This window comes from Scardinius erythrophthalmus (assembly GCF_964197995.2).
Source record: "Scardinius erythrophthalmus genome assembly, chromosome: 2".
NCBI lineage: Eukaryota > Metazoa > Chordata > Actinopteri > Cypriniformes > Leuciscidae > Scardinius > Scardinius erythrophthalmus.
Genome location: NC_138222.1, coordinates 21,501,690 through 21,573,778, shown reverse-complemented (window position 1 = coordinate 21,573,778; position 72,089 = coordinate 21,501,690). Strand labels below are relative to the sequence as shown.

The window sequence follows — 72,089 nt, the reverse complement described above, 5'->3', positions numbered from 1 at the left end:
TAAATTGTAAATAATTTGTTGATTTATAAAATGTTGATTGTATGCTTTCCCGTCTTGTTTAAAGGGAACCTATTATGGCCATTTTCACAAGATGTAAAATAAGTCTCTGATGTCCCCAGAGTGTGTATGTGAAGTTTTAGCTCAAAATACCCAACAGATAATTTTTTACAGCATGTTTAAATTGTCACTTTTTGGTGCTCAGAAAAACGCACTGTTTTAGTGTGTGCCCTTTAAATGCAAATAAGCTGCTGCTGCACGGCCCAGGGGGCAGAGCTTCACAAACTCGTGCTCAGTCTCTCAGGACAATTTCATCTCACGGAATGATGATAATATCAGAAACTCTCAGTAACAGTGTTCATTTCGACCCGGAGTCGGACAATAATGCCTGCAGAGTCAGAGTGCTGTATGGAGATGGAACAGGTATAGTTTAGTTTAATTACGGTTATAACGTGTTTGTCATCTGCTTGTGTGTATCCACTATTAATAGCCTACAAGTCTGCTGTTTCGGACCAGGTCCGAATGATGATCAAAAATATACTGATGAGTTTAATAAAGTTTATTGTACATCACATACAAGATGAAGCGTCAGTTTTACTCCAGAAAATCACCGTAAGAGCTGAGTAAACACAGTATAAGAAGTGCGTAAGTACATACATGAATTTCGGTAGAGTTGAGGGAGCATTTTCTTTAAAAACAAAATAATTCCACCACGTCTTCAGTGGCTGCCTCAGATTTCGGGTGTAAATAGAGAGAGAGCTATGTGGATTAATACATCCAGCCACACAACACCTACAACGCTTGGGAGACATTCTGTCAGTGCAGCTAGCTGCTGTGAACTCGATCAGGGCGGGTCTATGTTAAAACGTCAGTGTCTGTCAACACTTGTGAGCGGGCATGTAGCTGAAGTGACGTCACTAAAACAGCATTCTGAAAACAGGTCGTTGGGAGAGACTGCTGATGATATATGAGGATTAATAAAAAAGGAGTGAGTGGATTTTTATCACTATTGGGTGGTTGTGTACACACACTGGCAACACACATTTATGTCCAAGCAGCATGCAAAAGTGAATTTTGCATAATAGGTCCCCTTTAAGTGAGCTCACCGTCTGTGAAAAATAACTACGAAAATTTGTTGTCTCAGTTAGAGGGTCAGTTTTGTTCAGTTCAGTTCTCCTTTCTTTATATTGAGTTAACCCTTGTGCATCCTTGAGGACATTTTTGGCTTTTTCAGTTTTTTTTTTTTTATCACTTTGCCTGTGTTAATGCTAACTGCATAAAATTTGGCACGGGTGTGTATTTTTATTGGAATTTTACTATTTCATCATCATTTTCTTTAAAAAATAAATTTTGCACTAGTTACACAAAATACTTCCTCTCAGGACCTTAAGGACAAAAATGTCCCCATTGAAATCCATTAAAACTGCATTTTTTAATCCCTGTGCCGTTTAACTATAAAATGATGCAATCTTTTTTAATAGGCTTTCATTCTGTTGGCAAGGCTTCAAAATTGACATTTTTACCATTTTTTATCAGATGGTGCCATTTTTTCAGGTTAGGCCTATAAAGCAAATACTCGCTTTATTCCTGTTTTCTGCTTCGGCATATTATAGAGCCAACTGGATAAATTATGCAACGATAATTGTGTGGGTTTGTTGGTATGGATGTCTAAGTGTGGTTGGTATGTGTGTTATAAAAAAAAATGTGTTTGTGTGCATGTGTGTGCTTGTAATATTTGAGAGAGAAAAACTCAACTGCAAATCGAAAATTCAATCACTGTGTTCACCAGTGGAGTTTTGCTGGCATCCAATGGGGAAAGTCTGGTACTGCGCCCAAACAAAATCTTACTGAAAGCTCATTTTTTGAGATATCATCCTCAAATTCGGAACACAACCTGTTTAGATTTATGGCTTTGAATTTATATCAGTTTTAGACTTCCAAATGTTTCATAACATATATATTTTATATAAAATATTGATTATAATGTTCATAAATATTTTTCATAAACTTAAACTTCTATAACATTTTTTTGGTTGCACTTTTTTTCAATTTTTTCACTTCAACAACAATCTGCCAATGGTCTTCTTTAAAATGAGACCAAACTTAAGTATTTGCTCCCAAGCATAACATTTTTATGAGAGTTTTTTGACTTGGACATTTTTGTCCCTTTTGGACCTATGAGTAAGTTTTTTTTTTTTTATGTTAACTGCATTAATTTTGGCACAGGTGTCTATTTTTATTGTAATTTTACTATTTCACCCCCATTTCATTTGAAAAAAAAAATGTTGCACTAGTTACACAAAATACTTATATATATTTTATATAAAATATTGATTATAATGTTCATAAATATTTTTCATAAACTTAAACTTCTATAAAAAAAATTTGGTTGCACGTTTTTCACTTTTTTCACTTCAACAACAATCTGCCAAGGGTCTTCTTTAAAATGAGACCAAACTTAAGTTTTTGCTCCCAAGCATAACATTTTTATGAGAGTTTTTTGACTTGGACATTTTTGTCCCTTTTGGACCTATGAGTAAGTTTTTGTTTTTTTGTTACTGTTAACTGCATGAATTTTGAGCTATTACAGAGCCAGTTGGATAAATTATGCAATGATAATTGTGTGGGTGTGTTGGTATGGATGTCAGAGTGTGGTTGGTATGTGTGTTATAAAAAAAAAAAGTGTTTGTGTGCATGTGTGTGTTTGTAGTATTGAGAGAGAAAAACTCAACTGCAAATAACAAAGCCAATCACTGTGTGACCAGAGGAGTTTTGCTGGGATCCAATGGGGACAGTTTGGTACTGCGCCCAAACAAAATCTTTCTGAAAGCTCATTTTTTGAGATATCAACCTCAAATTTGGAACACAACTTATTTAGATTTATGGCTTTGATTTTCTAGCCGTTTTAGAGTTCAACTTGTTTCATAAAATATATATTTTATATAAAATAATATTCATAAATAATTTTCATAAACTTAAACCTATATAACTTTTTTTTGGATTTACTTATAAAAAAAAATTCACTTCAGCAATAATCTGGCAAGGGTATTCTTTAAAATGATACCAAAGTTAAGTCTGTGCTCCCAAGCTTCAACTTTTTATGACCGTTTTTTGACATGGACATTTTTGTCCTCTTTGGACCTATGAGTAATTTTTTAAATTGATGCACAAGGGTTAAAACGTGTTTTGTTGACCTAGTTTATTTAAGTCTAGCTAGATTATTTGTTAGAACAAGTTGATTTATTTTGTATTCCTTAATTGTGACTTTTTCTTATTTTGGGGTAAAATAAAACCCATTTTTTTTATTCATGTTCTTGTGCCTTACTACTTGGCTTTTTTAATATATGGTGGCAGTGGTGGGATAAGCCAGTTGAGGACACAGGTTTTTTTCCCCCTTCTCCTCCTGTTTAATTATTTTTTGAGGAGTTATGAGTCGACCGCCAAAGAAAGGAGCTCCAAAGCTTGCTCCAGCTGAGCGAGAAGATAGGGATGAGGAGTATGGAATAAAATCACTTTCAAAAATAATCGTACGTAATTCAAAACATCTGTGTGTACTTTTAATATACTCATGCGTAATTTAAAACTATTGTACACTCTAAAAAACGTTGGGTTATTTTGTGTACCCAATAGCTGGGTTAAAAATAATAATAATATAAAAATATTGGGTCGTTCTGTTGGGTTATTCGGAACATTTATTGGGTTGTTTCTATAACAGTTGGGTTAAAATTAAAATTTCAACGGTTGACCGCGGCAACTGACACAAGATACACGGGTGAGTTAATATTACACTACAGTATATGCATATTGTATACATGCTATATTTTTTTTTTCGTTATAAAGTGACTTTAAGCTCTTACATAGTATTATTGCCGCTTTTTTCTAAATGTTCAGCCTATTATTTCCATGTTTACATCTCCCCTGTTAACGTTTTTTTTTCCGCTATCTGCGACTAACGACACCAATATGGCAATATAGCCAGCCAATTTCTTAATACTCGGTTGTGATACTCTTCCTAACTTTCTATGTTCTTTCCAATACTTTTTGGGAAGTTATTCATATTTTCAGATAGGTTATTAACCGACGCGCTCGGCTTCAAGACCCAGCGGAAGCCAGGTCCATCCAGTGTCGCAGTCACTTTTATAGGAAGAAGGTATGCTGTGTTATTAAGGCCTACATCGTAGCTTAAATATTTACTTGGGCTATCCCAACTACAGTGTGAATTTAAAATACTACAAAGTGTTACAGGGTGACCATACGTCCTCTTTTTCCCGGACATGTCCTCTTTTGGACCTAAAAAAAATGCGTCCGGCCGGGACGTCATTCATTGTATGTGTTTTTGCAGGGCTTTAGATCCCGCCAGTCATGTACGTAATGCAAACATTGGTCAGACTGCACCACGGCTTGTCAACAGTGGCACATGGCTCCTGAACAGCGTTAAAAAAGAGCCCAAATGTAAATCCACAAACGATTTACAGAAAAAAATCTGTGTTCCCGTGTAAAAGATAAACCATTTTATTATTTGTTTGTTATTGTTCTATTGTTGCGGGCCAAAAGTTGAATGGAAAGAATGTACTTCATGTATTAAAGTTCAGTAACATAGTTGCATGGTTGCGAATGCATTTGTCAAGTCGTGTTTTAATGCATTCCCCCTGCCCCCGAAATATGGTCACCCTAATTAAACATTTTATCTAGAAAACTCTATAAAGATTAAAAGTTATACAAGATAACTATGTCTCAATAAGATGGTAAGTTATTACAATAGCCAGTTAAGTTGCATAACACTTTTCAGATCGCCACATGCCCATTAAATAAATTGACGGTTGGTTGAGACTTTATTCCTTTATAATAACATTTATTAGTTTTTAAATGACACATAGCAATAAAAGGACATTTTAAATGGAGGTAATTTACCACAATACATGGCCATTGCAGAGCTAACACTGTAAAATTACAGCTCCTGTGATTTTACAGTGAATTTATAGTAGGTTAGTGACAATATGCTTTATTTTTGTTAATTCACTTTATATTAACTAAACATTTTTTACACAGGATGCTATGGATTCATATGTAAGAGAAACGCTTCAGAAGTGGAACCTTGAAACATTAATCGACAGATTTGCAGGTGAGAGAAAATGTAGCAAGTCTGAAAAAGGAAACCCTGTCTCAGTTGCATACCCTCCTCACCATTAAAAAATGTCATCACTAATATAGTGAAACCTTTTTAATTTGACTTCATGAAAAGCAGAACTTAATAGTAATAAAGGATAATAAATGATTCAAATGACACCTCTCTTTAAATGAATAGTCCACCAATTTTTTAAAAATTTGTCATAATTTTCTCACCATGTCCCTGTATGAATTGCTTTCTTATTTGGAACACAATTCCCAAGAGTTTTTTTGTTTGTTTGTTTTTCAGTTTTTTTTTTTAAAATCAATAAATCCAGAATAAATCAGAACATTTTCACACAGAAAGGAAAGCCTTGAGTCACAAATGCATTTAGGAACAAACATGCTTCCTCATACACACAAACACACACACACACACACACACACACACACACACACACACACACACACACACACACACACAGGTGTGACTGCAAGAGTGCATTTGTATAGAACAGCCACAAATGCATATAAAGGGGTGAGACCTAACACCCACACAAATGCAGGTGCACACACATGCATACACAACTTCATTTCTGCTTATTGGTGTTGGTTTTATATACACATTTTTTAACATTTTTTTTTTAATTTAAAATTATTTTTTTCTACATTTGGTTCATTAAAATAAATATAATTTAACAATCGAACTCTACATCTTTTCTTTTAGTGGCATTTAAGTTATATTTTTGCAAATTTGTGGTGTTATTGCAAAAACAGACAATTTTAAAACGCCTCAAATAATAATTCTGTTATTTGACACAGACACACACACACACACACACACACACACACACACTGTAATTTCCCCAGGTTTTTTCTAACCAGCAGACAACAAAATCCGGCCTCTAACACCTAGACCAATATTCAGACACAACCTACATTTAATTAAGATCACCATTACAGTGATTTTTTTCATAAAAATGTAACATTTCATAATATGCAATCTAATGGTATAGGTGAGTATCTTTGCTGTAAATGGGTTAACAAAAATGATCACGTCCACGTCCACGTAAGGTGCACAAAGAAGATTTGTGGAGTCAGACTGTGGAAGACCTAGAGATGGTTCGCAATGCTCAGAATTATGCAGAAGACTTGTCATCCAACAACCCTTCAGAAACAGGACTCAAACGAAAATGTGTCTTGGATGATTTGAAGTACTTCAGTGTTGTGGACAATGTAGCTCCGGACATCATGCATGACATTCTTGAGGGAATTGGACCTTTTGAAGTCAAATTGGTCTTGGCATCCTTGTTGGCTGAAGGGCTTGTGAGTTTAGAAACACTGAACTACAGATTGACAAGTTTTGATTATGGATTTCCTGATAGTTGCAATAAACCTACTGTACTGGGACAACATGAACTTAAGAACCCTAACGGGGCAATGAGACAGACTGCTGCTCAAATGTGGTGCTTCTAGAGGTTTTTGCCCATCATCATTGGAGACAAAATACCAAAAGAGAACAAATATTGGGAACTGTTGCTACTTCTTTCTTGCATGGAGTTCATTTTCTCCCCCTCCATCACAACAGAGGCCACCATATACCTGAAACATCTAATTGCGGAACACCACACAGTTTTTTTGCAGCTTTACCCACATCTGCACCTGAAACCCAAACACCACTTTCTCCTCCATTACCCAAGAGCCATTCGGAAGATTGGTTCATTAAAAGAATTTTGGACAATGCGATTTGAGGCAAGACATAATTTCTTTAAACAGCTGAGCCATGTAGTTTGTAATTTTAAAAATATTTGCAAAACTATGGCATTCAGGAATCAGATGATGTTGTGCTACCGCTTACTGACAGAAAGTGTTTTCTCCAAAAACACAGATTTTGAACCAGGACACCGCTCATTTCTTGCTGCAATTCAGGGAGAATTTGTGAAGGGTCTTGAAGAACCCCCATTTGCTGAGGTTTATGTTCCTGATTGGGTAGTAGTTAATGGCACAGAGTACAGTCCAGGCATGACCATTACAAGGGGATGCACAGAGGATGGAGTACCTCAGTTTGGGCTGATAAAAGCTATTGTAACTATCGGCCTCGATGTTGATGTGAAACTTGTTGTAAAAAAATGGCACACTGTGGGTTTTGACCGCCATTACTTTGCATACGCGGTGTCCCCTGATGAAGCTCTCGAGGCTGTCTCTGTGAACTCACTGCACGATTTCCAGCCCTTACATGCAGAGAAATCATATAATGTAGACAATGACTTGTACTACATTCCCTTGCGCTACAGACTTTTTTAAGGCAGTATTTGTTTTATTTATTTTTTATTTTACATGAAATTAGTTGAACAAGCTTTTACTTTTCCCCCTTTATCAGTACATCTTTATTAAATACATGTTATAAATAGAAGCTTCTTGCACATCTAGACAAACACACTTTACCATAGGTTATATGTATATATTAGAATTTTAAGGTTTGTTATTATAATTTTAAAAGGCCAATTCTTGGTGTGGTTCACTAATCAATTGCAAGGCATATGTTAGGTTGGTAATCTACAGGAGCTGTATTGTCCAATTATTAATATATATTTTTATTTAGTTGGTTATGTAAAGTATATTGTAACTGCAATTAAAAAATGTATTTTCTTCCCATACAGACAGAAGAGATAGAAGAACACTCTGAAAACATTGCTAGTAAAACCGTTCCTACTGTGACACTGACTATTGTGGAAAATTAAACCTCATTTGTACGTATTTCCTTTTCCCTGATATTTAACACCTTACAAATACACACTTTATATCAGTGATGTTGAAATTTTCTGACACCTGAAATTCACTAGCACTATGAAGTTATGCTGTAATTCTAAAAAAAAAAAAAACTCCATTAAGGATATACGACAGATTTTAGAGAGAACCACACATGGGTCATCTATTCTCTCCAATTTGGAACAAAACCACAACTTATGTCTTGAAGACCGAAGGAAAATGGTTCGCATTTTAGAGTCCCATTTAATGGAGAAGTTTGGGGAATAGTAAGTAATGTTTTATTCATTGTTCTACTTTACATAAAGTCATTCAATCATAAGCTGTGAATTCAATTTACTCATGAGTAACCTAATATCTGTACAATCCTTCTACCACTAAGTCCATCACCAGAACGAAAGAAAGAGTTAGCTCTGACCCTGGTCACACAATTTCCATGCCTTAGAGATTCAGAGGGCAGTGGATATGTGAGTATGCTGATCCCAAGTTTATCAGAACTACACTCACCTTCACAAAGAAGTAGAATATTTGAAAAACTCAAGACATTTTTAAGATATTGTTGGGAAAACTATCCATTTAACATTTGTGTTGATGTTTTAGGAGGTATGGTATACACCAGGGCGATACCGCCATCCGGCCACAGGGTTTTTGGAGGAACGACTCCGTAATATCAGGAAACGCCTCCACAGGCACAGTTCAACATCTAGGCAGAGGTCACAAACCACAGATGAGCGCCGAGCTACTGTGACTGAGAGGATTACTTTATTGCCAGGTATAAGAAAATGTAACCAAAGGTGCTGAAACCTTATTGACGTTCTTCTTTCTACGTTCTTACTTATTCCTTTTTTATTCCTTAAATCCAAATTGTGGTGTGATCAAAGCAGTTCAATGTGAAACTGTCTAAATAATCCACAGATTTTGTTCTCCTAATTTTGGAAATTTTAGTAGTAACTGTTACATCGGCCTGTTAACATTCTTCAAACATTGCTTTAAGTTGTTGAGATATTAATCACTCTGATGCTGTTTGATTCATGCAGATTCACAAGTCAGTGAGGTAGACAATAACAAAATGACAGAGTGGCTGAAAAAGAATAAGCAACCAGTGAGTCAAGTTGAGGAACTTATGAGAGGAACAGCCAGGGCTGGACTGGGATAAAAAATCGGCCCGGGCATTTTTGCCCAGACCGGCCCACTATATGATCATAAACACCACCCATCTTTGCACGCCCTTAATTATATGCATACCAACTCCTATTCATTAAAACCACTAATGCCAGGTAATGAGTGAGTATAGGAACGAGTGAGAGTTAACAGATGAAATAAGTCCCAATTTGATATGTATTAATACAGTTGAACTATACTCCACAGTGATGAATCCTAAAACAAGCTATAATCGGCTCTGGCATAGCAATACAAGTGTTTCTTACAGGATTTTTGTTAAAACTATGGTGGTGTGACCTCGGTCCTTCTAGGGGGGTTCGGGGGCATGCCCCCCCGTGAGAAAATTTTGTGCATTTTAATGTTAAATTCATCAATCTGGTGCACTTTGAGAGTTCAAAATTAAAAGCTCCAACCCATATTCAGTGTGCAAATTAAACAAAGAAAAATTCAAACCTCTTTTAGTTACAGTGTCTACATTACACCTACTACATAATAATAGTTATAATATTAATCCAATGACAGTAATAGCCATATTTTGTAAAACAAATGCACTAAAAAAATAAAGGAAACTTTCATAATTAGTGTTGTACCAATTTCTATAGATAGATAAGCACATGATCTTTTATTTTGACGCAAACTGCATCAAGCTTTTATTTTGGCAGAAAACATGGTTTACAAACGTCTCTTATAAAATTTCTAGTGAATTGCGGTAATCGTCAACTATGCAGATGTGGAAATAATCTGTAACTGGGTTATGGGGTTCCTACACTCATGACATAGCCTAAGTGTTTTGAAAGTAGTTCTGCTTACCGCGGACTCTACACTCTCTCATCTCTCTCCTGATCCTCCGTCCTCACTATCATCATCTGCCGCTGGAGCTGATGAAGGTCAGAAAACATATATTTTGACACAGTTTACAGTGTCTGCTTTAAGGGCCTGGTTCAATTTTTTCACGCTATTTATCTGCACATTCCTTGCGTTTCTTCTCCATCTATTGTGACAGATACACACTGACACTGCTGCACGCTCGCTCACTCGTTTAAAGTTGTGATTGGGCCAGCCCAGTGTCAATCAAGAAAAGAGCCAATGGGCCGCTGATCTACGTGTTTCATGGGCTGGTCTGTCAGAAAAAAAACTAACACTGACTTTGACCAATGCATTACACCGGCACAAACCCAGCGCCGCCAATTAAGCAAAACAAAACAAAACAAATGGGCCGTCGATGTACACATTTTATGGGCCGTTAAAAAAAAAAAAAAAAAAAAAAAAAACACTATGAGTATGAGCTATATCGGCCCAAAAAGCACGTCGGCCCACCGGGCAAATGCCCGGTATGCCCAATGGCCAGTCCAGCCATGGGAACAGCTATCTACAGATCACAGTGTATAAGAGAGAACGGGTCTAAATCTTTAATAGAGATCACCCAAGAGTATCCAAGACTTCTGGACACCCCTTGAATGGTAAAGAAATATTAAATCTATAATAAGAAAATGAGATTCACATTAATTTTAATAAACAATTAATACTAACCTAAACAATTAATTTGTTTGCTTGGACATTGTAAAAAAAATCACTGTGTCCTGCCCTAAAAAAAAATTAATCCCACTTGATTTGATTCACTAAGCTTAATTTTTTTCATATTGAAAAACAAATGTCCATACTTTCATTGTTACTGCACCATATGAGATGTTGGTGTGATTTTAACTTTTCTTTTTCTTTATTAATTTTTAGATTGCTCAGGACTTTGGTATTTTATACCCACATGCCAAAGATAAACTTTTTGAAATTTGGGGACATGCATCTCAACGAATCCTTTCATATTGCAAGACCGAGAAGAGAGCCTTGGATCTTCTTCCTGTTCAGACTAACATTTCTTCTGGTGAGAAAATCCTGCACAACAGCTCTGTACTTTCATGTCAAGTTATAATATTTTGTCTATAATATAATGCACTTGTTTAAAAATTAATCCATTGTTCTTTCTGTTTTATGTAAAGACACTCTTGGAGATGTTGCTTTAAAAACCCTGCCAGCTATCCTTCCTCCATTGCCATACAAAATGGGCTGCAAGATGGTTCGGCCATCTTACCAGGAGGCAAAACAAGCATTTGTTGATTTACAGCCTGTAGGTACATCATTTATGACAACACATTTTGGGTATTATTTGATCCATGTGTGCATATTTACCATTTAAAAATTCTATTTAAAGGTTGGAACAAACATCATTCAATATTTGGAGGAGGAGGCGCAACAGAGGCAATTCCCTCATGTCCTGCAGCTTGGGGATAAATTCAACTGCTCACAAGCCTTCCTCATTGTGGGAGGAGCGGCACTAGAGCAAGACAGCCTTTTACAAGCTGTGGATACATGCTTTAAATTATTTTATGTTTTAGACATTGAGTATCCAAAGCCTGCTGCAGCTGTTTGGCAGTTTCTACAACACACAATATATTCTGTGCCAGGAGGAGTTCCATCAACTCACTGTCGCCTACTTAGGCAGTTTATAATTGGATAAGCTGGACAAGCTTTGGTTTGTTTTGTTTGTTTATTTGTGTTTTTGTATTCCATGTTTCTTAGAACTTAAAACATAATTGTAAATAAATTCATTTTAGCATTAATATTCTGTGCCTGGAGGTGTTCCCGCCTTATGAGGCAGTTTGTAATTGCATTACTTTTTTATTTTTATTTATTGAAACAATTTCTTACCTTTACATTAAAATAATTGCAACAATAACTTTTGAATGTAATGTCTAATTGAATGTAAATAAAGCATTGTTAATATACTTAAGTTGTGAGTTATTTATTTACATGGCAATAATAGTAATAATAATAATAATACTAGGTTGGTTAAAGCATCATTTTGGCCAAATAACCCAACAGATTAGTTCTTTGTAACCCAATTTATTGGGTAAAACTAGTTACCTAATTTATTGGGTTAAAATAACCCAACAATAGGTCGGTGCTATATCAACCCACCATTGGGTTAGCTGTTGGGTCGTTTTTAACCCAACTTTTTTAAGTGAGTATGTAATTCTGTTTTTTGTCAGAGTTGGATTCCAAAATCTACGGCCACGACAGTTTACAGATAAGCGATTTTGTGTGTTTTTTAGAGTACAACTCTAAAATGTACGACTGTGACAGTTTACAGACACGGAGCTTGTTTTCACAACAGCTCTGTTACACACACAACATGCGAATTACGACCACGAAGTGCGGTGTGCGAAACGACTGTCAAAAATACGTCATCAAGGTCACAGGCATTACTATCCGAGGGAAGATGAATCGATTCAACGAAGTGCGCATGCACCCCACCAAAGTTTTAAACCACTGGCGCCGAAATGGCGGATCAGCAGCCAAGCGCTCACTCCTCGTCTCAGGTAAGTTAATTTAACATGTTTAAGCAGGGGTCATCAAACTTGTTCCTGGAGGTCATGAGGTCGGAGCTAAACTCTGAAGGACACCGGCCCTCCAGGACCGAACTTGACGACCCCTGTGTTTAAGGGTTAACGTTAGTTATAACTAATAACAGTGTAGCAACACTGGGTAGCACATTAACATTAGCTCAAATGATCTATAGGGAATTTTAATAATTAATCATGAATATGATTAATATATTGCATATTACAGTTACATTTAAAATTATCGAAGCTGAAAATAGATCGATCACATATGAATGACTACCACAACGGGTTATGGTTCGTCATTAATATATCAATAGTCTTATCTCAGATCGAGTTTATGAGATAACTTTACTGGAATTAATTTAGTTATCAGACAATCGGTTTGTCCAGCAAAACGGCCGTAAGATTAACTTATCAACTCTCAAGAAAAATTATCCTTCTTACAAACGCAAGAAAGAGTATTTTTTTCTTGCAGGGCTTGCGCTCTCGTCTCTTCCGGTGAGCGCGGTAGCGGGAATTTCAAAAGAGTCTTTTTCTTTGAATTGAAGTTGCTTCTACGTTTGTTTCGCTGAGTCCGAAGACGAAAATAAAGAAAAGACTTAAAGAAAATAAAAGAGAAAACGGAGAAAAGCTCCCGAAGGAGCCATGGACCCAGAAAACCTCTCACCGAAAAAGTGCTCTCCAGAAACTTCGGTGTCAGTCTCTTATAGAGAAGATGGGTTCACGCCTATTTCACGTACGTGAACCAATCACCTTCAGAGATTTCAGAGTGGGAAGAAGTTCTCTTACGAGAGGTTCTCTCGTACTGCGTAAGAACTTACGCTTGGGGGAAAGTCTCTTTCCGTGAGATATTGAAGCCAAAAATTATCCTTTAATTTTTATATAATGCAAAACGCGTTGCAGCAGCATACAGACATAGGCGAGGCACCTTTGCGCGCCTATTGGCTGCTCTGCGGCAACTGCAGCAGCCTATCGAGAGAGGCCCTGTTGACGCCTGGCCAATGGGGGTGCTTCGCGCCCATTTGCATAGCGTCCCGCCGAAATAGGCGTGGCCTAGGGCTATAAATATAGTGTCGAGAGGCTGGTTCACTGATTTTCATCCTTCAAGCGGAGCTCACGCATCGCTGGATCCTGAGAGAAGCCGCGCCGTCTGAAGAAGCCTTTCAGCGGGACGAGTCTGCATCGAAGCCGCTGGCCGAGCCGCCTTCTGCCGACATTCCTGCTGCGCTATCCGGTGCACTATATCCTTTACTGCAGTGTGTTTTCGCCCCGCGAATCACACACCTTTTCTCTCTAAAAGAGCTGAGCGTCTTTTTAAAGATGTCTCGCACTCTCTGTGGCTCGTGCAGAGCCCCTCTCAACGACGGGGACCGCCATGTTATCTGCGTTTCCTGCCTGGGAGAAGATCATGCAGCTCTCGCGCTCGCCGACGGCGGATGCCCTCATTGCGAGCTGATGTCAATAGCGACTCTGCGGACTCGCATGGCATGCTTTCACGAGTCTGCACCACTGCCCGCCGCGCTGCCACGCCGCAAGAAGCGCCGCACTCAGCGAGGCCCTGAACCTCCTCCCACCGAGGCAAGCTCGCCGGTTCGCCCGCCAGCTTCACCGCCCGCTTCACTCGAGTCTATCACCCCCGGACAACGACCGCTGTCTGCCGCCGTTTCCGTCGCGGATGAATCTGATGATGTGGAAATAGCGGAGGAGGACAGCTGCTCTATCCTAGCATCAGGCAGTGAGGATTATCCGAGCTCTGTTGATCTCGCACCCCCTGCTTGCGAAATGTCTGGGAAACGGGCCAGCATTGAGTCAGAGCTGACGCGTCTGCTCTCTCAGGCCGTTGAGAGCCTCGGCCTCGAGTGCGGCTCGACACAACCGACTGGATGGCTGCTTCCTAAAAGGGGACCGTGTTGCTACACCGTCTAGACCCGCGCCTTTTCTTCCTGAGCTTCACGAAGAACTCGCGAAATCCTGGTCTGCACCCTTTTCAGCCCGTGTAAAAACTTCTGTTTCTGCTGCATTCTCTCTAATTCATTCGCTCTAAACAGCCGTCTGCTCGAAGCTCACAGCCGCAGCCACCGCCCGCCGCCGCCTCACAGAGGAAGCAGGCCCGAAGCTCGAGACCGCGCTCTCGCTCTGCTGCCCGCCGCCCTCAACGTGGTCCTCGGCCAAAGATTGACATCAAGCCCGAGGCCTCGAAGTCGTCCTAGCCCTTCTAGGAAAACGACGGTGTTCAAGTCCCTCTGCGGCCAGACTTCCACCAAAACTACCAGCTCGCTCAGTTCCAGAAAATGTGACTGTTCCAGCTTATTTAGCAGTAAACAAGTCGGTAACACGGCCCGCTTGCCTGCTTACAAACGCCGTTGTCACGGCGACCCAGATATATCCCTCAAAGAGTGTAATTTCTGGTATTCCGGCCACGGCCGATGGTGTTACGAGTGTAGAAAAAATGCCCACTATAACGTGCTCATTCCTACACACAAACACAGCTCTTCACACAGAGCTTGCGCTCATAAAATCGACTCAGGTCGATTGCGCGTTAAAAGTAGTGAATGTGCCCACAGCCCAGTGCCCACATACACTGCACACTGCATGTCTCCCGGTTTCTGTAAAAACGAAACCAAAACACACACGGTCACAGACCCAGGTTTTGTTCAGTGCTTCAGTACTCACAGACATGTCAAACCCCGAAGGATCTCGCCCACTCGCCTCCTCTCAGCTACTCGCTGTAACAGAGTTGAGCGCGGGCAGGCTGCCCGCTGTCATCAGCGCGCCCCCCGCCTCGTCTGCCGCAAACACGGCATCTATGTTTCAGCACATAGAAGCTCTTCAGCCGCCACACTGTCACGGCCAGAGCGCAGACTTCATTCAACCCCTAGCTATTCATGCGACTGCATGGGCACAGCTTCCCGGGGTGTCAGAATGGGTGCTGAACATTATAAAAAGAGGCTATTCGCTACAGTTTGCTCGACGCCCTCGCCGCTGCGAGGCGCGAGTCGAAACTACGGTGAAAACGGAAGTAGCTCATTTACTTCGAGCCGAGATAGCGAAACTACTGAGCAAAGGGGCCATAGAACCCCTATCTCTAGCTCAGAGCGAAGGGGGCCTGTACAGCAGATATTTCCTGGTGCCAAAGAAAGACGGGGGTCTCAGACCCATCTTAGATCTAAGACGGCTGAACAAAGCGCTTTCAAAGTACCCGTTCAGAATGATAACGACCAGACAAATCCTCTCGCAAGTTCGCCAAGGGGACTGGTTTGCGTCGATAGATCTGAAAGACGCGTATTTCCAGATACAAATAGCGTCTCGTCACAGGCGATTTTTGAGATTCGCCTTCGAGGGCCAGGCATATCAGTATACAGTCCTACCGTTCGGCCTGTTTTTAGCACCCCGTACATTCACGAAGTGCATGGACGCGGCCCTCGCTCCCCTGAAAATTCGGGGAATGCGAGTTTTGAACTACTTGGATGATTGGCTAGTTCTGGCTCAGTCTCGTACAGAGCTCATAGAACACACGACCATTTTGCTTGAGCACCTCGAGAAATTAGGTCTCACAGTCAATTGGGCGAAGAGCTCTCTGTCTCCCAGTCAGGAAATATCCTTTCTGGGCACAGATCTGAACTCGCTGTCAATGACAGCTCAGTTATCGCCACAATGCACACTGGCCGTTCAGCGTATGACAGAAAGCTTCCGCCGCGGCGCTATGGTCCCGCTCAAACAGTTTCAAAGGATGCTGGGTCTCATGGCCGCAGCATCACCAGTACTTCAGCTGGGGCTCCTTCGGATGCGCCCACTTCAGTTCTGGCTGCAAGCACGTGTCCCGCGCCGAGCGTGGACTTCCGGTCTTTTTCGCCTCAAGGTCGATCAGAAATGCATTTCAGCTCTGAAACCTTGGACGGCGACCGACTGGTACCGGTCAGGAGTAAGCCTGGGGACTTCCTCGAGTGTGAAGGTGGTGTCCACGGACGCCTCCACCTCGGGATGGGGAGCGCTGCTCGAGGGCAGACCGTTCTTTGGCCTATGGTCAGAACGAGAAAAGCTCCTACACATCAACTGCTTGGAAATGATGGCAGTCGACAACGCGCTCAGGCGCTTCTATCCCCAGATAGCAGGACACCACGTTCTAGTCCATTCGGACAACATGGCGGTGGTGGCCTTTATAAATCACCAGGGAGGCCTCAGATCCCGAATCCTTCACAGGCTGACGGAACACCTCCTGGTTTGGGCCCAGCACAATTTGCGCTCACTGAGAGCAGTTCAGTTCCGGCCACTTGAATTTGGGACCAGACAGACTGTCCAGGAACAACGTTCTGGCAGGAGAATGGTCCCTACACAAACAGACAGTCCAATTGCTGTGGAAGAAGTTCGGCAAAGCGAAAGTAGACCTGTTTGCGTCTCAAGAAAACGCTCACTGCCCGATATACTTCTCCAAGAGCAGGAACGCGCTGGCCCACGTGTGGCCCCGCTGCCCGCTCTATGCCTTTCCCCCCATTACGCTTATACCTCAGGTAATAGAGCGGATCAGGGAAAGTGGATGCTCGGTGCTACTAGTAGCTTCGTTCTGGATAAACCAGGTCTGGTTTCCAGTTCTGATGCAACTAGCGAGCTCTGCCCCATGGCCGATACCTCTGAGGAGAGACCTCCTCACCCAGGCCTAGGGCTCGATTTGGCATCCTCACCCGGAGCTTTGGGCCCTACATGTATGGGCCATCAATGGGTACCCGCTCATCTCCCTTCGGGAGTACTAAACACAATCACGCAGGCTAGAGCTCCCTCTACGAGACGGCTCTATTCCTCAAAATGGTCTGTGTTTTCTAGCTGGTGCACAGCCCGTGGCGTGTCACCCCAGGACTGTGGGGTGACGAACGTTCTTTCCTTCCTACAAGAGCTTCTGGAAAAGGGCAGAACCCCTTCCACGCTCAAGGTCTATGTGGCGGCTATAGCAGCGTTTGTTAAACCAATGCTAAGCCAGTCACTCGGGAAGAACGGTCTGGTCATTCGCTTCCTAAGAGGAGCGAAGAGGTTAAACCCTCCCAGACCCCCTTCAGTTCCCATATGGGACCTTTCCACGGTCTTGGAGGCCATGAAAGGTGCCCCATTTGAGCCAATCCAATCTGTGGATATCAAACACTTGGCCTTCAAGACAGCGTTTCTTTTGGCTCTCGCTTCAGTTAAGCGTGTGGGGGACTTACAAGTGATTTCAGTAAGCGCGACATGTATGGAGTTTGGGCCAAATGACTCAATTGTCAGGCTCAAACCGAGACACGGGTATGTTCCTAAATCCCTCAACACACCGTTCAGGTCCCAGGTCATTTCCCTGTCGGCCTTACCGGTCCCTGAGGAGGAGAAGGACGCCGCTTTGCTCTGCCCTTTCAGGGCATTAAGAGCTTATGTGTCTCGCTCGTCTGCCTTCAGACAGACAGAGCAGCTATTCGTTTCGTTCTACGGACGCTCTAAGGGGCTAGCTGTAACGAAACAAACCCTATCCAGATGGATAATGGATGCCATAGCGCTGGCATACATCTCTAAGGGCCTAAAGTGCCCATTAGGTGTCAGAGCGCACTCCACAAGAGGCATGGCCTCTTCGTGGGCTTGGTCCAGTGGGATTTCTCTACATGATATCTGTATGGCGGCAGGCTGGGCCTCCCCGTCTACATTTATCAGGTTTTATAACCTAGAAGTTCCCGCTTTGCAAGCTAAGCTGTTGTCGGTCTAATAAGCCAGTACTATCTGCCCCGAGGTCAGCTCAGATGCTGGAAACTGTTCGAGCGATGCTCACGGATCGATCATACAGCCCTGAGGGCAACTGTAAGACCCATATTTTTCATCAGATCAGGCCAATAACTTTGCCCTGACTGCGTGGAACACTATAATGCTCCCTGGTGGGATGCTACCTATTCAGGAATGATGCTTTAGCCTCTCTTCCTGGACTCTCTGTGAGTCCCTGATGATCATGTACCATGTGGGCCCCGGGCACATGCCCTTGGGACTTTGGTATTGGATCTCAAGCATGCACGGCGTTTTACATTGTGTTCCCCAAGCGTAAGTTCTCACGCAGTACGAGAGAACCTCTCGTAAGAGAACGTACTCGGTTACTAACGTAACCTCGGTTCTCTCTAGAGAGGGAACGAGTACTGCGTATCCTTGCCGTGCCTGCAGTTCGCTCTGGTTCGCTCCGGCGATGTAAACCAGTGAACCAGCCTCTCGACGCTATATTTATAGCCCTAGGCCACGCCTATTTCGGCGGGACGCATGCAAATGGGCGCGAAGCAAATGGGCGCGTTTCTTTGTCCTGTAGGCCACGCCCACTGGACTGAGTCATGGGTGAGATCAAATTTGAGAAGGTTTGCTCAAGACATATGAAATGTGTCAAATGATACAAATTACTGCAGTTGGTTATCGAAATTCAACTCCGTTAGATTGAGAGAATTACAGAGATATGTCATTAACACGTCATTTGGAGATTATAGGAACACAAAGTTACATACGGTATGCATCTTACAAACATTTAAAGTTCGATTCACACACTATCAAGCCATGATATCGGCTACTATGACACAGGGAAATCAAATCCATGTTTATACATTTCTTAAGTGGCTATACCTATAGAAAATATATGATTGCAGGGTTTATTCCTCTTTCTTTGTCGGAATTCAAGTGAGAGTTGTGTTCCCCTTGAAATTCCTGTTGGGGGGGTCATAAAGTTTATGACCTAGCAGAGGTAATGTTACAGGAATGTGATCCTGTTAGGGATTCATTCTTTAGAAATACACTTAAGATTCGAAGTTACACAAGAAAACCACACCTCTATTATAAAGCAGGAAAATTAATCACACATGCATAATGGAATTGTACATATATCAAAAGGGTATTTCTAAGTTCTAATACAAAGGTGTGTGTGTGCGTGTGTGTGTGTGTGTGTGTGTGTGTGTGTATGTATGTATGTGTGTGTGTGTGGGATGACTCAATCTCCCGGGGGTGTTGTAAAGTGTTATCCTATAGCAGGGGGGTCAGGTTACCGGACCATGTTTCTATTTGAGAACATTACTTAGGAAAAACACTTCCAAGTTACAAATCAGAAAATCATAACCATCGCATAACAGGGCTAACCAGTTATGCAACGCACAAACCTATCAAATACATCTTAGTAATGACTTACATGATGAGTGTAAAGAAACGTTTGTGTGTGTGGAGATCTCCTGGCCACCTGGGTCTCTTTGGTGCAGAGAGAAATGGGGTTTGGAATTCTTCTGAAGCTTTGCAAAGCTTCAGGAAGATGTATATGATTGTCTCTCGGGCCATCTGGTCTACTCCCAGGTGCCATAAAGTGTCCGAAAACATTCTAAACCCAGCCATGTCAGAGCCATGATGGTAATTTAGATTGTCGAGAGTCTTGATTTACATATCTCAGTTCAGAGTGTAAAAAAGGCTTTGGGTTTCAGAATAAATGTGCTTAGAAAACACAGAGAGTCCGAATTTGTTAATTCAGAACAAACGAACAAATGATTCATAGCCCATATATGCTACAACAGAGAGGAGCAATATTACAGAGATAGTATAGTGGGTAAGATAAGCTCTCAGAGTACATGTAACGTTAGGTGCTTAAAGAAGACAGTTGTTTAGGAGGTCATCACTGCAGCCTGTAGCGCGATGAGATAGGGCTACATAAAAGAATGAGCAATTTTAAGTGTTGACTTCCTAACAGCCGTGTTACATGCACTGTACGTTAATACACAGGTCATGTAATATAAGTGTTCACTGTTTAAGTATTGAAGTCATATTTCATTGTTCATCAGGTTTCATTAGGTGACATCTTGCATACAGCCCAGTATCTGGTGTCGATGTTGACCAACACCTTAAGTGTTGGACAACCGAAAGTGGGGAACCAGTCCAATATCAGTGTACAGTCAGCAGAAGAAAGAAGGTCCAAGTCAAATGTGCAGTCAGTTCAGCAGGAAATGGCTAGGTGTGAGATTCAATGTAATTGTTGTTTTAATAAAATGTGTGTATGTCTGTACTGGTGGAATATACAGTTTGTACAGTATATATATTTTATTACATACTGTATATAAGTTTCATCACACATTAACATTACATCACATATATTAGTGTGCATGTGAGTGTTCTCAATGTTCTAAACTGGCTCAAAATAAAAATGCCTTTTTAGGTCATTTCCTGGATTCTTCAGAAAGGAAGTGAGGGGTAAAAAACGTTTTGGACCATATAAACGGCCACAGAAAAGCTTTTTGATGTTTTTTTTTTCTCCTTGACCAACAATATGAGAAAACGCCCAAAGGAGAGACAGAATTACAACTTACACTTGCAGGACTTGGGAGAAGATCATTAACTATAACCGAAAACATGACTCATTCAGAGGTAAGATCAATAATGTTTTTTTTTTTTTTTGAGTTGGGTGAATTTCCTTACTCTGTTTTACTCTGCCTTTGATAATTAAGCTATCAGAGGTGCTTGTTAATGCATATCCAAAACTGGCAAAAATCTGCGGAGGATGGTTGCTACACAAGTGCTCAGGTATGTAGGATCGTTTTGAAAAATTTTTCCTAACCTCTTAATACTTATGTGAATTGAAATCATACACGTTTATAGATATCAGATGGATTTTATCTGTTAAATATTTTTGGTGTATTGTCTATTTCTATATTCTGTTAAATACTTTGAATCATAGGTGGAGGTGGTCAACGGAAATTGACTGTCATCCCTCCTGACCCTGATGGGTATAATGGACAGCAATTAAAAACCGTGAGCAGCAATGGAAAGAGCACAATGTATGTAGTTCCTCTGCAAGAGCAAATTGACACAACTCCATTACCACCTGATGCAAGGGAGTTTGAAAAAATGCCCAAAGCCCAGTGTGCACTCTGCAGCAAAATGGTTCCCCTTCAGTGCCTTCCAGTACACATAAAACACTGTAAGATGGAACATGTGGATCTGTGTATCTCAAGTGATGATGTAAGTCTAAGGTGTTTATTTTAGTCATCAGTGAGCTCTAAAAACAAGGTTGATGAGTTTCTGTTTTATTTCCAGTCGATGGAGAAGTCCCCAGACTCCCCACAAGAAGATAATTCAACTTCTATTGACACTTGGAAAGAGGCGTGTTTAAAAAAAAAAAAAAAAAAAATTATACTGATCTTTTGTTTATATTTCATAAGCTCTGAAAACACAATTTTTATGTGATTTTTATGTTTTCAGGAATTGGAAAAGTCACCAGATATTGAAAGCTGTGCTTCAAATATAAATGAAGTCTGTACAGAGAAGGTGAAAAGGATATTTATTTATCTATTTATGTGTTTAAAAAAAAATATGAATTTTCAGTTTATGGTTTATGCATGGTTCCTAAACGATTGTTTGTGTGTAATTTAACTCAGTATTTTAATGTCACATCAGACTGCTGAGTGTCCACTGTGCAAGAAAACCTTTGACAGTGATGTTATAGAGATACATGCAGCCAACTGTGGATTACGGTAAATTACTAAATAGTTCATTGTCACTTATCTAATATTAATCATTTAAATGTTTCCTATCCAGCAATTTGAAATATTAGGCTAAAGCATTTAATTTTAGTTTTTGTGCAGAACTGCAGAATATGATGATAACTTCAGTGACCCAATAAATACACTTCAAAGGTAAAAATGGTATATTAAGAAAGTGTTTGTTTTGCTTGTACATTTCATGTTTCGTTTCTGTTTATTTCTATTACAAAGTTCTGGGGAGATTCTGAATTGGATCGGCAGTAAAGTTGACCAAACCAACACCTTTTCCATCTGCATTTCTCGGAATGACATCTACAACAGAGGAATGCAGCAGTGGCAGCGCCAAAAGAAATCGTCACCAAAAGGCAGACTAAAGGTTACCTTTTTTAGAGAAGCTGGGGTTGACTCTGGTGCTCTTAGCAAGGAGTTCTTAACAGGTATAATTAAAGGTGCAATATGCAATATTTTTGCATTACAATATCCCCAAATCACAAGGCCAGTGTTATATATTTTGTTAATTTGTTTACTTACAATATTCCAAATGTTTCCAACTATTTTTAAATCGTGAGAAAATTGCGATTTTAACCAAGGAAACGGGGCGTTAGAGCAGGGGGGAGCTGGGAGTCGCCAGTCAATTGCGTCATATCCGCGTTACCCTCGGTTTCCGCTCGTACTGCGTGGAGTCCTGGACAAATGCGGAAGTTGTAGTTGTAGCGTCAATCGAGCAACAAACGATAGCCTGTTTCGTAAAGTCGTTATGGAGCACAATTATTCTTTATCAATTGCAGCTGGTTCTGTCGACAAAGACAAGCCTCAAAAACGTAAGCGTCAACGTACAGGTCAACCAAACGACCCAAGAAGAAGTTGGGACAAGAAGAGAAATAAAACCAGGATAAACATCGGTGTGGCATTTCCTAAATGGAGAGAACTTCGTGACAAACTTCAACTAGAAAGAGACGCCGATCTTGCATGTGTTTTACTTGACAGGTGAGTAATTGTTTTGACTCTTTTACTGACATAAAAATTGAATACAGAAGACAGTGTAAGTCTTATTGTTAGAATGTCTCATTGTCTATGCATATGATGTGAAAAATCGTGAGGTCATATTCACTGCGAATACTTCTAGGCATGTTATGAACTATTGGCTGTAATGTTTTCAAACTGCATCTTTGGTGAACTTTTCACAACATAAAATGATGTGTCAAATGTCCAACATTTTTTTTTTTTTTTAAGTTACCAAAAAGGAGGACCAGCCACGTCAACTCCTTACAAGAGACCTGGAATGCCTCTTCTAACCCTCTCCACCATAGCTTCGTCCAGTGACTCACCATCAGAGAGGTAGTCATTGGCAAATTTTTTTTATACAATTTATCAGAGTTTATGAACAGAATTACATTGGATAAATTTATGAAAAATGCTTTACAGAGATCAGTGTTTTCTGGAGCCTGGAGTCGAACACCTTTCTATGTCAGAAAGCGATGAACAGCTATTACATGAAAGGTGACTATTACACGTGTTGTTATACAAAGATGTGTTGATAAAAATGATTTTATCATATAGGCTGATAATAAGAATAAATTGTTATGCATACCGCCATTACAAACCTACATTTTTTTCTTTTTTTGTTGTGGTGCAGTTTTTCAAAGATGAGCTTCCATGATGAGTCCACCATTACTGTGAGCGAAGATGCCAATGATCTTCAGAACACAGTGTAAGTGGTGTAATGCATTGTTACAAAATGCTGTTTGCTGTCTACTCCTGTTTGTGTAATTTTCTGTATACTGTACTTGGTTATTATTTTTAGTATTAGTTCTACCACTACTAATACTACTATTATGTATTTTGCAGAATTGATTTTAAACACCCAGATGATACATCATGGGAAATAGACAGTGAGGACAGCACTTCTGATGAGGATTATGTTCCCTCTATCTGTCTTAGGTTTGTCTGCATGAATCATGTATTTTAATACAGATATAGGTAAAACAAAATAATATCAACTGATTGACGTACTGTAACTGTTATATTATCAATGTTTTTGGCTTCCAGGCTTTACACATTCTTTTTTCCCTAACAAAATGAAAAAATGAGTGCATAAAAAAAATATATATTTTAATAGGTGCATGTCACACAAAACCTATTGTTGTTTTCGTTATAAAAAAGATGTATATCATAGTCTCAGTCTCTATTCAGCTTAGTGAACCTACATATATAGATGAATACAGTTTCAAATTCCAAACAAGACTTTAAAAGTAGTTTTTTATTGTAATCCATATACATTTTAACTCAATGCATATAATTTTTGGAAATTCGTTGTTTGTATGTATTGCAATCACTCTTGTGTATTTTGTCTTATAGATCTGTTCAAATGGGCACAAAGTGTGGACTTGGAATTCGCAGCCTACAATGAAATTTGGAATGCAAGCAGGAGACTTCATGATGGCCACTAACATTCTGCTCTCGGGAAATAACTACTACAAAGTGGCACACCTGTTTAAATACATGAACATGGGCTTTGTAGGAAAGAACACTTTTTTTAATATACAGGACACTTACTGCTTAGGAGCAATAAAGGACATGTGGGAGGACAAAAGATGTGCTGCAATTCAACGTATGAAGAGTAAGGATGGTGTAGTTGTATTAGGTATGTTCTATGGCATTTAAAAAAAAAATCTATGCAATACCTACATGTCATTCTATGTGCTGAAAATATTTTAAACATTTTTTTAAAGTATTATTACACTTCAATAATTTTTTAGCCTCTTGTTTAAATTTTTTTTAATGCATTTTTCTGAAATATGAAATCAAATCTCATTTATTGATTTATTGTGCACTACACAGCAGATGGACGAATGGATAGCCCCGGATACTGTGCCCAGTATTGCTCGTACACAGCAATGGAGAATGATTCTAAGGAAATCATCTCTGTTGTCACTATCGATAAAAGGCAGACTGTCACGGTTCATGAATTCACTGTTTTCTTCGTGTCTCGTGTATTTGTTGTTCTGTGTGTGTGGGTGTGTGTGAGTGGGCGTGGCTGCTCATTTCAGCTGATCAGCGCTCCACCTGATCTCATTCCCCTCACCAGCTGCTGCCAATTCATTCAGCTATAAAGACTCATCGCACTCTCCTTTCTTTGTCAGATCGTTGTTTTGGTGTCTTCAGTGTGTGTCGTCGTGTGCCATTCCAGTCCTGTTCCTGTTCCTGATCGTGTTCCTGTTCGGTGTTCGTCGTGTTGGATGTTCACCTCTCTGGATTCACCGTCACCTGTCTTCACCATCACGCTGACCATCAAGTCCCTGCGCCACCAGCCCACCCGTGAATTTGCTTTGTGTTTATTGACCCTCAATAAAAGAGTACTTGCATATTTGCTTCCACTTCATGAGTCATGACAGAACGATCTGACCAAGCGATGGGAGCAGCAAGTGGATCCTCTTCTCCTCTGGATGACTTCATCAGAGCCACCATTTCTCGGATAGAGGCCCAGGAGAGGACGTCTAATGAGTCGGGTCGGGCCATTCAAGCTCTCGTGGCGCAGGTGTCCGAGCTCACCCAGCAGCTGCAACAACTACGAGCTCCCACTGCGCCACCACCCGCACCGCCCGCTCCCCCAGTACCACCACCGAGTGTCCCCCAGTCAGAACCCCGCCTACCGGTTCCTGAGTCATATAGTGGTGAGCCGAACTTTTGCAGAGCATTTCTAACACGCTGTTCAATGCATTTTTCTCTGCAGCCCAGAACATTTGCCACCGAACAGAGCAAAGTGGCGTTCGTGCTCACACTGCTGACTGGGAGGGCAGCTCTTTGGGGGACGGCGGTGTGGGAGAATCAAGATCCGTGCTGTGCCTCGTTCCAGACACTCGCCGCCGAGATGAAGATGGTGTTTGACCGCGCGGTCGCGGGAAGAGAAGCAGCACGAACCCTGGCGGATCTCAAGCAGGGAGGTAAATCTGTATCTGATTATGCCATTGAGTTCCGGACCCTGGCGGCTGAGTGTCAATGGAACGAGGAGGCGCAGTGGGACATGTTCCTGCATGGGCTGGCTGACCGCGTCCTGAAGGAAATCTACGCCTTGGATTTACCCGCTACACCCAACGGACTTATTGATCTGGCGCTTCGCGTGGATTCACGTCTCTCCCGAGTGGAACGGATGAAGCTTCCAGCTCGGGCTTCTGCAGCCACTGAGAACACGCAAGCCAGCGGCGGGGACGCGGTCAGCCCCGTCTACGATCACGAGCCCATGCAGGTCGGGCGAGCTCGGCTTTCCCGGGAGGAGAAGGAAAAGCGGAGATCCCAGGGCCTTTGCCTGTACTGTGGGACTGCTGGCCATTTCGCGTACAACTGCCCGGTAAAAGGGCAAGCCCGGCAGTAAATCTGAGGCTACTGTCGGGTGGGATCTCCGCTGAGAAGACCTCATCTACATCTACACTCCTCCCGGTAAGACTTAGATGGTCAGCCAACACTCACGACTGTCTAGCACTTTTGGATTCTGGGGCAGAAGGTAACTTCATGGACTACACATTCGCTCACAAGATCCACGTTCCTCTGTTACCCCTCACCCACACTATTGCTGTCCACGCCCTCAACGGTCAAGCTCTTCCTACCATTTCTTTCACCACTGGACCCATCACACTCACTGTATCCGGAAATCACACAGAGACTACCTCATTTTACATCCTGGATTCCCCCCTCGCACCTGTTGTTCTCGGTCACCCCTGGCTTATCAAACATAACCCCAAGATAGACTGGCAGCAGAGATCAGTGTTGGAGTGGAGCAGTTTATGTCATGAGTCCTGTCTTGTGTCTGCTTGTCCGTCTGTTGTTGTTTCTGCATTACAGGAGGAGGCAGTGGATTTGTCAAACGTGCCCACGGAGTATCTGGACCTGAAGGAAGTGTTCAGTAAGTCTCGGGCTGCTTCTCTCCCTCCACATCGTCCCTATGACTGTGCGATAGATCTACTGCCAGGTACGTCTCCGCCTAAGGGCAAGCTTTACTCTCTGTCTGTTCCCGAGAGGGAGGCCATGGAGAAATATATTTCTGATTCTCTGGCATCCAAATTCATCCGACCTTCCTCTTCTCCAGCGGGGGCGGGGTTCTTTTTTGTGGGGAAGAAGGACGGTTCTCTGCGACCTTGCATTGACTACCGAGGGTTGAATAACATCACAGTAAAGAACACTTACCCTTTGCCGTTGATGTCTTCAGCCTTCGAGAGGTTGCAGGGAGCGTCGGTCTTCACAAAGTTGGACTTACGTAATGCTTATCATTTGGTCCGCATCAGGAAGGGGGATGAATGGAAGACCGCTTTTAACACCCCCAGGGGGCACTTTGAATATTTGGTTATGCCTTTTGGGCTGTCCAATAGCCCAGCGGTCTTCCAGGCACTCGTCAATGACGTGCTGAGAGACATGGTCGATCAGTTCATTTATGTCTACCTGGATGACATATTGATTTTTTCTTCGTCTCTCCAGGAACACGTTCAGCACGTCAGACGAGTGCTTCAGAGGTTGCTAGAGAATGGGCTTTTTGTCAAGGCGGAGAAATGCGCTTTTCATGCACAGTCTGTTCCTTTCTTAGGGTACATTGTGTCGTCTGAGGGGATGCGTATGGATCCTGAGAAGGTTAAGGCTGTGGTGGATTGGCCAAGTCCAGATTCCCGTAAGGCCCTACTGAGGTTTCTGGGGTTCGCCAATTTCTACCGGCGGTTCATTCGCAATTTCAGCCAACTAGCCTCACCTCTGACTGCCTTGACCTCCCCCAGAACCACGTTCAGGTGGTCAGACGCAGCTGAGGCTGCGTTTGCCAAACTGAAAGGCCGCTTTGTTTCAGCCCCATCTTAGTTACCCCTGATCCTTCACGTCAGTTCGTGGTGGAGGTCGACGCGTCAGAGGTGGGGGTAGGTGCAGTGTTATCCCAACGTTCTTCTACAGACGACAGAATGCATCCGTGCGCGTTTTTGTCTCATCGTTTGTCCCCTGCCGAACGTAATTATGATATTGGTAACAGAGAGTTGTTGGCAGTCAAGTTAGCATTGGAAGAGTGGCGTCACTGGTTAGAAGGGTCGGGGGTACCTTTTATCGTTTGGACCGATCATAAGAATCTGGAATACATTAGAACCGCTAAAAGATTGAACTCTAGGCAGGCTCGGTGGGCACTTTTTTTCGGACGTTTTGACTTTACTCTCTCGTACCGCCCGGGCTCCAAGAACATCAAGCCTGATTCTTTGTCACGCATTTTTGACCATTCCGATCGCCCGTCTACTCCCGAGGGCATTTTTCCGGAGACCCTAATTATCTCCACACTCTCATGGGAGGTCGAATCGAAGGTCAGGACGGCCTTAGAAGGGGTAACGCCTCCGCCCGGTTGTCCACCGAACCGTTTATTTGTGCCAGAGGAATTACGGTCCAACGTCATTCAGTGGGGTCATTGTTCCAATGTGGCTTGTCATCCAGGAGTCAGTCGCACTACGTCCTTAGTTAAGCAACGATTTTGGTGGCCACGCATGGCTCGTGACGTTCACAGTTTTGTTTTGGCTTGCTCTGTTTGTGCCGTTGGTAAGACTTCCAATCGACCCCCAGATGGGCTCCTTCAACCGCTGCCGATCCCTTCGAGACCCTGGTCCCATATCGCACTAGATTTTGTTACCGCCCTCCCACCCTCTCAGGGTAACACGGTAGTTTTGACCGTGGTGGACCGATTCTCGAAGGCGGTCCATTTCATTCCCTTGCCCAAATTACCCTCAGCCAAGGAGACAGCGTTAACAGTCGTTAACCACGTCTTTCGGTTACATGGCCTCCCGACAGACGTGGTTTCCGACAGAGGACCCCAATTTGTGTCCAAATTTTGGCAAGAATTTTGTAGATTACTGGGGGCGACGGTTAGTCTGTCCTCAGGGTTCCATCCCCAGAGCAATGGCCAAACTGAGAGAGCCAACCAGGATTTGGAGAGAACGTTGCGATGTCTGGTCTCCAAGAATCCTTCCTCATGGAGCCAACAACTGTCAATGGTGGAGTACGCCCACAATTCTTTACCAGTATCATCGACGGGCCTATCGCCGTTTGAGTGTAGTCTAGGTTACCAGCCACCAATTTTTCCTAGTCTGGAATCTGAAGTCGCGGTCCCCTCCGCTCACGCCTTTGTCCAGAGGTGTCATCGCACTTGGACTAGAGCCCGCGAGACTCTACTCCAAGCGGGAGCGCGCACCAAGGCTAAAGCCGATCGCCACCGGTCTAGGCCTCCCGTATACGTCGTTGGTCAAAAAGTGTGGCTTTCTACTAAGAACATTCCTCTCCGCTCCGTCTCTAATAAACTAGCTCCCAAATTTATTGGCCCATTCACTGTCACCAAGATCATTAGCCCGGTGGCAGTCCGCCTCAAACTCCCTCCAGTGTACAGGAGGATTCATTCCGTCTTCCATGTTTCCAAAATTAAGCCCGTGTTTCATTCTCAGTTTAATCCGCCTGCCCCGGTTCCTCCCCCGCCGCGTCTCGTAGAAGGGGAACCTACGTATTCGGTTAATCGTATTCTGGACTCAAGGCGGAGGGGACGCGGATTCCAGTACTTGGTGGACTGGGAGGGTTACGGTCCGGAGGAGAGGAGTTGGGTTCCTGCTAGAGACATCCTGGATCACTCTCTTATCGATGATTTCAATCGACAGGTAAGGGAGTCTGGGGACGCCAGGAGGCGTTCCTAGGAGAGGGGGTACTGTCACGGTTCATGAATTCACTGTTTTCTTCGTGTCTCGTGTATTTGTTGTTCTGTGTGTGTGGGTGTGTGTGAGTGGGCGTGGCTGCTCATTTCAGCTGATCAGCGCTCCACCTGATCTCATTCCCCTCACCAGCTGCTGCCAATTCATTCAGCTATAAAGACTCATCGCACTCTCCTTTCTTTGTCAGATCGTTGTTTTGGTGTCTTCAGTGTGTGTCGTCGTGTGCCATTCCAGTCCTGTTCCTGTTCCTGATCGTGTTCCTGTTCGGTGTTCGTCGTGTTGGATGTTCACCTCTCTGGATTCACCGTCACCTGTCTTCACCATCACGCTGACCATCAAGTCCCTGCGCCACCAGCCCACCCGTGAATTTGCTTTGTGTTTATTGACCCTCAATAAAAGAGTACTTGCATATTTGCTTCCGCTTCATGAGTCATGACACAGACCAGCCGTAATTCTGTCATAATGGAGAAAGAGGCTTTTGTAGCCACAATGGACAAGCTTCTTCGCGAAGTGCGGATTTCAGAAATATGCACCGACGCTCATGCACAAATCGCATCTGTTATGAGTAAGTTGGTAGTTGTTGACCTATTATGTACAAGGAAAATATAAATTTGATATTCAGCAAATGTGTATGAATAGTCTGTTGTTTTGCTTTTCATTACAAGATCCAACAACTGGGCGATATAAGGACACTGGAGTTGTGCACTCATGGGACATATGGCATGGAGCAAAGAATTTAGCCAAGATGATTACTGCAGTATGTTTACTTCTTTTTTCATTTTTATAAAATACTCGAACCTATATTGTTTTTTTCAGATTTGTTATGAAAATGTTTTTATTCTAAAATGTACTGAACCACATCTGTTATATGCATACTTAGGAGGCACAGCAATCTGGACAAAAGATCCTACTGCACTGGGTCAAGCACATAGTGAATCACTTCTGGTTCTGTTGTAAGAAGGCAGACACGGTACAGCAGTTCATTGTAAGTAATATATCTACCAGTAGTCATCTTTTCCTGTGACTAAATACAACAACATTTCCATGTAGCAAACTTGCATGCATCTAGTACAATGCTTCTATGTGCAGTGAGATTCAGTGTTTTAGGATAAGATTCTATTTGTGCACAGCAAACTCATTATAAAGCACATTACAATATCTATGCTTTATTTGTTCTTCGACTGTATGGTCTTGATTACAAGATTTGTTTTTTAGAAACTATGGAGCAGTGTACTGCACCATGTCACAAATGAGCACGAATGGTATCTTGGTCACTGCCTGCACGGTAGCCTGCCAGAAATACAAGACAAGCAATGGCTGGAGAGTGGTTCCAAAGCTCACAAGGCACTGGAAACAATAGTTCTAAAAAAGAGGTGGCTCAGAAATGTCCATCGATATCTACCTTTCAGGTAACTTATGGAAGCACCTTCATGTCTGTTTCAAAATGGAATTAGTAACCAGTAGTCATCACTGTGATCAATGTTTTGAATACTACTCGAAATATGAACATAGGCTAATTTATTTCTCCAGATCAACCTGTGAGCTGGAATCATTCCACAATCACTTGTTGATGTACGTCAGCAAGCGGTTCAGCTTCTCACCACTGGTCTACGAGGCAAGAATTCTACTCGCAGCCCTGGATTATAACCACCATATAGATCGACCGCCAATGCTCAACAAAAATGGCCAAAAGATGTAAGATTTAAAAAATATATTTTCTATCACACAGAACTTTCTGTTGAACTTGATATTTCGTCCTTCGAATGCGTCTTATTATCCATTTATTTCTGCGTAATTTTTTTTGTCTAAATACAAATTATTTTTCATTACAGCTTTCGCAGACAGTTCCAGAAGAAAACTGGTAGATGGACTGTATATGCCTTGAAGATGGCTAAAGACTACAGTTACATTCCTGATCTGCAAGCGGAAATTGTGCGCGCAAGACTCCAGGCTGATGTGGGGATGCCAAGGCGTAGGGTTCCAAGGCCTGAGGACCCCAGGACACTAGGCCTCCTTCCAAGTGTCCAACCTCCTTCGATTGACAGCATTCTGGAGTCACATGTCAGTAGAGGCATAGGTATGTACAGCAAAAAATCTTAGCTAAGATGTATGTTTTAGGATAATTATGCAAATCTATATATACATCTAAAATATGTTATTTATCGTAATTTAGAACAGATTGTATTACAACTCTCTATTTTATTTACTAGTGTTATCGATCAGTGCAATGTTAGGCTTCATTTATAAATTGCACTTATTAATTTATATACAATTTTAATTGTTTCTTTTTTTCTTTCCTTTTTTCAAAAAGGAGCAAGCTCTACACTACCAGAGTCAAGAGACAAGCAGTGAGCTAAAACCTCAGCAATCTGAACCCACAAGTTCAGAAGTCTACCTTCAACTTAGTCAGCCAAACAATTTTATAGTTTAATTTTATCCTGAAACTTGATGCATATACCTAAAAATGTTTGTAACTGACACCTTAGAAAAGTTATCAAATATGTAAATAAATGGTAAATCATTTCACACAATTTTTTTTTATTTGTTATAAATAAATCTTACCAAAAAAACAAAAACAGTTGTTTTATTTACAATATCACTCTTCTAAACAGGTTCTTAAGAAGAACGCAGCAAATAAAGAATAACATATTCTTTATATTTGTAATACAAACATTTTAAATTGAACAGTGGCAAACTATTTTTTTACCAAACAGGTAAGACAGCATATAAATAAAAATGTAACATTGAATAAATAATTATAAATGACAACTAAACAAAATAAACAAGTCCTTTAAACATAAATACCCGTTTATAGGTGAACCTGACTAAGCAGCATGTTTCTACAACACAGCAGCGATGAATCCAGTGTACTGCCCATTTGGGTCAGGGAATTTCTCACGGACTCTGCGCACACAGCAGCTAGGGATGACAATGCGGTTTCCCGCCCCAAGTGAACCACACTGCCACAAGACAAAATTTCTGTAAGCAGCATAGCGGTATTCCCGGTTGTCATCCCCAGGCTCCTGTGTGTCATGAATTGCATAAATGTCATTTCTTAAACGGCGTGACAAGCGCAATACCTGCTCATCCAATATGTATAACGACATGTGGGGCAACATGCTTACACATGTGCTGTCTGTCATGCCACAACATTTTTTTTCTATATCAGATGGCATTTCAATGCATCTTGTGCAAGAACACCATCGAGGTACATCCGGTAATTGGTGTTCCTCTTGATGAGCAGGTGGTTGGAGGACATCAAAGATGAGGCCTGGTTCTCTATTCATTACTCTAATCAAGAGTCCTTGAGCTTCAGCCACATTCATATTTCCTATAAGATTCTGAAATTGCACATTTCATAAGTTAATGCCAAATGCTGAAACTATTTTGGATACTTGAAGTATGTCAATACTCACCTGTGTCATCAACATCCTGTCCTCTTGCAGCCTAGACACCCTCAATCTGTCCTCTTCGCACAGTCCAGATGATGCAGTGTTTCCTCTTCCTCTTGCTGCTTGTCTTCCCCCTGTAGACCTTCTACGTCTACTTGATGTTCTTCCTCTTGTTACACTGCTGAGTTCAACCGCTCCAGTTTTTTCTTCCACTCTGTAAGCTCTTCCAATCCCTTTTGCTCTTCCCATCCCTTTTCTTTTTCCTCTGTCTCCACCTTTTGTTCTTCCATGTGATGCTTCATGCCAGCTGCTCTGGGGAGGACTCCAGGTCTCATCAGTATTTGACATGGATACATCCAATGAGGATCTATCTGTGTCTTCCTGCAACATAACACATAAGCAAATATAAATAATTGTACAAACAGATATGACATGGCAGCTGACAATACATAGATATACATAAAAATAAACTTGAAAATGTATATAATGTTTTCACTTTTACATAGTTATGTAGAGTGCATAATCCTAAGTCACATATACGTTGCAAATCAGCATGCTTAAATTTTATATATTCCAAATGTAGCATTCGGTAATAGTTATGTTTATGTAAGGAAAGTATTATTGCTTTAGGTTTAGTTTATTGACATTGTTTATCACGTCTGGTGTTTATGGCCATGTAAATAAATATAGCATGTGTTATACATAAAGATTAATCAGTATTTTGGCAAATGATGTGGGTATGTTCGAATGTACTTTTACATCAATTGTTTAGAACACGTAAAACTGCGCCTCGTTATCACAACAATGAATTCGACAAATACAGTAACATCTATGATAACCGATTTAGTATTAAACCTTACTTTTCTTGCGGTTAATTCATTTTAATTAAACAACAGCATGTCATTAAACACAACATTTATAAAAATAGAACTTTACCTCATCCATGAATGATTATTCGATTCCCGTCTGACTCAATATCCCCGGTGGAGTTGAAAACAACAGTTCCCATCATTCCACGCTCCTACACATCGTCATCAAACTACGCCGTTGTTGTTGTTTGGAATATAGCGCCCTCTAGAGGACAAAAATTTTTGCGTATTGCACCTTTAATTTAGTTTATTATAAAATGTATGTTTTATATTTTAAAGCAGACATGTGACAGTCGTCAATGTGTTTTCCTATTCCGTACTGGGGATGGCGCTGTTGAGCGTATATCCGGGGGGAACCAGGTGGGAAGTTATTTAAGGAAGTGTGATTGCGTCGCTCTCTCTCTCGCGCGCGCTCTCGCTTTCCTTTGTTGTCAGGCGCGGGTCATTTAGGTCATGGCCACGCTAGCGGATGGCTTGTGAGTATTGTTGTTGTAGCCCGCGTGGCATCGATTGTGTTAATGCTGCGGTCTTTTCCTGTTTTTAATGCTTACGATTCCGATTTTGAGGAATATGTTTCCCTCATTGAAATTCGTAAATCATTTGGAAGTTGTTTAGAGCGATTCGGTGTTTTGCGGGTAAATGGAGCGTTTGAGAGAGAGCTTGTTCCAATCCAGTATGTTGTGGTTTAGACGCTAATTCAGGGCATTATAGGTAATATGTTTTGAGGAGGTTTTGGTGTAGGGAGGGTTTTCTTTTGGGGTTATTTTTGGCGCTCGAGTTGCCGAATTATTTTTGTAAAAATTGTGTTTGATGTAATGAATTGCATTTCAGGCCCAGTAGTTTTATGAGTGACATGGTAAGCAAACGTTTTTTCCTTATGCCCGTTTTTCTCTTATGAGGCTGCTTGTGTTGTATTTTGATGCATTTATTGTTGTGAGGTAATTAAGAGGTAAATGTTTTTTGCATTGCAGTTAATTACATTAATTATTTGATTTATTTGACATTCATTTATTGTTGTGAGGTAATTAAAAGGTAAATGCTTCTTGCATTGCAGTTAATTACATGAGTTATTTATTTGATTTATCTGTCATTCATGTATTGTTGTGAGGTAATTAAAAGGTAAATGTTTCTGGGCCTGAAATTAATAGGTGTTTTGTTTAATTCGTTTTTTTTCCTTCGTTTATTTTTTTTTTTTAACTGAATGTTTTGATGTACTGAGTGGTAATATGACTGGAATGGAATTTGAATAGAAAACTTCTTTTCCCTTAAATTTCTTGTGGTTCCATGGTCTGTTATTTCATAATTGATTGTCAACCCTTATGTGTATGGGATTAATATCCTGCCATGATTCAAAACTGAAAATAAAGTTCTGAAAGGTTGAAACTAAGTGTTCGAAAACTCAAAATCTTACAAAAAACAGTTTTGCAAGATCGAAAAATAAGATTTGCAAGCTTGCAAAATGTAAAAAAATAAAAATATCTCTGCAAACATTATGTTGTTTTTGAGATTTCCTTCTTCAGAACTGCAAAAAATTTTTTTACGATGTTGCGCAAACAATTTTTCAGAGTTTCAAATTTGTCAGTGTTCTCCCACTGTATTAGTTTGTTTTCCAGGGTTGAAACCTTGTAAATGGTGATCTGAAAACTGGTGTGTGAATGTGTGAAAAAAGTTTTGAAACTCTGAAAACAGAGTTTTGCAGGCTTGCAAAGTGGTAAAAAAAAAAAAAATCTCTGCAAACATAATTTTGTTTTTGAGTTTTCCTTCTTTAGAAGTGCAACACTCTTTTTTACGGTGTTGTGCAATCATTTTTTCAGAGTTTCGAATTTGTCACTGTTCTCCCAGTGTATAGTTTGTTTTCCAGATTTGAAACCTTGTAAATGGTGATCTGAAAACTGGTGTGCGAATAGGTGAAAAAAAGTTTTGAAACTCTGAAAACGGAGGTTCGAAAGGGCGAAACTTATTACATTACATTAGCACTCCTATTGCATACTATTTTTTCAGAGCTGAGTTTACAACACCCACTTTGCGGAGATACGGCCACACAGTTGCGAGCTTGCGACTCACGTGATTTGTGGCAGCGTTGTCACGCAGCTCTGCTCTGAAACTCTGAAACTCAGACTGAGCGAAAATGAAGCTTCGCAACTTCGCAACTTCAGAAAAAGCCTGGAGGGAGGGCCGTCTGCTCTTGGCCAATGCTTTGATGTCTGCTGACGTACAGTCCAGTCACAAGTCGTATTTACTGGAAAGGTGGGATTGACCTTTCCATTGGCTCCGCCAATGACGAAAGCCAAAGTATTCATAAACTGATTGCACACTGGCACGTCAAAAGCGTGCGTTTCAGCCAACACGCGATTTGCCAAAAGCGCGCGTTCTTAATGTGCGTGGCCACGGCTATTTTATGATTAATAAAAATGTTTTAACCACTATTTTTAAGACTGCTCCTCCCTGACACCCGTGGGACACTTGCCATTCTACATTTATAACAATAATATCTTAGTCTAAACCTAAAGTAATCTTGAAAAACTACATATAATTTAAAAGCTTTCAGACTCTATTATTCATATTTGAAGACTAATTATCAAAAGAAATGACAGCAGTAGTAGCCTGGCTAACGTCAGACCACATGTTATGAACGTGTAAACAGGTAAACCAAACATATGTGCAAACGTGTGTGAAGTGTCCAAACAGGCGAAAAGAACGTGCTCGTTCCCTGTTCTCCTATCGCACGTCGAAGGCGTCATTGCTTGAGTCTGTCATGCTTTTGTCCCTATATGTGGTTTAGGACTCTTGTATTATCATTAAACCCAAGCAAAACAGCATGGAATTATCGATGGCAAATTTGACAGAGGAGAGGATTATAATCGGTGAGTTATTATAATCCAATAGTTATCATTTAGGTAAAAAGAAAAGAAAAAAAAGAAGAAAGAAAACAGACAGTTTTTTATTTCAGCACCTCGGACAATCCCCTAATCCCTTCGTTTGAGACACATCTCGCAAATTTTCCAGTTGTAATTTCGGTAACAATTTAAAATAAGGTTTCATATATTATTGATCTTTGTTAATGTTTACAACGTTTACTAATTATTAAAATAAAAAGTAACAAATCTATAGTATTTGTTAACATTACTTAATGCACTGCGAACAGGGTACTAAAAGGGTACACTTCTCAGATTAGTAAAGTAAAACAAAGTTGTTAAATTAAATTTTTAAAAAGTTATGAAGTAACATGTTGTTTTTTATATATATTTACAAACCATTTTCAACCCTAAAACTTCAAGAAAATCAGTGCTAATATCTGGACAAGTTCTGGGCCAGATTTTAGGTTGATGTCTCAATAAATGAGCTTTAGGAAAGATTTTATTGTGCGCAGTACCAAACTTTTCCACTAGATGACATCCAGACTCCACCGATGACTCTTCGATTTCCATATATGTTTTTTAGTGATCTGAACCTTATATTTCCATACTATTCCAAATATTTATGAAGTAGACAATAGACATCCTATTCAGAAATAGTTTGGGCAGAAATGTTAATATTTGATTTGAATTTAATCTCTAAAACACATAAAAATGTACGGAAAGAATCAAAGCGTGTTATAGTTTGCCTCCACATCACAAATGAAGAATCTATAGGCATTTATCTACTGCTGTAGCCTGGGTTTCCCCATGCTGCCTTGTTTTTCACGCTGCTAGGCAGCCTGGACACCATGGACCAGATTTTGAGAATGAGACGAGGTACTGACGTTAGCCAGGCTACTACTGCTGTCATTTCTTTTGATAATTAGTCTTCAAATATGAATAATAGAGTCTGAAAGCTTTTAAATTATATGTAGTTTTTCAAGATTACTTTAGGTTTAGACTAAGATATTATTGTTATAAATGTAGAATGGCAAGTGTCCCACGGGTGTCAGGGAGGAGCAGTCTTAAAAATAGTGGTTAAAAACATTTTTATTAATCATAAAATAGCAGATCGTTTTAAATAGCACATCACACGTTTCCGTGGCCACGCACATTAAGAACGCGCGCTTTTGGCAAATCGCGTGTTGGCTGAAACGCACGCTTTTGACGTGCCAGTGTGCAATCAGTTTATGAATACTTTGGCTTTCGTCATTGGCGGAGCAGTCGGTCAATCCCACCTTTCCAGTAAATACGACTTGTGACTGGACTGTACGTCAGCAGACATCAAAGCATTGGCCAAGAGCAGACGGCCCTCCCTCCAGGCTTTTTCTGAAGTTGCGAAGTTGCGAAGCTTCATTTTCGCTCAGTCTGAGTTTCAGAGTTTCAGAGCAGAGCTGCGTGACAACGCTGCCACAAATCACGTGAGTCGCAAGCTCGCAACTGTGTGGCCGTATCTCCGCAAAGTGGGTGTTGTAAACTCAGCTCTGAAAAAATAGTATGCAATAGGAGTGCAAATGTAATGTAATGTAATAAGTTTCGCCCTTTCGAACCTCAGTTTTCAGAGTTTCAAAACTTTTTTTCACCTATTCGCACACCAGTTTTCAGATCACCATTTACAAGGTTTCAAATCTGGAAAACAAACTATACACTGGGAGAACAGTGACAAATTCGAAACTCTGAAAAAATGATTGCACAACACCGTAAAAAAAGAGTGTTGCACTTCTGAAGAAGGAAAACTCAAAAACAAAATTATGTTTGCAGAGATTTTTTTTTTTTACCACTTTGCAAGCCTGCAAAACTCTGTTTTCAGAGTTTCAAAACTTTTTTTCACACATTCGCACACCAGTTTTCAGATCACCATTTACAAGGTTTCAACCCTGGAAAACAAACTAATACAGTGGGAGAACACTGACAAATGTGAAACTCTGAAAAATTGTTTGCGCAACATCGTAAAAATTTTTTTTGCAGTTCTGAAGAAGGAAATCTCAAAAACAACATAATGTTTGCAGAGATATTTTTATTTTTTTACATTTTGCAAGCTTGCAAATCTTATTTTTCGATCTTGCAAAACTGTTTTTTGTAAGATTTTGAGTTTTCGAACACTTAGTTTCAACCTTTCAGAACTTTATTTTCAGTTTTGAATCATGGCAGGATATTAATCCCATATATGTGTAGTGTTTCTAATGAGGGATTAATTAAATAATTGTGGTGGTTTTTACCCCTGGCGCCCGAACCCAATCCTTTAAGGCCAAATACCGTCACAGAAGTGGCGCCCCCGAACAGGGACCCTCAGATGTTGTGTGTTTATTGGCCTATTGTGATTATTTGTGTAATTATGGAACCCTGTTCTCCTCTCATAAATTTTACTGGATCTGGAGATGATAGCAGACTGGGGCCATTTCATGATAGCCCTTCCACTCCTCGGGATGTGGAGCGGTCTTTATTAGACGATGACACAGGTTTAGAACAACCATTTCTTGGTGTCCCTCTGATTGGTTCAGGGAACCAAGCAGATGATTTAACTATATTTTCTCAAGCAATTGATTCACTGAAAAGTGTATTTGTGGACACTGTAGCCTGGCAGAAAAAATGGTTTGAGGAAAATGCTAAACTTTGTGCTAGAGACATTCCTAAAGAGACATTAACACTAGTTGAAAAGGCGCAAACTGATTTTTTGGAGGTTCTTAATGATCGAATGAAGAATTTTACCAATCAAACATTTGATGCCATTAAGTGGAATGCAAAACAGTCATGTACCGAGTTTAAGGAATTGGTTGATGATGCTAATAATTCATTACTTTCTTCTTTTAAAACAGCTATCAAAGAACAGGGTGTAGGTGGAAAGGAGTTGCAAGGAGAAGTATGCAGTCTGAAGCAGCAAGTGTTTACTATGCAAACTTCTCTTGATGCCCTTATGCAGAAAAGCCCGCAACTTGACAGTAAGATAGTTGAACGGGAGGATGTTGCCCCTACTCCTTCTCAGGTATGTTTAGGTTCAACTGTACCATGTAATACTGGTGACTTGGTCAGTCAGGTTTCTGTTCCATCTAATTTGACCTGTGGCAGTGTCCTGCCTATTAAGATGATATTTCCATCCTTTGGGGGGGTGCATGATGAGAACGATCCACTAGTTTACTTGGAAAGATGTAAAGATTTCTTGGCTCTTAGACCAATGTCAAATAGTGAAATTCTTGCAACAATGCGTAGTGTTCTGATTTCTTCTGCCCGTGATTGGTGGGAGACAGTGAGATTTAAAGTTGACACTTGGGAAAGTTTTCAGCAAGCTTTTTTAGCTGTCTTTTTGCCAGAAGACGATCAAGACCTGTTGGAGGATCAAGTACGAAATCGGTTACAAGGAGTAAATGAAAGTGTTCGTGATTTTACTTTCTCATTTCAAGCTTTGTTTAAGCTTTGGAAAAAGGAAGCTACTGAGGATGAGGTTTTAAAAGCTCTTTTAAAAGCTATGAACCCTTGTTTTGCTAGTCAGCTTCGAGGTCGTGCATAGACTGTTGAGGAACTAGTGAGGCTGGGAACTCAAATAGAAAGGGATTATGATCATCAGAGAAAGTATAATCAGCTTCAGTTGTCCAAGAGCACTACATTTGACCAGAATTCACAGGCTAGAAAAAATAAAAGAGATATAACCAAAAGCTATCTTGCCTTCAGAGCAACGAAATCCAAGCTTATTGTGTTGGAGATGTCATGAAAATCATTCTCCAGGTTCTTGTCCTAATTTTAAGGCTTCTTTGAGTGGAAAACACTCTGGAGGGCACGCACAGGGTGGTAGAGAACCCCAGGGTCGTAGTCATCAACGAGGTGTAGTATCTGCTTATGATGTTCAACGACTTGAAAAGAAAGATCCAACTAGTAGCAGACAGGACAAGAGAGTTGGCCATGTAGCTCTTAACCCTCTGGAGTCTGAGCGGTTTTCTGGGCCCTTGAGATGTTCTGACATGCCCTGACATTTGTGCTTTTTTCAGTTGCTTATAAACATATTAAGGGCAAAGGTGGAAATTCACTCTATAAAGCACAAACAGGGCTACCATAATATGTGAGCCACGTGTATGTACATGTTTTAATTTTTGAGAGAATAATGTTTATGCGTGGATATTGAAAAAACTAAAAACTAAAATTTCTGAAATAAGGCCACAAAACACATAGTAAATATGTGTCAATAAGACTTTTGACCAATGGATGTCGTCGCCTATAGTTTTTTCTTCAAAATTATGTGAAAATAGTCTTGCTTTATCGTTCAAATAAAACCATACATTGATTTAAATTGATGTAAAACAGGTTTTGCTTGGAAAGCCAATATGCGAGGGGGCGTGAACGAGGAGTGGTTTTCACCTGAATTACCACCCACTCTGCATAATGACTCTGTATAATGATGAGCCATTCACACAGGTGTGAAACTGGCTGAGCCACAATGCTTGGACAAAAGATATTTAGAAGAAGACTTATATTGACCATTTAAGATTTTGCTTACATCTATCTTGTACATATGTTGTGCTATTTTATTAAAAAGGTTACAATTACAACAATAATTACAATTTCAACAATATTTCAAGTGTACTCTTTCTTTGTAAAAAAAAGAAAGATTATAGGCCTACATTTTATCTATGTATTCATTACTTTGAATATAGCCAACATTGGAAGAGCTAACATCTTAGTTGATGACTTTATTTTTGACAAAAATATTAGGCTATTTTATATATAGAAATTGCTAAACAAAAGCTTATTTGACGAGGCAGTATATTCTACAGTAAAAACTGTACCCAAATCTACTAAACAAAATGTTGTCTTTCATATTTCGCCTGACTGTAAAGTTGTTTTCATGAAATATTAGGGCATATAAATGTTAATTTGCAGTTTACGTTGCTTATACAAATAGCCAACATTTTATTTCAACATATTTCAGTCGATTTTTACTCATCTCAGTATAGCAATACAGTTTGCTAAAACATCATCATTCGTTGACGATAGGCTTATTTACTTTAAATCCAGGAAAGTTGTTAATGAAAAAAATATTAAAATTAAGATACAATTGATACAAAACGAAATTCGTTTTAAAGAAAGGATTTGTACTTTTTGTTTTGAGGTCTCTGTGAAAGTTTGAAAGTCTTTTAGTGTTTTTTTTAGAGCTCGCGTCCATAATGGAGAAAAAACAGAGCGCATGCCGTTCATTCGTCAATAAACAGAAACCCGAGAAGGAAAAACTTACTAGTATTCCTCAGCTCGTATTCCTCGTATTCCTCATTATTCCTCACAGCGCTGCAAGACGGTGTAAGCAAGTAATGTTCTGAATAAACTTGTGTTTTGGTTTTCTCGAGCTGATGGGGGCGTTCACAGGATTGCGCGGATTACCTCAGCCATTTGCGTTTGAATAGCGTGCGCTCTCCGTGGGCGGAGTCACATTACATTTGAATTAGCTCTAATTAGGTCGACTGGAATCGCTCTCTTTTAATTCAGATTTCACAAGATGAGAATATTTGTTTTTTATATAAATTACTTCATTTAAAAGAAGAGATTTCAAGCTTCATAAAGACATATATCACGTGTATGTGTGAGAAGTATTCACTGAGTTATGGTTCATTTTCGGACGCGTTTCAGAATGGACTACACGGACAGAGAGAAGGCAGAACTCGCTTCGTGTTTATTTTTCTTTATTTGTCGAAAAGAACAACACTATGTTTTTATTGTGAGTATACACAAAAATAATACACATTTAACAGAATCGATTGATGTATAGAACTCCTATGGAAAATCAAAGTCAACAGAGTATTCATGAGTTTCTTTTACACTGATAAAAAAAAAGCGAGCTGGTATCGCCGGCGATACCGTCGACCTCAGGGGGTTAAACAGTTAGTTGTTCCTTTAACTGTGAGGAACTGCACTGGGAAAGCGCTTGTAGATACAGGGGCCACCTACACATTATTGCATTTTGATTTATGGAACAAGATGAAAGGACCTAAGGAGCAACTTGATGTATGGCGTGAAGGACCACTTTATCTGGCTAATGGTGATGCTACTGTTCCTCTTGGACAGAAAATGCTTGATTTTTTTTATTTGCATGATTTGCATTTTCCGGTTCCTACAGTAGTCCTTCCAGCTCAGAAACTTGTCTATTCAATGGTGCTGGGGTTAGATTTTATAGTGTTGACGGGTTTGCAGCTTAATATTAAAGATTAGTTGTACAGTTTTTCAGGGGACCTGGAAAATCGTGTTTTCCCCTTTCAGCCTCCAATTACTTCGGGAGATTCTTGGAGGTCTTGTAAACCACCTGTGGATTGTAAACCTACTGCTTCTCTTTATTCCTCTGTTCCTCCTGTCCAGCTTGAGTGGTCAGGGAGTGGGTATATGGAGAACTATGTGCAGGAAAAAACTGTTACAGATCTTGTCGAGCTAGTGCAAAGCAAAGTCAATGAGAGTAATTTACCAGACAAAGAATCTCATGTTCTTTTTACGCTTTTGTATGATCATCCTGAAGTATGTACTCCTTCTCTTTGTAGAACTCATCTGGTTCAGCATAAGATCGCTGTCCGTACAGATGTGGTTGTGGCGCAAAAGCCCTATAGGTTACCAGTACATAAAAAGGAAATAGTTAAGGATCAAATTGATGATATGCTTTCACGAGACATTATTCAGTCATCTCATTCTCCTTGGGCATCTCCTATTGTACTGGTTCCTAAAAAAGATGGAGGCCAGCGGTTTTGTGTCGATTATCGACGATTAAATGCTGTGAGTGAAAGTGATGCATGGAGTCACTTGCTGGAGCCAAGGTGTTCAGTACTCTGGATCTTAACAGCGGGTACTGACAAGTGGCAATGGACCCAGACAGTATGGCTAAGACTGCCTTTGTGTCCCCTTTTGGGTTGTATGAATTCAAGGTTTTACCTTTTGGTTTGAAGAATGCACCAGACACATTTCAACGGCTCATGAATAGGGTGTTGGCTGAATGTTTAGGACAGTGTTGTTTGGTTTATCTAGATGACATAGTCATTTATTCACCAAATTTCAGTCAGCATATACAAGATCTCCAGAGGGTTTTGGGGTGTTTACAAAAGGCAGGATTAACTCTGAAACCTCAGAAATTAAGTTTCTGTTTAACAGAAATTAAGTTTCTTGGCCATGTGGTGACCACCGAAGGGGTGAAAGCAGATCCTGCTAAAACAGAGGCGATCCAGAACTTCCCTGTACCAAAAAATCTAAAAGAACTTCAGCGGTTCTTGGGGATGAGTGGATGGTATCATAGGTATGTCCCTAATTTTTCAGCTATTGCCGAACCCTTAAACGCCTTGAAACGAAAAGGAGTCCGTTTCCAGTGGTCAGCTGACTGTCAGGCTGCTTTTGAGAATTTAAAAATGCACCTTTCTTCTTCACCAATACTGGGACACCCTAACCATGATTGCACATTTATAGTTTATACAGATGCTAGTTCAACAGGTTTGGGTGCTGTTCTTGGTCAACGACCATCTACATTTGGTACGACTGAAGAAGTATTTGCATATGCAAGCCGTACACTTACTGGTGCAGAAAGGAATTATTCCACCACAGAGAGGGAGTGTTTGGCTGTAGTTTTGGCGGTCGAGAGGTGGCGGCATTATTTGGAGGGCAAGTCTTTTATTGTTGTGACTGATCATGCGTATCTCCTTTGGGTGTTTAACACTACCAAGGCAAACTCTCGCCTGATTCGTTAGGCTTTGAAATTGCAAGAGTTTGAATTTACTCTTGAATACCATAAAGGAAAGCTTAACAGTGATCCCGATGCTTTGTCCCGCATTAGTAACCCTGACTCTACTCCAATAGTTGCTGCTTATACTAAGCAAACCTCAGATAGTCTGGTCTTGCAGTTTCCTCTCTCTGACGAGGGTATCTGGACAGCACAGCAGCAAGATGTAGAAGTCCAAAGAGTATATCAGAGTATAGTTGATAATATGCAGAGTCCTGATGAGTCTGGTTCTGGATTTGTTATTTTAGAGGACAAGGTTTACCGGAAGGTGACTCATCCTTCCAAGGGAACCTATTTCCAAGTGTATGTCCCACAGATCCTTCGCCAGACTATGTTGGAAGCATATCATTCCAACCCGTTAAGTGGGCATTTTGGTCGGTATAAGACGCAAAAAAGGTTAATGGAAGTTGCTTTTTGGCCAAAGATGTGGGGGGATGTTTCAGAGTTTGTTAAAAATTGTGTCAGTTGTCAACAATGTAATCCTGAGTGTCGTAAACCAGCGGGCCTGTTACAGCAGACTGAAGCACATGAACCATGGGAATTGTTCTGGGAAATCTTATGGGACCGTTGCCTCGTAGTACGCAAGGTAACACCCAGTTAATGGTGGTAGTAGATTATTATAGCCATTGGGTGGAGTTGTTTCCACTTCGAAAAGCTACTGCTGTGACAATTGCACAGACGCTAAGGAAGGAAATATTGACACGGTGGGGTGCTCCGAAATTTTTGTTGTCGGACAGAGGTCCTCAATTTACCTCTGAAATTTTGCGGGAGCTGTGTAGCAGGTGGGGAGTGGTGCAAAAATTGACAACAGCATACCATCCCCAAACCAATTTCACAGAACGTGTGAATCAGACCGTTAAGGGGATATCATCTTACGTGTTTGGTGAGCATAATCATTGGGATCATTATTTGCCAGAGTTGAGGTATGCTATCAATTCTGCTGTTCAGGAGAGTACTGGATACTCCCCAGCAGAATTATTCTTGCAAAGAAGGTTGCAAGAAAAAAAAAGAAGGACCTTTTGAACGTGTTCTAGAACCACACCAGACTAGTCTCAGGGTTCTTAAAGATTTGCAGGAGATCGTAGAAAAGAACTTGTCTCGAGCTAAGGAGAAACAGAAACGTTTTTATGATGCCGGTCGTAGGAATGTGACTTACTCCAGGAAAGATAGGGTTTGGACGAAAGCACATCCCCTTTCCAAGGCCTCTCAACAATTTGCAGCCAAGTTTGCAGCAAAATGGATTGGGCCTTATTGAATTGTAGAAGAATTAGGTCCAGTAAATTATCGGGTTGTGCGTGAGGACAATGGAGAGGACTTGCGTACAGTCCATGTGTGCAATTTGAAGCCTGCCTTTCCCGCCGCTGCAGAGTTTGATCTTAAGGAAAGGGAGAAAGTCTTGAAAATTTTTACTGAGGAGTCAGATGATGAGGATTTTCTAGGGTTTTAATATTGATCAAATTGTGTCCTGGATTAATTAGCACTCCATATTGCAAGGCCCAATGATTTATAAAAGACTGAAATCTAAATGTTGAAGGCAGGAACTAGTGCTCTATGCTGTTGTTGTTGTAGGGTTTCGTGTATTGACATTTCCCTGTTGATGAGCATATATCTATTTAATGTTGCAGATTATTAGGGGATCTTTCTCCATGGGGGGAAGAATGTGACAGTCGTCAATGTATTTTCCTATTCCGTACTGGGGATGGCGCTGTTGAGCGTATATCCGGGGGGAACCAGGTGGGAAGTTATTTAAGGAAGTGTGATTGCGTCGCTCTCTCTCTCTCGCGCACGCTCGCTAGCCTTTGTTGTCAGGCGCGGGTCATTTCGGTCATGGCCACGCTAGCGGATGGCTTGTGAGTATTGTTGTTGTAGCCCACGTGGCATCGATTGTGTTAATGCTGCGGTCTTTTCCTGTTTTTAATGCTTACAATTCAAATTTTTAGGAATATGTTTCCCTCATTGAAATTCGTAAATCATTTGGAAGTTGTTTAGGTTAAACGAACAGTATTTATATCGAGTCTTGCGCAGACTAAGCCAGAACGCGCGCCCTCAGATCACTTGGACTTGGTTGTGTACAAGAGGTAAACGATATAAATACTGTTCGTTTTCTCACACAAACCGCTCGTTTCGTGTCTTAGGCCATCAATGTGTACTTACGATGGGGAATTGTTTAATTTGGACTTCTCTGTGCATGCTCTTTGAGGTGGTGACCATAGACCTGCATTATATGACTGACAGACGAGAACGGTTTGACCTAAACATATCAAAATTGAAACTACTGCGGAAACAAAGACACCTACATCTTGGATGCCCTTGAGGTAAGCTAAAACATACCAAAATTTAATTTCAAAGTGAACTATGCCTTTAAATGTGACAGGCATATAGAAATGCTAACACTATCTCTTTTATTTAAGGTGGATGCAGGCTTCATTTTGGAGAATTGCCACCCTGTGTTTAGTGACAAAGGTTCTGTGAAATACACCAAAGAAGTAAATGTAATGAACTTTTTCCAAGATTTCCTACAGGAAGTTGAGGATCGTGGTATGTATTATCATAATAGCACAACATACTTAGTGGAATGAAAACAAGATTAACAGAACTTTAAGCCTCCATCCCTCCCTGTTTTTAAGACCGTGAAGCTGAACAAATGACTGCAGGTAAAGTTATGCAGTGGATGACAGGCCAGAGACATAAGCCTATTCTCCCCAGTGACCAGAAGGATTTCAACATCACTGTGAAGTTCAATCACGACTGTGACACAAAACACCATGGGCCCTATTTTAACGATCTGAAACGCAAGTGTCAAAGCGCAAAGCGCAAGTAACTTTGTGGGCGGGTCTCGGCGCTGTTGCTATTAAGGAAAAAATGACTCTTGCGCCCGGCGCAAATCTAAAAGGGGTTGGTCTGAAGTAGCTTCATTATTCATAGGTGTGGTTTGGGCGTAACGTGAAATAAACCAATCAGAGCGTCATCTCACATTCCCTTTAAGAGCAGACACGCTTTTTCCTTGGCGTATTGCTATTATAACGGCGGATTTGCCAGGCGCACACGTGGAGCGGTTCACAGCCGAGGAGAGCAACGCTCTCGTCACGGCTGTAAAAGAGAGATAAGTGACTTTGGGGATGGAGAAACACACCCAAATTAGCTTCGGTTAAACAGGTATATAATAATGTGGGTAAATGTGTAAGCTAGATGTATGCTTTTATAATAAATTGTCTATCTATCTATCTATCTATCTATCTATCTATCTATCTATCTATCTATCTATCTATCTATCTATCTATCGTTCGTAATATGATTTGCAAAAATGAAAACTGCTGCTTCTGTGTAGATTAGAGAATCAAAGTGTATGCGCGTTGTGCACGCTATACATTATGGTCAAGCATGCGCCCTTAAAATAGCATAATGAACAACGCGCAACACGCCACTGACTTTAGACTAGGTTTTTTCTGGCCAGTGGCGCAATTGTTTTATGGAACAGTAAAATAGCACCAGGGATTGTTTGCGCCGGAACACGCCTCCTTTTTTGCGCTGAACCGCCCAGGGAGCGCAAGTTCATTCCCTAGTTTAGCGACGTGCTTCTGTGGAGGGAAAAGCGCGCTTTGCGCGGGTGCAAAATAGGAATGAAACATGCGTCGGTGTACAAAGTCAATTGCGCTGGGTGCAAGATAGGGCCCACTGTGTGTTTTCCAACTGTAAGCGCATGTACTCGCACAATTACGTTTCCTACAGCTCACCTGAAAACACTGGATGAATTTAAAAACATAATGGAAATAGCTATGAAATATGGGGAGTCATTTGACAATGTTTAAGGGTTTACTCACACTAGCCAGTTTGAACCGTGCCCGAGTGCGTTTGACCACCAAAGCGCGGTTCGTTTGACTAGTGTGAGTGCTCCGAACCGTGCCCGGGCGCGGCTCGATTAGCCGGCCCTGGCCCGCTTGGAAAAGGTTGGCCAGAGCACGGTTCAGTTGGACTCGGGCGCGGTTCACATGCAGTGTGAGCGCTAACCGTGCTGGAGCACGGAACAGGACGCGTGACATGACGGTTTTGCGACACTCCAAAACCAACATGGCGGGGAAAGGGTCGCTTTGGTCTACGGCAGAGGTGCAATGCTTGTTGGACTCAAAATTATCCACAAAGTAAACAGAGCGATGGACTCCATTGTGTTCAGTGAGAGCGCCGCTCTTCCTGTTTATCCCGAAACCGTCGCACCATAATGACGTAAGCATGCTCCAGCACGAATGCTGAAACCCTATGTGAGTGCAGGCCAGAGGGGGAGTGGGGAGGGGGGACAATCGTACTCGGGCCCGGTTCATGGCAACCGTGCCTAGTGTGAGTACACCCTAAATGTATTTGGTGGGGAAAGCATGTTGAAACAGCAACTTTCAGCTTCTCTTTGAATCACTGTTTATTGACATAAGTAAAACTGTTCCATTGACAATATTTGTTGAAAGAATTTTCATGTTAAAGAAACAACTCAAAATCATTAACTGTTCTGAATTTATTTACAAATTAGTTTTCATAATTCATTCATTGTGCTGCTTTGTTACAGTTTTCAAAATATATACACAATTTGCAAAATAAATGTTTACAATGGTCTCACACAGTTGTTTGTGTATTTTAAAGACTTTCAAAATATTGAACCAAAGATGTATAAATATCTCTGCCATAACAGTCAGATGTTGCAAGAGGATTAAAGATGGATTTTACTGTTTCCATCAGAGCAGGAGTGAGTGGGCACTCAATTTCTGGAACATGAACTCCAACATCATCTGTCACACTATCAAACGTCTCCCAGTCTGTTCCAAACAGTTCCAAATTCTTAAATGAAAAAAAATGAAAAATACTTCACGCATCATGCAAAAGCACAATTTGACAGTACAGGGTGTGCAGAATTATTAGGCACGTTTTCTTTTACAGATAAAAAAAGAGATTTAACTCGGACTGAAAAGTCAAAAATTATTAAATCCCCATGTGAAGGATGCAATACGAATGCAGTACTATAAATGGCAGTTGAGGCATGACCATTGGACAGTGAAATGCTCATTGGGTCAGCAGGGTCAGACAAAAACAGGTGGAGAAGAAAATACGCATGTTAACTGCAAAAGAATTAAGAATTAAGGAGAAGAATTAAGTGTGAAACCATCAGGAACCCTTTAGTCTCCAGTGCCACCATTTTCCAGAACTCCAACCTACCTGGAGTCTCTAGAAGTGCAAGGTGTCAGGATCTCAGAGACTTGGACTAGGCAAAGAATCCTAAAAAATGACCCCCTCTTAATAAGAATCACAAGCTGAAGTGTAGTAAAATACATGAAGACTTTATAGACAGACAGATTGAGAGTGACTCTTGAAGGACCAGTACCACATCCTCCTCTACCACTGTTTGAAGAATTCATTTTCCAGAAACTGACAGTAAGTTTTTGGAGTTAATATTTAGTTAGTTTTTAGTCCATCTCCTACCCTGAAGTCTATTTTGCAGAGATGGACTAAAAATGAACTCCCAAAACTTACTGTCAGTTTCTGGTAGATGAATTCTTCAAACAGTGGTAGAAGAGGATGTGGTGCTGGTCCTTCAAGAGTCACTCTCAATCTGTCTGTCTATAAAGCCTATAAAAAACAGTCTTCATGTATTTTACTACACTTCAGCTTGTGATTCTTATTAAAGGCACAATATGTAACTTTTTTGCTTTAAAAATAGCAAAAATCACAATATCTGTTATATTTTTTTTAGTTGTGTACTTACATTATCCCGACTGTTTCCAACAACTTTCAAACCAGGAGAAATTTGTAATTTAATTCGAAGACACGTCCCGTTTATTTATTTCCGTTTTGTCGCCGTCAATGGCGTCATATCCGCGTTGTCCCTGGTTTCCGCTCGTGCTGCCATGGCAACCAGAGCTATGAACCAGAGCCGTCTGATAGTAACCAAAGCGACAGACGTGGACAAATGTGTAGTTCGCAATGTCTATTTGCACGCTGTTGTTGTTTCGTTCAAACATTATGGACCATGGCAAGCAGACTTTGGATAAAAAAGGAGAACTAAAACGAGAATCAATATCAGCGCTGTGTTTTCGAGATGCCGAGAGCATCTATATACCATAGCCAGTATATAAACGAGAGCTCCACGTCCGAGACTTCGACCGCTCCTACATGTACTTTATTAAACAGGTGAGCACATTTACATAAAACTAATCAATGTTATATAGTTCAACAATGATAAAATGTCAGAATATGATCTGTATGGTATTCTAATGTTGATCTAGCTTACTGCTAGTCTCATACAGACAAACTAACACATACATTTCAACACACTCAAATGCAGTTTAGTGTGCTAGTGTAATGTTAGACCAAGTGAAACAGCGCTGTGTTACCTCACAAGTTTAATTTGTCTAATAAACTGACCTGTGAGTAGTAATTCTGCATGTAACGTTAGTTCGGTAGAATGAAATGTCCATATTCCTTTTATATCCGCTGGACTCGCGTCGCGTGTGGAGCTGATAGCTGTCTCTTAGCAATCCCGAACTGCTTTATATCACAGTCATGATAAAAGCATCGATGTATTCAGTCATCCATAAACATTATTAGATCGGTCGGCTTGATGTTGACGACAAGATCCATAATTCTTAGCAAATGTTGCGTCATCAATCTACGCCTTTGTTATTGTAAATAGGTTAGTGTCCCCTAGTGGCGAAAAATTCCATACTGTCCGTTTAAGAGGGGGTCATTTTTTAGGATTCTTTACCTAACCTAAGTCTCTGAGATCCTGACACCTTACACTTCTGGAGACTCCAGGTAGGTTGGAGTTCTGGAAAATGGTGGTGCTGGAGACTAAAGGGTTCCTGATGGTTTCACACTTAATTCTTCACCTTAATTCTTAATTCTTTTGTAGTTAACATGCGTATTTTCTTCTCCACCTGTTTTTGTCTGACCCTGCTGACCCAATGAGCATTTCACTGTCCAATGGTCATGCCTGTAATGGAAATTTTACATTTAGATGTACTTTCAGATGTGTGCAACTTGTGTTAACGTTGAACATTTATTTTTACTCATAAGCATTTAAAGAAATATAATCATATAAGCTAAAGTACATTATTAAAGATATGTAACCAAGTTTTAGAAATGTATAAGTTAAGATAAGCTTGCAGGGACAAAATGTTCTGGGTTAGAAGACTAAGTAACAAAGAGACAATGTGTACTTCAAGTGACCTATTGTGTACTTTAACCCTCAGAGGTCGGAGATCATGCCGGCGTGATCTGCTCGCTTTTTTCCTTATGAGTTGAATTGAGACCCAAAATACTCTTTTGACTTTGATTTTACAAAACAAGTTTCATACATCAATCGATTCTGTTAAATGTGTATTATTTTTGTGTATACTCACAATAAAAACAAAGTGTTGTGCTTTTTGCCAAATAAAGAAAAATAAACGTGATGCGAGTTCTGCCTTCTATCTGCCAGTGTCGTCCATTCTGAAACGCATCCGAAAATGAACAATAACTCAGCGAATACTCAGTCAAACAGGCAAACAGACATACAGGCATGAAGCTTGAATTCTCTTCTCTTAAATGAAGTAATTTATATAAAAAACAAATATTCTCATGTTGTGAAATCTGTATTAAAAGAGAGCGATTCCAGTCGACCTCATTAGAGCTAATTCAAATGTAATGTGACTCCGCCTACGGAGAGCGCGCACTATTCAAACGCAAATGAATGAGGCAATCCAAGCAAACCTGTGAACGCCCACATATCAGTTTATTCAGATCATTACTTTAACACCGTCTCAGCAGCGCTGTGAGCAATAACAATAATGAAAAAAGTACCTCAGAAGTGCGGGTATATCGAGGAGCGAGCTGAGGAATACTGTAAGTTTTTTTTTTCTTCTCACGTAAATCGGGTTTCTGTTTTTGATGAATGAACGGCAGAGATGCGCGCTGTTTACCACAGCTCGCAAAAAGACAGTTTAAATTTAAATCGCGTGTGTGAATAACTGTATTACTATGAGTAAAAATCGACTGAAATATGTTGAAATAAAATGTAGGCTATTTGTACGTATTTGTACGTAGCAATACGTATTAAACTGCAATTTTATATGCCCTAATATTTCATAAAAACAACGTTACAGTCAGGCGAAATATGAAAGACAACATTTTGTTGACTAGATTTGAGTACAGTTTTTACTGTAGAATATACTGCCACATAACCTTTTGATGAAAAAAGTAGCCTACCTCAGAAGTGCGGGTATATTGAGGAGCGAGCTGAGGAATACTGTAAGTTTTTTTTTTTCTTCTCACGTGAATCGGGTTTCTGTTTTTGATGAATGAACGGCAGAGATGCGCGCTGTTTACCACAGCTCGCATAAAGACAGTTTAAATTTAAATCGCGTGTGTGAATGAATGATGATGTTTTAGCAAACTGTATTACTATACTGAGATGAGTAAAAATCGACTGAAATATGTTGAAATAAAATGTAGGCTATTTGTATAAGCAATACGTATTAAACTGCAAATTAACATTTATATGCCCTAATATTTCATAAAAACAACGTTACAGTCAGGCGAAATATGAAAGACAACATTTTGTTGACTAGATTTGAGTACAGTTTTTACTGTAGAATATACTGAATATATATATCAAATAAGCTTTTGTTTAGCAATTTTTATATATGTATATAAAATAAAGTCATCAACTAAGATGTTAGCTGTTCCAATTTGGCTATATTCAAACTAATGAATACATAGATAGGCCTAAAATGTAGGCCTATAATCTTTTTTTTTTTTTACAAAGAAAGAGTACACTAGAAATATTGTTGAAATTTTAATTATTGTTGTAATTGTAACCTTTTTAATAAAATAGCAAAACATATTTACAAGATAGATAAGCAAAATCTTAAATGGTCAATATAAGTCTTCTTCTAATTTTTTGTCCTTGCATTGTGGCTCAGTCAGTCAGAGTCACACCTGAATGAATGGCTAATTATGCAGAGTCATTATGCATAATGGGTGGGACATTTTGTATTCCAAGGTGTAAACCACTCCTCGTTCACGCCCACTCGAATAATGGCTTTCCAAGCAAAACCTGTTTTACATCAATTTAAATCAATGTATTGTTTTATCTGAATGATAAAGCAAGACTATTTTCACATAATTTTGAAGCCAGAACTCGAAGGAAGAACATCCATTTCTCAAAAGTCTTATTCATGCATATTTATTATGAGTTTTGAGGTCTTCTTTCAGCAACTTTCATTTTTAATTTTTTCAATAACCACGCATAAGCATTATTCTCTTAAAAATAAAAAAATATACATGCATGGTGATCACATATTTTGGTAGCCCTGTTTGTGCTATATAGAGTGAATTTACACCTTTGCCATTAACATGTTTATAAAAAACTGAAAAAAGCACAAATGTCAGAGCATGTCAGAACACCTCCAGTGCCCAGAAAACACCTCAGACTCCAGAGGGTTAAGTGTGAAACGTATGTGCGCAGCTTTGATAGAAATAGAGATAAGCAAAATGTGTGAAAAAGCTGCAGCTAAACAACAGGAAACTTTTGCAGACGTGATATTGCTCTGTCTAGATAGAATTTATGTTAGACGAGATCTTGAACAAAGAGATGTTTCCTTTTAAGGTAACTAAGGTGATCTTTTGAGACAGACCAGGATGTGTTAAGAGTATATAAGCTGGGCAAAAAGGAGAAGTCGGCGCCCTTCCATATCAGACTCTGACTGATGTGTGAACTGCCTTTCTTGCAAGAAATAAAGATCTTTATAACTTTTGAAATTTCCAGCTGTCTTCCAATTATTATTTAAAGTTGTGAAAGTAATTTCCACGACAAATGGCGACGAGGATGGGATTCGCAAAGCTGATGACCTCCGTGGACGAAGCAATTGATTGAACATCCCAAAAACAAGAAGTCTCTGGCTCCGATACCCCAACGCTAAAAATGCAAGGGACGGGAGAATTGTGGACACCACGGCAGGCCTAGGTGGACGCGATCCCGAATAAAAGAACCAAGCTGCAAAAGACGGTGAGGGAAAATTATTTACGTAAGTAAATAAGAAAATTATTTGCGTATTGAATATTTTTCCTAAAAGGGTCAGGAGTTTGGAATAAGCCTGAAAGTAATTTCCAAACAGGGTTTGAGAATAAGCCTGATAGTAATTTCTCAAATGCCATGTGTTAATTGTTTTCCCAGAAGGGCCAGAGTTTGAGAATAAGCCTGATAGTAATTTCTCAAACGTCCAGACAAGGTGCTGTTTGAAATAAGCCTGATAGTAATTTTCGAACATTTAAGAAGGCACTTGTTTGGGAAAAAGACCTAGCATCGACGGATGTGGGCATTTTGAAAGTCCTAAATTGACGGATTTAGGCAGGCGTGGTGGCCACGCTGGGGGGAAGAATTAACACAGTAAATATAGTGTGTGGTGATCACGCAGGGGAAAAATTCAAATACGCAAATATAAATACTGAAAAATTTAAATACAGAAATACAAATACTGTTGAGTAAAATTAGTGCAAAAATGGGTAATGTTAATGATAAAGAGTTGGAGACAGTGGATTTCTCAAAAGGGAATTATTGTTCCATGACCAAGAAAAATGGAACAGGGTGGCATCATAGGATACCACAGTTAATTAAATTGTACGGATTTAATGTGTGTTTAATGTCTGAGTGTAAGCCATCTGCAAAAGACAAAGGAAAATTGGACAAAAACAAGTCCAAAAATATACAGAAAAAGATAATTATGACTTTGATGGTCGAATTATAGATGTATGGTTAAATGAGGCAATTACCAGACAAAGAAGACAGATAAACGCAGCATTAGCACCATTAGAGAGTGCAAGTAGTAGAGAGACAAAGGCAGAGGAAGCCAGAAAAACTTTACTAAACTCTGTTTCTAATTCTTCTGAGGAAATGAGATGCATGAAAACCCGCCTGGCTGAGGACGACCACTGTCCGGCTCCCTACTCCCCCTACCAACCACCACCAGCAGTGGCCCTCCACGAACCACAAAGACAACCAGGAGCAATGGGAGGTCAAGATCCTGAGGAAGACAAAGAAGAAGAGGGAACGAGTCTGCAAGCAAGACCACCAAAACACCCATATCGAAGCCTGCTAGGTTCGATCACCCTGCCCTCTGCTCCTCCAGACTACACTCCTCCATCTGCAAAGTTCGTAAATGTTCACCAACCCAAAGAGAAGCACAGGCCAGACAATCAAAGATAAGTACGTATGAAGAATATCTGAAAACTGTTTTTTTGGATGGTCTGGACCCTGAAATAGGGAAAAAGGTCAAAACGTCTTGTGTGGGGTACCACCAAGCGCGGCTGGAAGAAATCCAATGACACGCAGCGCATCAACAAAAGCTGCTGAGAGACCAAGCCAAGAACAAACAGAAAAAGACTGACAAAGACACTCAACTGGCTCTGCTGAAGATGGGAGGGTTGATGATGGAAAATTACTCAAGAGGAGGAGGAAGAGGTGGCAGAAGAGGACTAGGTAGAGGAGGAAGAGGACGTGGAATGGGTGACCAACCCGCAATGGACCCTGAAGCTTGTTATAATTGTGGGCGAAAAGGACACTGGAGAAATGACTGTCCGGATCCTCCAAAGAAGAGAGGTTTGGTCCAACAGCCACCAAAGCCACAAGGAGATTGAAAGGAGGAGGGGGAGGGGAGCGACGGTGAAGGGTCTGACTCCCAGGTGGTAAATATGTCTAATCTTATCTCTTTTTCTGCTCCTTGCAATGAAGAAAATGTGCTTGCTGTTTCTTGCAATGAAGAAATTCGCTTGCTGACACTGAACGAATGTATAAAGCATTTGCAAAATTACCAATGATTGATATCAGTATCGAGGGTAGGAAAATTAAGTTCTAAATTGACAGTGGAGTGACGAACTCAGTAATTAAAAATGAACAATTGCCTGATTTAACTGTATTATCTGGAAAATGGGCAACCTCCAGAAGTGCCACAGGGCATCTGGTAAAGGAACCATATACAGCAGGTTTGTCTTGTCAGATTGGTGATCGCTCATTTTCTCATGCTTTTCTTGTAACTACTACCTGTCCTTGTAATCTTCTGGGAAGAGATTTGATGTGTAAACTAAAGCTGAACTTGTATTGTGATGACAGTGGCCTCACTGCTGATATGAGTATGGTGCGAATGCCAACTGAAACATTATATGTTTTTGAACGGAGCACTCCTCAGTGTGGTCTGCAAAACAAAGCCACAAATAGGATGCCTCCTGACCATGATTTCATGGAAGAAAGTGATTTGCATTGCACATGTCATGTTAGCAGTGAGCCAGATGAAATTTTTGATGAAAAATGGTCTGAACTAGAGATTGAGGAACTGAAAACCTCAGAGTTAGTTTGGTCCGATAAATGGTGTGCTGTAAAGGTTGAATTGACTGATAGCCAAGCATCACTGTATGATGTGGAGGGGGCCGTCCCTCACATCTCTTTAGCTAAACCACTGACTGCAGAGTGGAGAGAATTGGGGCTTTTTGTGAAACAATGTGACTCACTAAAAGATTGGTGGCCAACCACTAACAAAAATGTGTGGCAATCTGAGAGCACAGGGTTTTACAAACAGTCACTAAGGAAAACTATTAAGGGAATCAGAACTGTTGAAGTGATGTGTGATAGTACAATGGAAAAGAATGAAGAAATTGATAAAATTATAAATCATAATAATAGGAATATGCATTCTGTGATATTTAGGAAATTTTGAGTAATGAAGAAACTTTTATGAGTTAGACTTTAATTATGTATTTATGTAAATGAGATATATAAAACCGAGCAACAGGTGTTCTTAAAATGATGAATAAATAGTACTATATGAATTGCACGTGTTTAAATATTATACTTTCTATATGAAGGTGTCTAGAATTTGAATCCCGTTATCCCTGGGAGACAGTGAGGAAAAGTGGAAAATTGAAATTGTGCAAAGAATGAGAAATTGCATTTGAGAAATTAAAACGGATTCTCTCAACTGCAATTGTAGGTCTATACGATTTCTATTTAAAAGTGTTTAATCTATTTGATTTTGAAAAGTTAGGTTTACATTCACTGTGTTAAACTCAAACACATTACGACTGCTTTGGACAACTGAAAATTTATATCCTAACGTTCAGACACTGTCGCAAGGGGAATGCCACAGTGTGTCTACGTTCAGTAGTTTCTGTCGTCGTCGAACTTTGTTACCGTTCATATTTGGTGGTATTCCACTCCTAATATATGTTCCCCATTCAGTTCATAAACTGCTAAGGCAGACAAAAAATGAATGAATGAATGAATGAATGAATGAATCTCTGGCCAGAGAGGGGTGTGTGGAGTGTGTGAAAGTGAGTGTGTGAATTATGGTGTTCAGAGACATAAATGATGTCAATCAAAACAGCTGTATCTAAACAGGTAAAATATGACCCAACAGGGAAAAAAATATACCCAATAAAATAACGGCCATGGAGGATTTTGGCTAACTATCCTAAGCTGGGTTATTGTTGTGGCAGAAATAAACAATGCCACACCTGCGCAGCGTATAACATTGGGAAGGCAGAGAGCAAGCAAGCTTGCCCTGTCCACCCCATATTTAACTTTTTACAGGATGTCATGATGGATCTCAGCGAACAGAACTGATTCTGTTTCAAATGTATAAAATATTGTCTTGTTACTGTTTAACATGAAATTTTACAGGTCTCATCAAAAAAAAGGACGACCGGCCAGACAAGTAGATGAGTCTGGCGACATGATACATGTTGTCACTAACAAAAATACTTAAGGTCTCCATTCACAGGTTGTTCTTGTGGTTCACTCCACAAACAAGGTCCCATCTGGGGTGCAGTGACACCTCCGTCCAAGCATCTCGACTTAAACTACACCAACCAGCCTCAGCAACCCCAAACGCCGACACCAACGACAACGCACAGCGTAAAGTGAGGGACAAAGGAAGTGCTAGTAACTTTCCTCCCTTGCCAGCGAGGGAAAGCCCATTGCGATGGTTCGCAAAGAATCACCCTGGTGAAGATGGAACGTCCATGGGGCAACGAGATGATCAACACATCTGAAGGAAGATGTGGACCAACTAATGGTTTAAGCTTAGCAGAATAATTAATTTTGTGTGATGTTTATTGATGTTTAATCAAACTATAATGTAGGACTGAGTATTTAGATCTATGATTTGAACAATTACTGATCAATTTGAAAATGTTTCAGGTACACGTAAATTAAGAAGAGGAAAATCTCTAAATTCTGTAGAGTATAGGGACTCTAAATAGGGACATAACTGTAAAGATAATGAATAATCTAGGGACTATTTTTGAAGAAACTTGAGGGTTTTAGAACCCTAATTCAGATATCATAGATGCTAAGAAATTTAATAGTTGTAATAGTTGTTCTCTAATGAGAGAATGGGTGATAAGTTACTTTGCTGGACTAGGTCCGAATAGATAATTGGGTACACTTCTATAGCGATGAATGAATGACTAAATTAAATATTTTTTAGGTGTTTCCATTTGTTAAAATAGCAAAAGAAAAACTTTCAAAAGGTGATTGATTTTGGGAAACATATTTAATTTATGGATGATTATTAGTTAGAGAAGTTACCAGTGTGATTATTGAAATGTTCCTTTCATGTATTGTCTAATTTCTGTATTTGATATCTGAGAGGTGACTGCGGGTCTATTCTATCTAGGAATACAGTAACAGTACTTGCTTATTTAGCCGGCTTCCAGAAATGAAATCTGGACTTGTTTTGTTGAGAAAGGTCTTCAACAGGGAAAAAATTTAGGTAGGGAGCACAAAGTTAAAACCTAGACCAAGAACAATGTAACACTTTTGAATTTGAATTTAACACAGTTGAAATGTTCAATTTAAAAACTAAAATGAATCTAAACAGTTAAGACATTTCAGTGAAATAGAATATTTGCTCAAAGCAAAATTCTAAAAAGCTTTTTAATTCAGAATGAAGTTACAGATTTAATGATCTGGATCAATGGATCCATTATGAATTATTCCGCATTTCCAACAAATAGAGGAAGGACATGTTATGTCCATCAGTTAATTCTGGAAAAATAGGATTTTAGGATAGGTAATTAATGATTAAATGGCACATCAGCAGCTAAAGCTATTCTCATGGCAACAGCTGGGTGAGAGATAATAATAAAAAAAAAAAAAATAATGACATTGTTTGAAACAAAATAATACAACTATTGATATTTGTGCTAAAGATAAAAATGAAAAGATTATATTATTTTTTGGTTAGATTTTATTACACAGATCCTTAAATAGATCTAAGTAAAACAATAGCCTAAAAGCTAGCAAAATAAGGTTAAGAAAAATGGTTAATGAGCAGGTATCAGCCTGTTAAAGGCCTAATAGATCAATGTGATTCGAAATTTAGCAAAGGAAAAATTTAGCTTGATTCAAAGTTAAAAGGCAATGTACTATGGTATGATTAGTTTTTTTTTCTGAAAATAGAATTAGATTGCTAGAAATAGAATGTTGGGAAGAAGATGAAGTTGAGGTTACAGTGCCTAAAGATGAGGTATACGAGAACGAGAACGAACATGAGTTTGACTAAGAAATGAAATGACCATGGGGAAAATTTACCTGTTGTAAATTACTATGATTATGGAGAAGTAAATGTCAAATTGTGGGTATGTTCTTTGAATGAACATGGGGTGGATTGTAATGGAAATTTTACATTTAGATGTACTTTCAGATGTGTGCAACTTGTGTTAACGTTGAACATTTATTTTTACTCATAAGCATTTAAAGAAATATAATCATATAAGCTAAAGTACATTATTAAAGATATGTAACCAAGTTTTAGAAATGTATAAGTTAAGATAAGCTTGCAGGGACAAAATGTTCTGGGTTAGAAGACTAAGTAACAAAGAGACAATGTGTACTTCAAGTGACCTATTGTGTACTTTAAGTGTGAAACGTATGTGCGCAGCTTTGATAGAAATAGAGATAAGCAAAATGTGTGAAAAAGCTGCAGCTAAACAACAGGAAACTTTTGCAGACGTGATATTGCTCTGTCTAGATAGAATATATGTTAGACGAGATCTTGAACAAAGAGATGTTTCCTTTTAAGGTAACTAAGGCGATCTTTTGAGACAGACCAGGATGTGTTAAGAGTATATAAGCTGGGCAAAAAGGAGAAGTCGGCGCCCTTCCATATCAGACTCTGACTGATGTGTGAACTGCCTTTCTTGCAAGAAATAAAGATCTTTATAACTTTTGAAATTTCCAGCTGTCTTCCAATTATTATTTAAAGTTGTGAAAGTAATTTCCACGACATGCCTCAACTGCCATTTATAGTATTGCATTAGTATTGCATCCTTCTCATGGGGATTTAATAATTTTTGACTTTTCAGTCTGAGTTAAATCTCTTTTTTTATCTGTAAAAGAAAACGTGCCTAATAATTCTGCACACCTGAATTAAAGGCATTTTTCATTTCCAGCCTTCATGAACAATTATATATCACTTATAAATGATTAAATACAAAATTAATAGTAGTTAAGATTAATATGGTTTGGAATTGGCAAAATGTGCCTGGGACTAAAATATGATCGGGAATAAAATATGATCAGAAACTCAACGTGCCTAATAATTCTGCACGCCCTGTATAACTTGAAGGCATAGAAAATCAATTAAAAAAACAAACCTGAAAACTCTCTTCATTGTCTCCAGATGATTTGTGCATGTGTCCTATTATCCACATCTGGTTAGGGGTGAGCCCATTTTCAGACCGTAATGGATGATTGCCCGAGCCTTCAGAAAAACTGTGGAGGTCACGCTTCAGATGTGGGAGGAAGACATAATGTCCACAAAACACGGCTGTGAAGTATTTCGTAATTCAGCTGTGTTACGCTGACCCAGACATCTCGCCACAGGCGTTCAATTCTAGAGAATACAAAATGTATCGATTAAAAATACTAAATTACATGATAGTGTGACATCCTAACTTGTTTATTACCTCTGATTATGTACGCTTTTCCCAGCAATGAAGCTTCCTCTTCCAGTCCCTTTCACACGAAACATGGTTTCTGCAACTGCCACATTTTCCACACCTTCATCACCTCGGACCCTGAAATGGAGGGGTAAAGGGAGAGGTTAAATCTGCTTGACTGCCATAATGTTAAGAAAATACAAATAAACATGTTTACTCATGTTTACTCATCCGTCAAAATGACCCGAGGGCCAGAAATCTTAGATTCCATTTTTATAATTTATTTCTAAATATTTATGTAGGTTTTTCTATTATTTTTGGGTGATTTTTATTATATTTACCTTTTATTCTGGATATTATAAAAAAAATCTGTATTTTGTAAAAAAAAAATATATATAAAAAAATATATAAAAAATATAACTATGATATAAACTCAGTCTCTCAAATGTAACTGTTAAGTCAAAAAAAAGAGGAAAAATGACAGTCATATCCCAGCAGAAACATGAAACATTATAATATGTTCTATTGGAGTGTGTGTATCGTGTGTGTGTGTGTGCGTTTGTGTTTTCTGCATTGGGGATATTCTGTAGTCTCAGCCCTTCATTTGGGTATAAATCTTTGTCTCAGATTTTGTATATAAAAAAAAAAGTAATAAAAAAAAAATGCAGTTTTCTCGTAAATTCCATTCATTCCTATGTGGGTCAAAATGACCCATGAGGGACCCTTTTGTTACTTTTTTTATTGCACCCATTTAAACTCCTCAAATCCACTCAGTTTTTTTTTTTTGTGTTTGTGTGTGTGTATTCCTGGTGCAAGTATGACAAAAGTAAAGAAATCCTGGACCGGTACGATTAACACACGATTTTTATAATTTTTTGGAAAATCAGTTTTGGGTCAAAATGACCTGAGGGACGGATGAGGGTTTAACTAAACGGCAGGAAGTGAGGAGCAGAAAAACAATTTTCTCCTACCTTGAAGGCCAGCCATGTTTTTGCACAGACTGGAGAAAGAATGATAAGGCAGTGCTTGAACGGTTGTTTGTTGCTGGTTCCAGGTACATGATCTATACCAAAAAAGAATGAATGTAATACATTAAAGCATTCCATACATTCAAACACAGATAGTCAGATTATGGATAGATAAGTAATATTATTTATTGATAGATAGATTCCACTGGGTTGGAAATAGGGCTGGGCGATATATCGCATGACATTGTTAGGCGCATCTTGTCAGTAAAGCCGGTTCCTTCAGTACAAAGAGCCGTAGTTCACTGACAAGCTAAGCCATATCGCATTAATTATCGCAGGCGATACGTCCGTGATAATTAATGCGATATGGCTCAGCTTGTCAGTTAACTACGGCTCTGTGTTGTAAATGCCGCTCCATCTGAAAGCAGGTGATGGCGATTTACTACTAATCAAGGAACCAGCTTTACTGACGAGATGCGCATAACAATGTCATGCCATATATCGCCCAGCCCTAGTTGGAAATAAATGTGTTTACCTTTCGTGAGAACCCATCTATCCCACCAAATATGATGATGTTGTACCTTCAAAGTAAAACCATGTTAAACGTAATATTGCATAACATTACACTTTCGTAGGTAAAATATAAGACCATACCTTATGAGCTTGTGATTCGTGTCAATATGGACTAAGGACAGTGGACTTTGAACAAAATATGACCTCCTGACAATACACCCCAGCTGTGTCATCCTTTCCAATATTCCAGGGGCATCCACTCTGTGCATGGATTCTTTTATGCGGTTCCATTGCACTCTATGTCCGTCTGCTTGCAGGCAGCCTTTTATCATCCTATATCCAGCATTTCTTCTTTTGATGGCCAAAATGGCATTATCCAATTCATTGTCAGATATGGTGCTATATGTAGTTTTTACAGACAAACCCAAGTCACGCATTCGGCGGAAGATTGTTGACTGGCTTACTCCTAAAATGTTCGCAATACAAGAAACTGCTAAAGACATCTCTATGAGACGGGACAGCATTTCCTCAGAAACAATAAACTTTGGTCGGCCTCGTCCACCACCACATTCCCTCGTAAGAACTGGGGCCACCTCTTGGGAAAGAGCTGCATGAATGTTTTGTTGTAAATCCATGAGGGTCTCCATTTGGCACATCAAAGATAGTGGAGGCTGATGACAAAATAAACACTTCTTGATTGATAACATACTGAAAATAGTCCAAGTCCAGCTGATGACCATCTAAAACTGCACTTATTCGTGACCTGAGGCGTTCTAGTAGGTGCGTCATCAGCGGTCCCTGTAAGTCAAATTACACTGACATTAATATTACTTAGACAAAATTCTATCTTTTATTATAGTCCAGTCATTTTAAGCCAAAATGGGGGTCAACCTTGAACAAATTGCAACAGAAGCAAACTCAACTGATTTTGTATCCTCAATATGTCCCGAGTAAGAAAAAAAAAAAAAAGCCCAGAAGAATCCCATTAGGGGAAAGTTTCGAAAAAGACCCAAATATAGCCTATTCATTCTTATTCTCACGTGAATAGGGTAAAATTTTTAACCTTTAGATATCACCATGAAAATGAGTTGATTACTTCCATCAAGACAAACAAAAAATGTATTACAGGTTTTTTTAATTGTTTGTTAACATGGACAAATGGTGCATAATCTAATTACATATGTGCTAATTTGCATAAATACCACAACTGATCTAAACATTGGGTATAGCCAGGTGAAAATGTCTTGTTGAATCTTGTTGACACGTAATAGTAAAATACTTCTTCCTGCCTCTATGTATTAATGCTCATGGGTAGCCTAAATGGGTTTCATTCAGACCTTAACATCAAGTATTTTACTGTTATCAACAAGATTCAACAAGACATTTTCACCTGGCTTTACCCAATGTTTAGACCTGTTGTGGTATTTATGCAAATTAGCACATACATAATTAGATTATGCACCGTTTGTCCATGTCAAACAAACAATTTCAAAAAACTTGTAATACATTTTTTGTTTGTCTTGATGCAAATAATCAACTCAGTAATTTTAATGGTGATATCTAAAGGTTACATTTTTTTACCCTATTCACGTGAGAATAAGAATGAATAGGCGTATGAATGGGCTATATTTGGGTCTTTTTCGAAACTTTCCCCTAATTGGATTCTTCTGGGCTTTTTTTTTTCCTTACTCGGGACATATTGAGGATACAAAATCAGTTGAGTTTGCTTCTGCTGCAATTTGTTCAACCTTTTTTCCTAAAATGACCAGACTATTAGTGATAAATGAAATATGACTTCAATACTTAAACAGTGAACACTTATATTACATGACCTGTGTATTAACGTACAGTGCATGTAACACGGCTGTTAGGAAGTCAACACTTAAAATTGCTCATTCTTTTATGTAGCCCTATCTCATCGCGCTACAGGCTGCAGTGATGACCTCCTAAACAACTGTCTTCTTTAAGCACCTAACGTTACATGTACTCTGAGAGCTTATCTTACTTACTATACTATCTCTGTAATATTGCTCCTCTCTGTTATTAGTTATAACTAACGTTAACCCTTAAACACAGGGGTCGTCAAGTTCGGTCCTGGAGGGCCGGTGTCCTTCAGAGTTTAGCTCCGACCTCATGACCTCCAGGAACAAGTTTGATGACCCCTGCTTAAACATGTCAGATAAAAAAAAAAAAAAAAAAAATTAACTTACCTGAGACGAGGAGTGAGCGCTTGGCTGCTGATCTGCCATTTCGGCGGTTTAAAACTTTGGTGCGCACTTCGTTGAATCGATTCATCTTCCCTCGGATAGTAATGCCTGTGACCTTGATGACGTATTTTGACAGTCGTTTCGTGGTCGTAATTCGCATGTCGTGTGTGTAACAGAGCTGTTGTGAAAACAAGCGCCGTGTCTGTAAACTGTCACAGTCGTACATTTTAGAGTTGTACTCTAAAAAACACACAAAATTGCGTATCTGTAAACTGTCGTGGCCGTAGATTTTCGAATCCAACTCTGACAAAAAACAGAATTACATACAATAGTTTTAAATTACGCACAAGTATAATAAAAATACACACAGATGTTTTGAATTACGTAAGATTATTTTTGAAAGTGATTTTATTCCATAGAGGAGAGGCTTATAGAGGAAGGAGTGATTGATGGGGATAAGGAGGTGGCAAGTAGAGAACCATCATTAGGTGATTTGACTGGCCTGTTTCGAGCCCATATGGCGAAAATGGATGCCTGGGAGGCAGCAATGAAGCAGGAGTATGGAGAGCAGGAGCGACACATTTGATTTTAATAATGTATTATTAAATGTTGAAATTAACATTAACTTTAAGATTAATAAATACTGTAGAAGTATTGATCATTATTAGTTTATGTTAACTAATGAAGTTAACTAATGTTAATTAATGAACCTTCGGTGTCCAAGTCACCTTTATTTATATAGCATTTTTTTACAATAGCCTACAGATAGTTTCAAAGCAGCTTTACAGTGATAACGGGAAAATAATGCCACAAAGTTTGTTTCTGCTGTACAGCAGGTCTAGAAGAAAATAGTGTCATAGTCCAACTTAAGTAAGTTTAGTGATGGATAATTGTTATATTATCTTTTTATTATAATAGTGTGGGGAATTGTGTTATTTTAGGAACGTTCATATAGATTTTTGCAACTGGTGTTTTTTTACTTGCTAGGACCCCACTGAATACAAAACAACCTGTTTCCAATTTTTTTCTTCATTTTTAATGCCAAAATTCAAGATGGCAGACAATATATGCAGAAAAATCACAGAAAATAAAATATATAATCTTTTCACTTCTATGAAGGCTTTAAAATGGTAAACTTTTTGATGAATGTATTCCTAATAAGGCAGACAAGTGAGACACAGACTATTTTCAAAATATTTATTGGATCATTTGCCAAAAAATTGGGCGAAAAAAACAAAAAACGAAAAAAAAAAAAAAAAAAAAATATGAAAAAAAATCTGCATTTTGTTTCATTATTGAAGAGTTCAACAAAACAGTCAGTCATTGTCACTCAAGTATTTATCCTCATCACTCTCACGGTCACTGTCACTGTCTGACTTCAATATTGGTGCATGTCTCCTCAGTATGGCAAGTCGTTTTAACTTTTATTCATTTCCAGGATATGAATTCTTGATATCAACAATTCAATTTTCACTAATTAAAATGATAGTTATTGATATCAGAAATTAGATTTCTACTAGTAACAATGACAATTTTTGATATCAGGTATTACATTTCCACTAGTAACAATGCTAATTCCTGATATCAGCATTTACATTTTCACTAGTTAAAATGATAATTCTTGATATCAACAATTGAATTTCAACTAGTAAAAACTATAATTCTTGATATCTGTAATTGTATTTTCACTAGTGAAATGTCACCATAGGCTGCCATTCAAAATCAATTGTTGATATCAAGAATTGATTTCTTACTTGTTGAAATTCCAGTTTCACATATCAGAAATACAATTCTTACTACTAAAAACCTTTATTTTTGATATCAAGAATTCAGTTGTCACTAGTTGAAATGTCTATTCTTGATATCAACATTTGAATTGCTACTAGTAACAATGTTCATTTTTGATATCAAGAATTCCATTTTCAGTAGTGACAATGTTAATTTCTGATATCATGAATGTGATTTTTACTAGTAAGAAAGACATTTTAGATATCTGAAATTATATTGATATCAGAAATACATTTTCAGATATCAAAAATGAAAAATTTTACTAGTAGCAATTTAATTGTTGATATCAAGAATAGACATTTTTACCAGTAACCATGTAATTCTTGATATCAGGAATTTGCATTTTTACTAGTAACAATGTAATTAATGATATCAAAAATTATATTTCTACTAGTAAGAAATACAAAGCTGAAATGTGTATTCAGAATTTTAACTAGTAAGAAATACATTTTTGATATCTGTAATAGTTTTGTCACTCTTAACATTTAAAACACATGTAGGATATGAATTGTTGATATCAACAATTGAATTCTTGATATCAACAATTTAATTGTTTATCTGTAATTATATTTTCACTAGTGAAATGTCACCATCGGCTGCCATTCAAATTGATTTCTTACTAGTAGAAATATAATTTTTGATATCAATAATTACATTGTTACTAGTAAAAATGGCAATTACTGATAGCAATAATTCAATTGTCACTAGTTGAAATGTCTATTCTTGATATCAACAATTGATTTTGAATGGCAGCCTATGGTGACATTTCACTAGTGAAAATACAATTACAGATATCAAGAATTATAGTTTTTACTAGTTGAAATTCAATAGTTGATATCAAGAATTATCATTTTAACTAGTGAAAATGTAATTCCTGATATCAAAAATTGCCATTGTTACTAGTAGAAATCTAATTCCTGATATCAATAACAATCATTTTCACTAGTGAAAATGTAAATGCTGATATCAAGAATTAGCATTGTTACTAGAAGAAACATTATTCCTGATATCAAGAATTATAATTTTAACTAGTGAAAATTGAATTGTTGATTTCAACAGGGCTGGACTGGGACAGAAAATCGGCCCTGGCATTTTTGCCCAGACTGGCCCACTACATATGACCATAAACACCACCCATCTTTGCACGCCCTTAAATATGTTTTTGTTCAACTCCTATTCATTAAAACCACTAATGCCATGTAATGAGTGAGTAGGAACGAGTTAACAGATGAAATAAGTACAAAATTGTAATTTATTAATACAATTGAACTATACTCCACAGTGATGCATCCAAAAAACAAGCTATAAGCTGCATTGGCATAGCAATACCAGTGTTTCCCACAGGATCTTGGTAAAACTGTGGTGGGTGGACCTCTGTCCCTCTAGGGGGGTTCGGGGGCATGCCCCCCTAAGAAAATGTTGTGCATTTTAATGTTAAATTCATTAATCTGGTGCAGTTTGAGAGTTCAAAATTAAAAAGCTCCAACCCATATTAAAGCTACAATATGCAAAAACATTTTTGCCACTAGAGGGCGCTACATCCAAACAACAACAACGGCGTAGCTTGATGACAATGTGAAGGAGCGTGGAATGATGGGAACTGTCGTTTTAAACTCCACTGTGGATGTAAATCAGTCAGACGGGAATCGAAAAATCATGTTCATGGATGAGGCTAAGTTCTATGTATATAATGACATGCTTTTTGTGGTTCAGCGCGGTCTGTAATGGGAAAGAGAAGAGACGAGCGGGATGCAAGTAGGTCAAGTGCAAATGACGAACACCTGTGTCTTATTGCTGTGATCCACGCTCTGGAGAGACCGCTTATAATCCACGCTGGAACGAGAGAGAGACTGAAATGAAAATTGGACGCAGAGAAAGAAAACCGGTGGATCCGAGCTCTCATTTTTGAACTCTTTTGTGCCGTCGCGGTTGCCACGGTGAATGCGCGTTGTGCACGACTTTTGTTTGTTTTGCTTTATTTTAATAAAGTACGAGTCCCAGTCACGCGACCCCTGTCTTCTTCCTTCCTGACTCTTGAACCTCATAACACTTTTATTTCATTAAAATGAATTAACCGCAAGAAAAAGTAAGGTTTAATACTAAATTGGTTATCATAGATGTTACTGTATGTCGAATTCATTGTTGTGATAACGCGGTGCAGTTTTACGTGTTCTAAACAACTGTTGTAAAAGTACATTCGAACATACTCACATCATTTGCCAAAATACTGATTAATCTTTATGTATAACACATGCTATATTTATTTACATGGCCATAAACACCAGACGTGATAAACTATGTCAATAAACTAAACACAAATATAAAGCAATAATACTTCCCTTACATAAACATAACTATTACCGAATGCTACAGTTGGAAAATATAAAATTAAGCATGCTTTGTCGACAGAACCAGCTGCAATCGGTAAAGAATAATTGTGTTCCATAACGACTGCACGAAACAAGCTAACGTTTGTTGCTTGATAGATGCTACAACTACAACTTCCGCATTTGTCCAGGACTCCACGCAGTACGAGTGGAAACCAAGGGTAACGCGGATATGACGCCACTGACTGGCGACTCCCAGCTCCCCCCTGCTCTAACGCCCCGTTTCCTTGGTTAAAATCTTAATTTTCTCACGATTTAAAAATAGTTGGAAACATTTGGGATATTGTAAGTAATCAACTTAACAAAATATATAACACTGGCCTTGAGATTATGGGATATTTTAATGCAAAATTCTTGCATATTGCACCTTTAAGTGTGCAAATTAAACAAAGAAAAAATCATACCTCTTTTAGTAACAGTGTCTGTCTATATTACACTACTACATAATAATAGTTATAATATTAATCCAATGACAGTAATAGCCATAAATTGCAAAACAAATGCACTGAAAAATAAAGAAAACTTTCATAATTAGTTTTGTACTCATTTCTAAACTTGAAAGAGATAAGCACATTATCTTTTATTTTGACGGAAACTGCATCAAGCGTTTATTTTGGCGGAAAACATGGATAAAAATGCGTCTCATTAAAGTTCTAGTAAATTTCTGTAATCGTTAACAATGCAGATGTGGAAATAATGAGTAACTGGGTAATGGGTTCCTACTGTGATGCAGAGTCAGAGACGTTCGGATCCATTTGCAGTATTTATTAAGGATAGTCACAACAGGCAATGGTCAGAGAACAGCGTAAACAATAGCGAAGGTAATCCAAGAGCATAAACAATACCAGGCAGAGGTCGGGGCAGGCGGCAGTAATCAGAGTAGACGGTAAACAGGCAGAAGATCAAGGCAGGCAGCAGGCAAGGAATCGGGAGTCGAAGAACAGTCACAAATCAGTACACGGGGAATCAATAACAGAGAGTAAATGCTTGGAAATGTCAGCCGGGGCAAAACAAGACTTCGCAATGTGTGAGAGTCAGAATGCAGTTTATATGGAGAGGAGAATTGGGAACACCTGTGTGGGTGATTAGTCCTAGGTACGGGGTTTATGGGAAATGAAGTTCAATACTCTGGTGAAGGTGTTCTTTGATGAATGGAGAGAGCCACAGAGGCGCGATCTATGACAGAGCCCCCCTCCTGCGAGCGGCTCCTGAAGCGAGGGCCAGTGCGACGCCGAGGTCTTCCACGGGGTCTGGGGGCAGGTCTCGTAGGGTGGTTCTGATGAAACTCAATGGTAAGCGCGGGATCCAGTATGTCCTGTGATCTCACCCAGGATCTTTCCTCTGGACCATACCCCTCCCAGTCAATCAGGTATTGTAACTCCCTGCCTCGGCGTCTGGAGTCGAGAATCTCCTTTACTCGGTAAGCCTCCTCGCCCTCGATGATGATTGGAGGGGAGCTCTCCTCCGCAGCCTCGTCCTGGTCCCTCTCTCCACTCGGAACACCGGCAGGTTTGAGCAGTGAAACATGAAAAGTGGGAGATATGCGATAAGTGGGAGGTAAGGCTAGACGGTATGACACTGGTGTTATTTGTCTAATAATCTTAAAGGGACCCACGTACCTAGGACTTAGTTTCTTGCTGGGAAGTCGAAGACGGAGGTCTCGGGATGACAGCCACACCCACTGTCCTGGAACGTATTCAGGTCCCCCTCTCCGGTGACGATCCGCCTGTTCTCGGACTCTGCGGACCGCTCTTTGCAGGTGCACGTGAGCATTATTCCAGGTCTCCTCACTTCTTTGAAGCCAAGTGTTAACAGCTGGAAGATCGGTGGGCTCCCCGGACCAGGGAAACAGAGGAGGTTGATACCAAAGCACACATTGGAAGGGAGTGAGGCCAGTAGATGGTTTGCGCAGCGAATTCTGGGCGTACTCGGCCCACATGAGAAAACGGCTCCAGTCCTGCTGGTTATGATGGCAATAAGTGCGTAGAAAGCGTGTGAGTTCTTGATTCAGCCTCTCTACCTGCCCGTTGGACTGTGGATGATAGCCAGACGTCAAACTGACGTTGATGTTAAGCTGACCACATAATGCCTGCCACACACGAGAGGTGAATTGAGGACCCCGATCGGAGACTATATCCTCAGGTAATCCGTACAGTCTGAAAACTTGTTGCACCAAAGCCTCTGCTGTCTGTAATGCTGTGGGTAGTTTGGTCAGGGGAATGAATCTGCAAGCCTTCGAGAAGCGATCCACCACGGTCAGAATGGTTGTGTTGGTCTGGGAGGGAGGTAGATCGGTTACAAAGTCAATAGCAATGTGAGACCAAGGACGTTGTGGTACAGGTAGTGGCTGGAGTAAACCGGCCGGTCTCTGATGGGATGATTTGACAATGTTGCAAGTTCTGCACTGATGCACAAAGGTGATCACATCGGCTTGAAGCGTAGGCCACCAGAAACGATTCGTAGTTAAATGGGTAGTGGCTGTGATCCCGGGATATCCAGCACTGGGGTTATTGTGAATCCACTGTAACACTCGTGTGCGGAGACAGGTAGGCACGTAGGTAAGATCTGGAGGGCATTCAGGCGGTGCTTGTTCCTCCCTTTGTGCTGAAGAGATCTCAGTCATTATGTCCCACTGGACAGGGGCGAGAATCAGCGTTGCGGGAAGTATGGGATCAGATGTGGGAGGACTGGAGGAGCTATCAAACTGACGTGACAGTGCATCGGCCTTGACGTTCTTAGAGCCTGGGCGATAAGTTACCTTGAA

The 72,089-nt window shown here is 39.9% G+C and overlaps 2 protein-coding genes and 1 long non-coding RNA gene across 4 annotated transcripts; 1 reads left to right on the top strand and 2 right to left on the bottom strand.

Annotated features, from left to right (window-relative positions):
- Positions 1–32,148: 32,148 nt before the first annotated feature.
- On the bottom strand, positions 32,149–34,929 carry LOC308687205 (uncharacterized protein). The gene is made up of 3 exons (XM_081359564.1): positions 33,954–34,929; positions 33,042–33,398; positions 32,149–32,966 (listed from the first exon to the last, which is right to left on the bottom strand). The coding sequence occupies exons 1-3, from the start codon at positions 33,960–33,962 to the stop codon at positions 32,466–32,468; spliced, it is 867 nt and encodes a 288-aa protein (XP_081215690.1). The 5' UTR covers positions 33,963–34,929; the 3' UTR covers positions 32,149–32,465.
- On the top strand, positions 34,314–49,113 carry LOC308687206. The gene is made up of 4 exons (XR_014029710.1): positions 34,314–34,362; positions 46,713–46,827; positions 46,924–47,050; positions 47,140–49,113. It is a non-coding gene; the product is annotated as an uncharacterized lncRNA (long non-coding RNA).
- LOC308687204 (uncharacterized protein) lies at positions 48,900–65,293 on the bottom strand. 2 transcript variants are annotated; one of them, XM_081359563.1, is made up of 7 exons: positions 65,154–65,293; positions 63,085–63,741; positions 62,966–63,011; positions 62,434–62,525; positions 61,490–61,600; positions 61,178–61,416; positions 48,900–49,333 (listed from the first exon to the last, which is right to left on the bottom strand). In XM_081359563.1, the coding sequence occupies exons 2-6, from the start codon at positions 63,681–63,683 to the stop codon at positions 61,305–61,307; spliced, it is 960 nt and encodes a 319-aa protein (XP_081215689.1). In that variant the 5' UTR covers positions 63,684–63,741; positions 65,154–65,293; the 3' UTR covers positions 48,900–49,333; positions 61,178–61,304. The 2 variants fall into 2 exon arrangements, with proteins under 2 accessions (XP_081215689.1, XP_081215688.1); XM_081359562.1 differs by having other exon boundaries at positions 48,911–49,333; positions 63,085–63,614; positions 65,154–65,251.
- Positions 65,294–72,089: the final 6,796 nt, after the last annotated feature.

Coding starts and splice junctions, on each gene's coding strand:
- LOC308687205 (XM_081359564.1), bottom strand. Junction 32,967..33,041: donor ACAGGATGTTGATGACACAG/GTGAGTATTGAC, acceptor GTGCAATTTCAG/AATCTTATAGGAAATATGAA.
- LOC308687204 (XM_081359563.1), bottom strand. CDS start 63,683: ATGGTCATCAGCTGGACTTGGACTATTTTCAGTATGTTATCAATCAAG. Junction 63,012..63,084: donor ACGAATCACAAGCTCATAAG/GTATGGTCTTAT, acceptor TTTACTTTGAAG/GTACAACATCATCATATTTG. Junction 62,526..62,965: donor TAGATGGGTTCTCACGAAAG/GTAAACACATTT, acceptor TTTTTGGTATAG/ATCATGTACCTGGAACCAGC.